The sequence below is a fragment of the Argentina silus genome (assembly GCF_951799395.1).
Source record: "Argentina silus genome assembly, chromosome: 7".
Lineage (NCBI taxonomy): Eukaryota > Metazoa > Chordata > Actinopteri > Argentiniformes > Argentinidae > Argentina > Argentina silus.
Genome location: NC_139661.1, coordinates 3,566,738 through 3,638,826, shown reverse-complemented (window position 1 = coordinate 3,638,826; position 72,089 = coordinate 3,566,738). Strand labels below are relative to the sequence as shown.

Sequence of the window (72,089 nt, the reverse complement as noted above, 5' to 3'; positions counted from 1 at the left end):
TAGACCAGACACGTTTGTGTTCCTAGGGGGGGGATGATGTTTAGTGCCGTATCAATGTCCTGACAAAGCTTTTTATTATCAAGACTTTTTCCCTCCATATATTTACACCAGTTGGCAAGACACTAACGTTTTAAGAAGACATGTAATCTATCCTGCATACATTACTTTCATACTGCTTCGCAACAGAGGGAAAAAAGGGCCAGAGGGCAGTACATTAATTCTTTGTCTGATGAGAGGCTTGGAAGGGCGCCAGCCAGGGCCTGATTTCTCACAAGATGCGTGCTGCTGCAGTGCACACCTCCAGATTGGAGCTACAGAGAGAAAAGAAGGGATGAATTACAGTCTCGCTGTCACCCTTTCTCCCAGTTTCCTTTACCGATCGAGCCCGAGCGGCAGACAAATTGGCCCGGCAATTACTGCTCTGCGATTGTCACTCAGGAAAGGAAATATCTGCTATATGATATATGAACTCCCACACATGATAACAAGTGATAAATGCATCTTTTCCCCTGAGGTAACCCAGCATGTGATATGTAAACTCACATTACCCTACTCTTGGCCTAATGGTTGACGCTTGTATCTTCCATGTGGGACCCTGTAACATACTGTTAAATGTACAGTAGAATGCATCTGAACTTGCATGTCATCATCCTGAAAGGTTTGTGCGATACACTCACATTCCCCTGAACTCTTTCAGACCTTTTTAATAGAATTATGTCTCAAAAGGGTCTCATAAGCCACAATGTCTACTACTGTACCGTATTGGACTACAGGAAGCAAACAGCTAATCTCTTCTTGTGTATGTTGAGTGCGTTCAGGTATGACACTTTTACTGGCCAAGTTCCTGCAGGATTTGAGCCCTCAGCTTCGCAGAAGCATAGTATCTTTCAGTTTACTCAGCTAATCGCCAGATTTAGAGTCATCCATCTATTTCACACATCACAAATGCTGCTGCCTATTGCATTCCACCAGCCAGCACAGTCTTTGAAAGAACATACCCCATACATTATGATTACAATGGACTCCTCTTAATACTCGGTAAACAAATGTCTCACACTCTTAATAGCTAAATACATACAATGACTAGTCAGGACCTACACGTCCTAGACCATGGATAATGCTAACAATACAGAAGATATTTAGCCGAGCCTTCACGCGACACATGAGGGATTATTTCAAGGTAAATCAGGAGGTGTGATGAATTGATATCATGACTAACCCTGTGTTGGCTCTGGTTGCTATTCAAGATGATCTCAAATGGATTATGGAGTACAGCTATGCCAGGTCCGCTGGCAACACCTGTTTCAATATTCATTACACTGTACAATTTTATATTTCATATTTCATACACCGTATCTAACTGTCTGTAAAGCTTTTGTGTGAAATACAAGGCACAGAGGAACGTAATACAAACACGTTCTTACAGTACGGGTGTGGGATTGTTACATCATGTCATTGGCTGTCGGGAGTGAGCCTCACTAGAATAACATCAGTGCAGCGCTGGGTTGTGATTGGCAGGGCCCTCTGTGGGCCTGACCGACCGACTGACTGACTGACTGACTGACTGACTGGGGGTTTTCCTGGCCCTGCCTGACTCTGCAGCTGGAACAGAGAGAGAGAGAGAGAGAGAGAGAGAGAGAGAGAGAGAGAGAGAGAGAGAGAGAGAGAGTGAGGGAGAAGGAGGAGTATGGAGCCAGGAGCCACAGACCCAAAGCCAGCGATTCGCTCTGCTGTTGCCCGGGGAGACTTAATAAACACATTTCTCTCCCCCTGCTTCAGGGGTGGGTGAGTCGAGCCCGAGGAACCTTTGGGAATGAGTGTTTCAGCTACAGTAAGAGAGACTGATGTTAGAGTACAGTCACACTGGCCTCTCTCATAACCACAGGTAGTTGAGTACTCACGTTAGGATCATCTTATGTTGAAGTCAAGCACGTGATTGGGTTTCTGTCTTGTACTGTATGAGGCTAAAACGACAGCCCAGACACTCTCCTCCTGACACAGTGTCTTGCTGTTTGTTTGAGGAAAGAAAAATGCCCGGAGACTACTGACATGAGACTAATACACCCGGTTAGCAGAGAAGGGTGACTGTGACATTGACCTCCGATCTAATCCTCCACTGATCTAAGACCTGCTGGATGTTCTAATCCCCACCAAACCCAATGTGACCCCACCCAAACCAACCCCACCCCACCCCTCCCCACCCCAACCCTCCTCACCCCAACCGAATCCCTCCCCTCCCTACCCCAAGCCAACCACACCCCATCCCATCCCAACCCCCCCCCCCCCTCCAACCCACTCCTGTTTCTCCACTGCCACCACAGCTGTCCAAGCAACCGCTGGGGTCAAAGTGGACATCCTAAGATCCCTACCTAACCCCACAGATTGACACCTGTTGACCCCCCTCTCTTCATAAAGGCAATAGAATATTCAATAAAGCAGGCCTAGTCAGGGGCACCCAGCCTGACGCTCACTGGAGGGAAGGGCCGCCCGCCTCACCTCCTCCTCCACCCCTCCTCCTCCACCCCTCCTCCTCCTCACCACCAACCGCCCTTAATCCTCTCAGGTGCTCTGTGTTTGGACAGCTTTGGAGGGCCACGGGACAAAGACAGGAGTCAGAGAGCGTGTGGGTCTGAATCATCCAGGGAGCAGCTAGGCTAGGCCACCGCAGCTACATGGAGGGTGAGGAGCATAGCACACAAGCACAAGCCCAAGGAAATCAAAAGGCACACAATGGGGGATGCCTACTTCAGCATGCATGAGGGGGGATCAGATGAACACAAACAGCAGTTCTGGCTAAGACACAATGTGGGATATCTCTGCTGGGGCTTGTTGCTAAGTGGAAAAGGGTTGTAGGGCTTTGGCAAGTGAGTTGTCAGTGTGTCTAGAACAGAGATGACGTGAAAACACTCTGGGCCAGATTTAGAGATAAGGATGAAGACAAGTGTAAAACCATAGATATGCCATGAATCAAACAAGTTGTCAGGTGTGTGTCTACCAGAAGGGTGCTGCAATAGGGCGCGTTTAGACATCTCGATACTATATATTCCCCATGTCACCTAGCTCCCACACAGGATGACAAGTGATAAATGCATCTTTACCCCTGAGGTAACCCAGCATGTGATGTGTAAACTCACCTTACCCTACTCTTGGCCTAATGGTTGTATCTTCTTGTATCTACCCTGTAACATACAGTTAAATGTACAGTAGAGTGCATCTGAACTTGCATTTCATCATCCTGAAAGGTTTGTGTGATACACTCACATTCCCCTGAACTCTTTCAGACCTTTTTAAGAGAATTATGTCTCAAAAGGGTCTCATAAGCCACGAAGTCTACTACTGTACCGTATTGGACAACAGGAAGCATAGCGGAATCCCATCCCATTGGCTCCTTTTCGTTCTAGTGTTATTTTTAGACGGATGCGCCCTCAGCTGTCCTAAAAAACATCATTTGAATACGTACGGACGCCTCGGCGACTTCACACCGCGGAGTTCGAGGAATATTGGAGTAGCTGTGACATCGTGTGAGTCAGTCCTTTGATCCCCTGTTTAATTACACCAAAGCCCCACCACAAAGGCACCACCAAGGAGAGGTTTAGTCTGGGAGGTCTCCCGAAAAAAAATAAAAAATGTTGTGTGTATATGTGGAATATGTAACCGAAGATTTGTGTTTTTCTCTTTCTCTCGCTCTCTCTGTCTCTCTCTCTCTCACACACACACACACACACACACACACACACACACACACACACTCTCACTCTCACTCTCACTCTCTTCCCCTCCTATACTTTGTAATTAAGCACAGTAGTTAATGGGCTTAAGAGGAATTTGCTTGTCATAGGATACTGCAATTAGGGATTATGGTGTTTGCATAAAATGTTGGGGGTTGACTCCCCAGGGGTTGGAGGGGGGGGGGGGGGGGGGGCGCGCCTTTGAGGGTCTGCCAGGGCTGGTCAGCCCCCCTGAGATGGAGCTCAACAACACACTGTGTGGAAACCAAAGGAGCGGAGAGTGGAGCCGTGCCCGAATCCTTCCCAACATCCACACAGGACATTGTCCCTTATGACTTGACACTGTCAGCTGGGAACTACAGTATTCCCTTACCTGGAGCTGAGACTTCACACAGAGTAGGTTAGGCTTCCAACGTCTTCCAAACGTTGCGCTATATACAAGCACAACACCAGACACGGTAGGTGGTACCGCAAGCATCGCTTGTGGGATCTCTGCAGGAAACCAGTTTTTAATTGGCTCTTCCTTTTATTGAATTCCGACGTGTTCCGACAAGCTCTGGTTTTCCTCTCTCCCGTTCACAGAAGGGGAGAAAAAAACAGGGAGGCGATTCCTGTAGACAAAAGAGAACATCGTGCTGCAAAGTTAGTTAACAAAATGATCAAGCGCTGGTGTCTTCAGGCACATGTCAACAGAGCTTAGACAGAGACTTTATTCATTGTGTCAAAAGCTTAATATCGCTGAATGAATAACATTTGCATAACAGCTTGGTATTCATCGCCGTGGGCCGACACGCAATCACAAAAATGACCTCAGTGTTTCATTTCGTTAAAACAAACTCTGCATGTCTGTAACTAGGCTGCTCACTCTATTGTTCCAAGCTTTGCTCTCTCATGACATCAGGTGAGTGAGTTATTGTTGGGTTTGAATCCTCTTCAACCTATCTAGAATCTGTCTAGAAATACCGCTAAAAGCCCCTCGTCCAACAGTTTAAGATAACCGGACGATTAGAGCCCACTGCCTGATTTACGAGCGCTCGTTTCATAGTAAAAACCTGGAGGACTTGCCGGGTATTAGCAAACTACCCTCTAAATGGTGGAGAAATTATGTGCAAGAGACCCATCGTAAATCACTCTTTCCGAATCAGGCAGACATCCCACCTCCACTACACACACCCACACACACTCTCAAACACACACACATGCGGACACGCACGCACGCACACACGCACAAACAAAACACACAGGCTCACTAACGTCACTTCAAATGATCACTAATTTATGGTGAGGCCAAGTGTGTGACAGGACAGGGCTCTGTGTTAAATAGTGCAGCCAGGGAGAGAGAGGCCTGCTCATGAATCACTGCTAGGCTGGCCCGGAGGAGCGTATTTCAAACTCTCACCACACACACTGGGAGCACAAGGACATTACAGCACCATTACTTTCACTGATCAGACGATTAACGTCCAACTCCTCAAAACTCACACACTCCCCCCTCACACCGTAAATCAATAGGACCAAACCAGACCTAAAGGGCACATTTTTGTGAACCACTTTTTATTGAGACAGTACAGCACAACACAGAAGCACTGAGAGAAGGAACTCCAAACACACAACAGAGTTAAACACACACATAATGTGCATAGACACAAGACAGATAGAAATATCAGTGTTCTTATTTCCAGTCCTAGAGTTCTGGTATCAGTTCTGGTCGCTAGCCGGATAGCACAGCATGAGCCTCACAGATGACACGCTCCAGAGTGAAAAAAGACACCACGGCTAATGCGGTGTGTTTATTTTTCTCCCCGAGACATTTTTGGGTGCACTTTAGAACATTTCTATCAGAGATAAATGAGGTTTGGGTTTTCTACCATTATGAGTTCATATCTCACAGAGACCAATGTGTTTATAGAAAGGCAAATGAAGTCCTAATGAAGTCATCACGCTGAGGGATCGTGGGATAGGCCCGAGGCCCTTCGTATGTGTGTGTGTGTGTCTGATGCCAAACTCTACGGCAGTGACAAATGAAACCCACCAGAACCTCGCTAATGATCATTTTGGGAAAGTAAATAGATGTATCCAACATCTCTGTTTCTTAATTGCAATGGTTTCCTGTGGAATTCTGCAAACAAAACTATAAAGACATCAATCAGCTTTGACCAAGCATGCGAGAGAGAGAGAGAGAGAGTTGAAAGTAGTCATGGAAACCTATGTTTGCCTGATTTCATCATCTTCAAAGGATATTTAAACTGTACGTGTGTGTGTGTGTGTGTGTGTCTTTGTCTGTGTGTGTATCTGTCTCTGTGTGTGTGTGTCTGTCTGTGTGTGTGTGTCTGTCTGTGTGTGTGTGTGTGTATCTGTCTGTGTGTGTGTGTATCTGTCTTTGTGTTTGTGTGCGAGCATGTGTGCGTGCGTGTGTGTGTGAGAGAGAGAAAGAGAGAGAGAGGGAGAGAGGGAGACTTGTCCTAATCCCCTCACTATGTGGCACCGTCTCCATGGTGGCTGTAAGGAGTGTTTATGGCCATGTCAGCTGTGCCAGGGCAGAGAGGCACACACAGAGGATCTGCCCTCATAAAGACGCTAAACCCCACCTCACAGAGGCTGCTGGGAAACCACTGCAGCTGCCCCCCGAAAAGCACAGATGAATTTGAGTTAGAGTATGTGGATGAGTATTTTTGGTGGAAGTGTGGGAGTGTGTGAGTGTGGGTGGGCGGGTGTTTTTTTTTTTTTTGGGGGGGGGGGGTGGGGGGGGGGGATGCACACCTGCAGTTTGTATGGTCCCTCATCCTTCCCTATCCTTTCCAATGAGTGTTTCAATGAGTGCTTGTTGAAAGGGCTTCTCTCCTCTCTCTCACTGTCTGTCTGTCTGTCTCTCTCCATTTTTGTGTTTCTCTCTCTCTCTCTCTCTGTTTCTCTCTCTCTTTCTCTCTCTCTCTCTCTCTCTCTCTCTCTCCAGGTGACATGCCCATACCTAGCCAAGCGGCAGGATTAACCTTGGATTTGAGGTGAGCCACTCACCCATGTACTCCTCACCAATCCCACTCTGGCGCCTCCCTCCATCCTTTATGATCTCATCCCTAATGACTGGCCCAGCCCGGTCGCAGGTGAACACACACACACACACACACACACACACAAACACACAATACACCCTACCAAGCCTGCCACACACACACACACACAAACACACACACACACTCACACACACACACACACACACACACACACACACAAACACTCACACACACACACACACACAAACACACAATACACCCTACCAAGCCTGCCACACACACAAACACACACACACACACACACACACACACACACACACACACACACACACACACACAGGGTAAGGTCAACGTCTTACCGTGGCTTTCTGCTCTCTTTTGTGTGAGCGAGTCTGCGTTTATTAGCACAGATCTGACTGGTATTGTTGGCTTGTCACGGACATGTCTGAAATAGAAGGCAGCTCACGTCAAACCGAAAGCCTGCCGCACATGAGGCAGCGAAACATGTCATAACCTCACCACGCTGGAGGAGCAGAGCCAGGCTCAATACAGCCATGCAGCACTTAGCTTCAGCCACTTCATCTAGAGGGCTTCCATTGAGAGGGGGATGCTGATCTAGGCAGAATTCTGCAGTCTAAAGGCCTCTTTGGGGGGGTTGGGATGGTGGGAAGGGGGGGGGGGAGGCTTAGCTATTGCACTCACTCACTTGGGTGCCAAAAGGGTTCTTCTTTGGCTGAGAAGAGAACCGTGTGGGGGGAGAACCCTTACGAGGTTTCCACGGAGAAGCTTTTTGGGTTCCATTGAGAACCTTCTGCGGAAAAGGGATTCGACATGGAAAGAAACCCAGAAGGGTTCTACACGGAACCCAAAAGGGTTCTTCAAAGGGTCTCTCCACGCAGGGACAGCCGAGGAACCCTTGATGGGGCTCCAGGTAGCACCGTTTTCTTTTCTTTTCCCCAAGAGCGTGGTTGGGACATGGTTGCTCAGCTCATGTTGTGATCTCCCGGAGAGATAGCTGTTTAATTAATGCTCTATAAAATCCCCCCCCCCCTCCTCACCTCTCCACCACCGGGGCCTCTTGTCATATTTCACAGCCCACAAGAGGTGCGGCAGCAGCGGGGGCGGATGTACCCAGAGGTGCCTCTCACCGCAAAATTACTACAATCAGCGCAGACACCACCTCCCAGAGAGAGAGAGAGAGAGAGAGAGAGAGAGAGAAATCTCGGAGCTCCTTCCACCACCACCACCAGCAACAGCAGCAGCAGCAGCAGCAGGCTAAACCTGTCAGTTTGAAACATGACATTTATACGACTGCATATTGGTCATAACCTTAATAACGTGGTTCGAGATACGCCGGAGCTATTTGTAACGTGAGCGTTTCGGCTTTGAGTGTGAGTGACAGGAAAGCACTACACAATGTCTGGAATAAGCCCTGTAATCGGAGGTATCAGATTCGAACATGGTTGTAAATGTCGCTGGCTGGATTCAATGGGCCTCTTTGTTGAGGCCGGTGTTTTGAAGACACTCATTTGCATGTCATGATAAACGTTGTTTACACTAGGACCTGAAGTGGCAGGTAAACGCAAGGGAGAGTGATAGATATGCACAAGCAATGCGTACGAGCCAGACGCGTAGGTACACTTACACACATCCCAAACACACACACACACACACACACGCACACACACACACGCACACACATACCCAGAACTACGCACAAGAACAAACACGTACTCCCACACAATCAATTTGTGTGTTCAGAAACCGTATCCATTTTCTCCTTCCCTCATGATAAATGTTCACTTCTTTTCGCAGTGGCCACAGTTAATATTTCCAACTTCCAGCCTTTTCATATTGTCAGGCCACTCTGCCACTCTGTCAGCGCTGCGCCCAAACAGAGTTTATTTTCTAGATGTAAATAAGATAAACACACGGATGGAACTGACAAGGCCTGTAGACTGGCTGTGGTCTGGCTGTGACCTGTTCTGTTCCAGTCTCTCAGTCCTCCTATGAGGGATCAGCGCTCTAAGCAGGCAGGGCAGGCAGGGCAGGCAGGGCAGGCAGGGCAGGCTGCAGAGAGGAGGGCCTGCCTGGGTCAGCCCCATTTCAAGAGCTCTGGGTGATTTTTCTTTCTCCTGAGGAGAAGTGGAGGGGGGGGGGAGAGAGGGTGGGCAGCGATTTAAAGCAGTAAACGGGCTTCGGGTCACTGCCATCGCACAGTGGCCCAGTCACTCAGCTCTGGGGTGGGGGGGAGGTGTGGGGGGGTGATGGGGGCAAGGTGGCCACCCCTCTCTCTCTCTCTCTCTCGCTCTCGCTCCTGTTTTCTGCCCACGACCCCCCCCCCCCTCCCCCCCGAGGTCACTCTCCCCCACCCCCCCCCCCCCCCACCCCCTCTCTCCCAAAACAAAGCCCCTCAGTTCAAAGCGTGGCCAGTGCGCGTGTGTTTGTTTTATAGTGCCAGGTAATGTCATTTCTGCACAGCGAAAAGGGCCCGCGGAGCGAGGCGTTGCAGCCTTTATAGCGCATGCCCCCCCCCCCCCATCCCCTCACCCCCCACCCCCCCACCCCAACTTCCCAGCGGGCAAACGGAGGGCCTTTTGATGTGTCCCTGTCTCTCACGAGCCATGTGTGGTGTGAATAAGACACTTCACACAATCTTGACCACCCCCCCCACCCCGACCCCCACCTCCCGCCCCACCCGGGGGCCGTCTCGTTCCATCAACCCCGCCGCAGATCCGTGTAGAGAGTTAGCTAGCCGGCGCATCTCTGTGTGGTAGGCAGGAATCATAATATTGAGCTTTCCTGCTTCCCACAGAGTCTGGTGGCCTGGGATGACGGCTGTGGTGTGTGGAGGCCCGTGGCTTTCTCATGCGCTGCCAGCCGGCTACTGACTGCGGAAGCACCGATAAATCAGGGTTAAGGGTAAACACTCCGGTAGTTCTACTTCTGGCTCCTAAAACACACACACACACACACACACAGAGACACACACACACGCAGAGACACACACACATGCAGAGACACACACACACGCAGAGACGCACACACACGTGCTCGCACACACCACACACACACTCTGTGTCAAAATCCTTTGAAGACGTGTGATGGTCTCCCTTTCACAGCTGTGTGTGTGTGCCAGGCCAAAGGTCACCGGACTGGATGCAGGTTGTGAGTGTGTGAGTCTATTCTCAACATGCTCATACTGTATATGTCAGGACCGTGAGGGAAACTGGAGACACCACAGGCCGAGGTTACAGAATGACAGCATTACATTCATGAAAACACATTCAGGATCCAGACAGAGTGTGTCGAGAGGCAGCGTCTCTCACACACAGTCGTCCTAGCTGGCGCTGATTGTCAGTCCTAGCCTCTAGCCTCTAGCCCCTAGCCCCTAGCCTCTAGTCTCTAGCCTCTAGCCCCTAGCCTCTAGCCCCTAGCCTCTAACCTCTAGTCCCTAGCCCCTAACGTCTAGTCCCTAGCCTCTAGCCCCTAGTCCCTAGCCTCTAGCCTCTAGCCCCTAGTCCCTAGCCTCTAGCCTCTAACCCCTAGCCTCTAGCCTCTACCCTGTGTCTCTGTCTGTCTCTGGGTGGGCTGAGTTAAAATGTCCCAGAGGTCCCATTCTAGGTAGGGGAGCAGACAGGGGGCCTGGAGTCTCCCACCACCACCACCACCACCGCCACCCCCACCCCCCACCCCCCTGCCGATGTGGCTCCCAGGGAGGGAGAGAGAGCTGTCCCTCCCCCCCCCACCCCCGTCCCCTCTTTAACAAGCACACAGCAGCCTGCCTTTCTCCCACCACAGCAACACAGGCCCACGCTGTCTGGGTCTGGGTCTGGGTCTGGGTCTGGATCTCCCTCCCTCCCTCCCCTCCCTCCCTCCCTGCCGAACCCACCACACATTCCTCCAGCACCCTGGCTTATTATTGGAGGAAATTTATAGGGCCATTTATTTAACTGGATTTGAATGACATCGGTTCTGGTTGAGCGGGCCTAGTGCAAACTCCCGGGCCATGTGGGCCAGGGAAAACAGAGCAAGGGATAAATCAAGACTGCTCAGAGAGTGAGAGAGAGAGAGGGAGAGAGAGAGAGGGAGCGAGGGGAGGAGAGGGAGAGAGGAGAGGGGAGAGGGGAGAGGGGAGAGGGGGGGTGGGTGGGTTCTTCTTCACCAGATTGTTTCCCTTTCTGTCAATGCAGGTCTGAGGCAGTTGTATTGCGAAACATATTTTTTTGGTGTGTGTACAAATGTCGTGGCATGTGCTGCTCCTTCTCCACCACCACCCCCCCCTCCCCCCTCCCTCCCTCCTCCTTTCTTCTCTCTCTCTCTCATTCTCTTTCGCTAGGCCCCAGACCACCCTCTACTGCCTGCCTGCCTACCTACCCACACACACATACACACCACACACACACCCACACACACACTCACTCAGAGGAATGTGTGAAGTTAAAGAAAGGAAGCCCATTACACAGCAGGGAGAGGGCCAAGCCCCGCAGGCAGGCAGGCAGGCAGGCAGGCAGGCAGGCAGGCAGGCAGGCAGGCAGGCAGGCAGGCAGGGTGGGTGGGGGGGGGGGGGGGGACGGGGGGAACGCCACAAGACACAAGTCGGAAGCCAATTTACAGGAATTACACCTCGGAGCACTGAGACAGCCAGCGAGATGAAGGGCCCCTCCACAGCTGCAGGGGCCAGGAGCGCTCCCGCTACAAACCTGTGGAATCCACCTCTCCAACTCCCTCCGGACCCCCCTCTCTCACCTCCCCGGTCCTCCCTCACCGACCCGAACCCCCCCCACCCTCCCCCCCTCCCATACAGGTGTCAGGAGCTGATAATCATAGAGCACAGAGAAGCTCCAGCTCCGGGGGGATGGAGTGTGTGTGTGCGTGTGTGTGTGTGTGTGTGCATGTGTGCGTATGTGTGTGTGTACATACGCATATGTGTGCGTGTGTGTCTACACATCTCCAATACAGTAAGTCTGTACAAGGGGGGGAGGGGTTGTGTGTGTATGTGTGTGTGTGTGTGTGCGTGTGTGTGTGTGTGCGTGTGTGTGCGTGCGTGTGTGTGTGTGTGTGCGTGTGCATTTGAGAGAGGATATGGATGGCAGGGATGAAGCCAGTGGTGTCAAGCGGGGGGGGTGGGATTGGGGGGACCACCCACTCTCTGCTGTGTCCATGCCTCTGATGACACTCCTACTGCAGGGGCTGGTGTTGAGAGGGACCCAGACCCAGACCCAGACCACCAGCAGGGGGAGCTGTGCTGTTCTCACACACACACACACACACACACACACACACACACACACACACACACACACACACACACACACACACTCTCCCTACACCCTGGGCTCTGAATGGGTCTGAATGAAGTCAGAGACACCAGCTGCAGCTAAAGCTCCAGAGCCACGGTACTGACAGATTGCCTTTGTGCTTCAGGCCAGACTGTGTCACCGCCATGCCGCAGCCAAACATGGGTGTGGCTGCAGGCTGCTGGAGATGGAGGTATTGATAGGAAGTGTCTGGTTCAGCCGCTCAGAGCTCTTTTGGCAGGCTGAGGTTGGGAGATGGATTTAGCATCATCCCGTTTAGCCCCCTGACAGAGGCTCTCCCCCATGGTGGCCTGGGGTCAGGTAGGGCTTTGGAGGGGGTGGGGGGAGGAGGGGGGGGGAGGGGGGGGGGGGTTAAGTGTAAGGGGCTGGAGAATGGAGATTGGGCTACTAAGGGCTGGTGAATCGGTATTGGTGAAGTGTTGCTGCAATGGGTTGGCCGCTCTATAGGGCTAAGGGCTAGGGGTTAGGGCTGGGGCTATAACGGAACAGAGTAGGAGGCTTCAGTGAGCTGGAATGCCGCCCCCCCACCCCTGCCCCCTGCCCCCCACCCCCTGCTCCTACCCCCGCCCCCCCCCTCCCCGGGGGTGTTTACCTGCACACCTGGGCTCTGGGGAATTGGGGGGAAACACAGGAGACACCGGGGAAACACAGGAGAGGAAGATGTACATGATACAGTCATGTACAGTACAGCATGTACAGTATTATTCAGCTTTGAAAGAAACAAAAACACTATTCATGACTCCTCCTAACCTTTTACCGAAGCCAAAGGAATCAACCCTTCCTAATTCTCTGTCCACCACACCGTACCGAAACACGCGTGGGAGATGTGGGACTCGGTCTCGACGGTTAGAACTCGCGGACAAACCAAAACAAACAGACACTCCGGCCGTCCGTGATCCATGTGAGATTCCGAAGAGTTGGATGACCTGGATGATCCAAACGTCGGGTGATGTGGAACCCGAGTCCTGTTTGCTCTACGCATCCTCTCACTGACGCTCCCTGCTGCTTTCCCCTGCGGTGCCGGCTGAGAGCCGGACCAGTCCCGGTTCCTGTCTGCTCTGCATGGGCCCCGGTGCAGCTGCAGATGTGGTCCTGTTGCCTCCTGCCTGGACCTCCACGGGCACAGTGACTGACACTGACGGCTGTCACGGGTGGAGCGGGGAGGGGGGGGGGTTGGAGGGGATTGGAGGGGGGGTTGGAAGGGGGGGTTGGAGAGGAGCGGTGGGGGTTAGTTGGGTAATCCCCATCCACAATAATGACCCTACTTCAAAGCAAACAACCCACCCAGCAAATGACCCCCCCAACCTAGCCTGTGTGTGTGTGTGTGTCTTCTCGCACAGAGCCAACTCTGTAACCATGATAAGCTATGTGCTAGACTGACACCATCTGTGTGGCTGCCTCTGTGATAATTATCAGGAGCACGATGCCCAAAACATTTCATCAGACACACTCTTTAGAGGTCTAGGGTTTGGTGTCCAAGATAAGCCCACCAAACATCTGTCTGTGTGTGTGTGTGTGTGTGTGTGTGTGTGTGTGTGTGTGTGCCTTTGTGTGTGCAAGTGCAAGTGCGTGCTAGTGTGTGTGTGTGTGTGTGTGTGTGTGTGCGTGTGTGTGTGAGTGCTTCACACACCCACAGCTAAACACTGCTTTGTCCTTGGGTCAGTAAGTGGGAAAATATGGAGTCAGCCGTTCTCACCATTGAAAGCTGAAACAACGCAACAGCAGGAATCCCACGAGGAGGATTCTTATTGACACGTTTATTCAGTCAAGGACCAAGCTCAGCATGGCTGTTGTTAGCTATCAAACTCATTTACATGGACTCTCTCTCTCTCTCTCTCTCTCTCTCTCTCTCTCTCTCTCTCTCTCTCTCTCTGGCCAGGACACACACACACACACACACACACACACACACACACACACACACACAACATCACAAGAGGGCAGGGAACACACAGCGAGCGATAGCTATCAAACTCATTTACATGGACTCTCTCTCTCTCTCTCTCTCTCTGGCCGACACACACACACACACACACACACACACACACACACACACACACACACACACACACACAACATCACAAGAGGGCAGGGAACACACAGCGAGCGATCCATCACAAACAATATACAACATGAACTGGGGTTCATACACACACACACACACACACACAACCTGATCCAAATTAAGCAGAGGCCAAACTAGGGTTGTCTCCCTCCTGACTCAGAGCACGCAGGAGACGGACTATTCAACCCTCGTTCACACAACAGAGCCGAACTGAGATCAGCCGGGCCGAGCCGTACACTGGGCTGACCCTGGCTTTCACGCCCACCCTGGCTGTTGATGAAAACAGTGCTGGAGAAGACAGCGTGAAAGGAAATATCAGAGCCAGAACCGAGTATTGGTTCAGGGTGACCCTGTTGTGTGTGAAGCCTGTTATGTTCTGCAGACAGCGTATGGTATGGTAGTGTATGGTATGGTATGGTATGGTATGGTATGGTATGGTGTGGTATGGTATGGTATGGTATGCATGCTTTCATCCCATGCCCCCAGTGCAGCTCCAACACCTCCTGAGGCTGAAGGTCCCACTCCAGCGCCCTGCCTGAGAGCGTGTCGGTGTCAGCCCCCCGTGGCCTGACCCAGAGCTGTCCGTGTCAGGTGAGCCTGGCCTGAGAGCATTCCTGCAGTGGGAGGGAGGGGGGTGTGGATGGAGGGGGGGGTTGGGGGGGTTGGGGGGGTCAGCGGAGTAGAGACCACCACCCACTGAGAATTCCACGCTCGCCTGATCCTCTGCAGGCTCGCCACTGGCTAATTTGCATCAGTAAACAGGCGGGTGGCTTCCTCAAAGGCCTGCTGGCAATGAGGCATGACACGGGAATACCTAGCGCCGTGTGTGTGTGTGTCTGTGTGTGTGTGTGTGTGTGTGTGAGTGTCTGTGAGTGTGTGTGCATGTGAGTGTGCGTGGGTGCATGCTTGCGTGCGTGTGCATGTGTGTGCGTGTGTGTGAGTGTGTGTGTGTGTGTGTGAGTGTGAGTGTGTGTGATGCGTCTGTACGCGCGTGCATGCGTGCGGGTGTGGGTGTTGTCCCACAGCCCTGCCACCCACAGACAGAGACATGTCAGGTAAATATTTGGGGGTGAGCTGAAGTGGCCTGGTCCAGAGAGGGTGCCATCTCAAGCCTGCACTCAGACCAGGGCTGATAGTGATCTGATACAGACGGAGACACCTGATACAGCATTAGTCACACAACTCCTCTCTGATGTTGAGAACATCACAGCACACTGTAAACACCAACTTGAACCAAAAGAGCCCCAAGCAAACAACAGTGTGTGTGTGTGTGTGTGTGTGCGTGCGTGCGCGTGTGCGTGTGTGTCGGTGCATGTGCGCGCATGCCTGTGTGTGTGTGTGAGAAGATATGAAAATGGTTATCTGCCCCACGCATCTTGTAACCGAAAATCAGGATAAGCTACGCTGAAACAAGAAGAAAGCGGTGTAAATTGACAACCGGGATTGTGCTAATTGTTTAAGCTCCAGCGATTCCTGCGAGAGGCAAAAACGACATGAAAGCGCATTACAACTGTCATGTTTGTCATTTGGAGAGCCAGCTGATGAAAGAGGCTTCTCAAGGTGTGCTGTGTGTCTGGGGGCGACTCCAGCAACAGAGACACAGAAGCAGCTGTGTGAGCTGTGTCAGACTCATAAGTTGTACTGGGGGTGGGGGGTGGGGAGAGGGGGAGAATCTCCCACATACTAGTTTCCCCTCTATGCTAACACACGTTAGCTTCATTCTGAGGTAACTGAGGGGACACAGGTAGCACACTTTGGACGCTAGCAGCCAAACACTTTTTGTGGACACCGCTCAGGACCAGGGAGGGTTTTCTTTCTCCTACTCTGATCCCCAAATGTCCCACCCCTCCTCTTCCTCCCCCCCCCCCCTCTCCCTCTCTCCCTCCCCCCCCCCCCCTCCCCTAGTGCCAGGTGTTTTTACACTACTGTGCCACATAGGGGAGCTACTGCTTTTTACAAAAACCTGCTCCAGGACACACTGACACTGTCTGTCCAGCACTCCCCTGCAGCCCAGCAGACCAGAGGTTTACAATGTGGAATCAGAGGCGACGAAAACAAACCTTTTTATTTTTTTTTATTGGTGCCATCAGACAGATTTAACCATGCGAGGAAGGTGAGAACACACACGCCTAGAGGAACGGGCACGTCACGCTCAGGCGGAGGAAAAGACAACATCTTATCTCAAGGAAACAATGACTTTCATATCTATCCTTGTCTCCATACAGCATGCGGTCACTGCATATTACAAGTAAAATACGTCCCGAAAGATGTACTGTACTTATTATACGTATTACTGATATCCACTTTTTTACAATAAATGCATTGATATTGATTTTAATTGAATATGCTGTAACCTTTTCTATTAGGCCTACTCATGACCAATATTAGTTATCAATCCTATCGGAGACTTCACATTCGTTCCTTGTATGTTGTTTCATACCCCCCGACCAAAAAAATAGAAAAATGTGAAAAACACAGATTTCAAAAACCCTGCCTGTTAGTCATAGATAAACACAGCTCTGTGGCGTTGAGAGTGACGTAAGAGAGAAAGACATGGTGCGTGCAAAGACATGTTCTAATAAATATCATTACATTCAAACTGAGCCAAATATGCCAACCTCCGAGACACACTTTATGAATCTAGTCATGATTAATGAGCTGAGAAATCAGACCCAACTATTGATTTTTTTCCCCCCTCCTCAATTCATGACAGTGTTTTGCCTTCCCTGCTGTATGCACATGGGAGGTTGCTACAACACACATGATTGAGAAACATTTTTGGGGGGGGGTTTGTCTGTATTGTGGTTTTATTTGTCATAGATTCCACCCGTATTTCACAGTGTGTGAGAGTACCGTGAAAGCTCCTGAAATGTCGGTGAAGGAACTGAAAAGTAGGAATAAACACGATTACAGGATTTTTTGTTTGTTTCAATGGTGACACAAACAAATGTCCAGCCATAAAGACATACAGTATCACTCTCTGAAGACCACATTGTTTTTTCATCTTATAGAGGAGATATATATATATATATATATATATATATATATATATATATATATATACTGTACATACCAAATAAATATTTGCAGGATTGCTAATTACATTGCTAATTACTGTATATATATATATATATATATATATGACAATGCTAACACACCTCAGATAGGGTGATTATAAGCTTATAAGCTCTGTGTGTATAGAGAGTGAAGGGTAGACACACCCTCATCCTCCACTGTATCTATAAAATGCCTCTCTTATGGTCTTGATGTTGACCACCTAAACCAGCTTTTCCACGCGAGCCTTTCAGGAGCTACGTTATTACATAAACAGTGAGACGTCAGAATCGATTGCATTTTGTGAATTTTTGTAATTAGGATAATGAATTAAGATTTCTATCCAAAATAGTAATACTGTACATACCAAATAAATATTTGCAGGATTGCTAATTACATTTTAATTAACAGTTTTGTATATCTAAAATTAATCAAATCTAGCTTTGGGAAATAAACAATATTTTCTATGCACAGTTGGAAACATTCATGAGAGCAATTCATGATTGCGATATTTTACATCCTGAAGACTTAACTCTTAACTGTATGAGCTCCTGTACAGTGAGAGCAAAGGTATGTCCTAAACCTGGATAAATATAATCATGCACAAGTTGCATATATCTGCAAGAACAACATTTACATTTTGTAATGATTTACATTAAAAATGAAGGTCCATGTTACTGTTAAATGAGAAATGAATGCAATAAATGAATACACATTTTGTATTCAATCATTCTTAAAAAAAATCCTATTTCATCCTGTAATTTAGTAAAACATCAAAAATAAATATTAGAAGTATATGTTGAAACCTTGCCAAAAATGTACAAATATATAGTAATTTATTCAGTGGATAATGTAATTTCTGAATAACTAACAAATGCTGTTAGGGTTAGGGTTAGGCCTAACTTTTCAGTGTTACATTTCACAATGTCAGTATTGAAAATCAGAGATATAATACATCTGTAGTTTCCATTTTGAAGGTCCTTTTGAAGTGACAACATCTGTAAAAGAAGATTAAAATATTTGAGGCCTAGTAATTGTGTATAATTGTGCATGAAGTTTAAGTTTTTCAAGTTATAAATGTGCTAAAACCACCAGTGTCTAATTACATAAATGTGGTTAAATATAATTTAATGTACTAACAATCATGAATGTGATAAGAAGAAAATAAATAGAAAACAAAACAATCAAAATCAATGAATAAAATTTTCCAAATAATGAAATATTGTTAAAACATTTTAGGATATATTGTACTCAAAGTGTAATATTTCTTTAGTCAGTGTAACAGACCCAATGACAGAAACAAATTATTTATCTTTGAAAATGAACAGAACGTCCTCAGTTTTTGTGCTTGTGTGAATACAATAGCCGAGGGAACTGTTTCATTAAAAACAGGACATGTAATCTGGATCCTTTGTTTTTCCTTGGGTCTCAAATGTTCCTCGCTGCCACAAAAATGGCTAATGGATGCAAATGGAGGAAATGTTTGACATCACGGGCACACAGTGCTGCTTGTTTTAATAGAGCCAGAGTCATGTGGTCTGCCTAACCAGGCCACATTGTCCCCCCTAATTTGGCCCAGACCGCCATAGACCCCCCAGCCAACAGGAGGGGTTTCTATAACTGTCCGGTCAGGGGTGAGAGAGTGTCAGTTTAGCCCCCCAGTGAACACAAGTCAACATGCCATAATCCTCCCATCACATAATGTTACACTTTTGGGCCTGCAATTAGCCAGCCGGCCTGAGCCACCCACACCCCTGATGTGGGCCTGGGTATGGAGCTCTGGGTATGGAGCTCTGGCTATGGAGCTCTGGGCTGGAGCTCTGGGTATGGAGCTCTGGGCTGGAGCTCTGGGCCTAGCTATGGAACTCTGAGCTGGGGCTCTGGGCTGCTGCTGCTGCTGCTGGTGGTGCAGGTTTCCGTGGCCCTGTGCCGACCGGCCCGGGCCTGGCCACATGGTCCCTCATCTTTCACTGTCACCACACTCCCAGGGAAGAGATCAAAACAAACATGTGGTGGCAGGGAGGGCCGAAGATGATGAATCGCTGTAATCAGTATCAGGCAGCTCAGGCTTCTCTCTGATTGGCCGAGGTGAGTTTTGACGGATTCCCTGAGCCACGGAGTGACAAGCTGCACACAGTGAGATCTGTGACCTGAATCACCGTCTGAAACTGGGGGGTAGCGACAGATCTGAGTAAAGAAAAGCAACAAAAAGAAAAAAATCAACTCGTGGCCGTGGAGCAGAATTAACAAGTATTCCGCGTTGAACCTCAATGAATGCAAACAATTGTGAGGTGGGGAAAAAATGTGGGACATAAGAGTGGGTGTTTTTAGAGGGCGCCGTGTCCGTTATCGGTTGGGGGGGCTTGGGGGAGGGAATTCCAAGCCTTCGGATTGGTCCCGATTCTGCACATTGTTCCCCGCCCATGTGACTTCCTGATCTTCATCGGAGGCGTTGTGGAAGAGGACAGGAAAGCACGATATTTTCCTTCAAGTCGACCTCCCAGGCTAAGCCTAAACAAAAAGCTGTATTGTAGCTAACTGTGTACAAATGCACTGCAGGCGTGGGTGTGTGGGGGGTATAAGCATTCCTGAGGCTGGATCTCTACGCCTCTGATCCCCAATTTCACTGTCTGGGGTCTGTGTGGGGAGGGGGGAGGGGGAGGGGAGTGGTCAGGCTCTCCAAATGGAGATGTTATCCATTTCCTCCTCCCGGTGTGCTGGGATCTCGTCCCACTGTCGGAGAACGAATTGGCACGTTAAAAAGCCCACTAAAAACCTTTGTTGAAACCAGTGTTTCACATTGGGGAGGATTGGGGAAGTCATCGGGTTACCTTCTCCCGGGGTCCACGTGTTCTTCTGGAGAACCTTTGGGACAGAGCAGAGAGCCCAGAGGGGAGGAGGAGGAAGACAAGGAGGAACCGGAGGGCCTTAGCTCCTGAAAGGTGCATTTAGAAACTGAGGGCGACTTTAAAGGACTCACTCAGCTGTATTACAGGGAACAGGATTTAGCAACTGCACAGACTTGGAGGTGACACCATTAAAAACAGTATTATTAATTGCCGCTGGGCTCCACCGGAGGAATGCAGGGGAGAAAAACACACTGAGACAAACACTCACACTCACACACATACACACTCATACTCTGACACACACACACACACAGGCACACCAGGCTGTGCGTAATGGCCTCCGACTGGGGTCTGCAGAAACGAGGCTCTGGTTCAAGTTCATGAAAGTAAAGGCCATGACTAGTGAGGAGTGAACAGGCCGCGGTAGCTGAGGGCTGGGGGGGGGGTGGGGGAGGTGGGGAGGGGGGGGGGGGGGGATGAGCTCCTAGTGTCTCAGCCCCCTCTGCCAGAAACAACATCAGGCCTTCTCATATTCAAATAAATACAGACCAGTGGGAGCGGGTGGGGGAGGGTGGGGGGGGGGGGGGACAGGACAGCGATGGACTGAAACGGGGGGGTCAAGAGGGGGAAGGATGACTTACTCTACATTAAAGCCTATTTAGACTCATGAGCCTAGCCCAGAAGAAGAAAGCAGGCAGTGACAGATTTATAATGAGCACAGACTTTGCCCTCGTATTTAATACTGGGCTTAAGACGTATTAGAGACACAAAGGCCACAGATCCCCGCTCAGGAGGAAGAAAAGGCCCTTAATTAATTTGGGGAGATCTCCGGGGCCCCAGGTCCATATCATCGGTTCTTTGTGGCAGGAATGCAAGCTATTTACCGGCAGTCCAATAGGGCGAGGAGGAGAGGCGAGGTGATGATGTCCCGGCCGCTTCGGCACAGATAGGAAAAGGATACTTTTCAAAAGCTAAAAGCTTCCCAGTTTTAAAACAAAGGTGGGTGGGGAGGGGGGGGGTGGGGGGGGTGGATGAGAAGAAGAAGTGATTTTTGAAAAGGGATCTGCCCATTCGCTCCTTCAGACATTCCAGGTTGTTTTGCTGTCTGCAGCTCTCTGGGAAATTTGCTTAACGAACCCCCCCCCGCCATAACATTTCTTGAAGAGGAAACTCCTATATCTATACCTGGGAACTACGCGACTTATGGCAGTTGTTTTTTTGTTTTTTTTAAGTGGTCATCGTCATTACTAGTCTGGATATAGTGAGAAGGATCCACGTTAGTCGGTTTGGGTGTTCTGTGGGATACAATAAGAAAGGAAATGCCACGTCTCCACATTAGGGCAGGAGAGTCCCAGTGTTGGAAGGGAGAGAGACTCTGGTCTAGTTCCATTGGCCCTTGAGGAGGCTGTGATTTTGGGGTTGAATCTTTAATGTGGGCTAAATGGCTGCCCCTCTCTCTCTCTCTCTCTCTCAATCTCGGGGGGGTTGGCAGGCAGGCCTGAGGTGCGGGCTGGTGAGAGGCTGGCCATGCTGCTCAGACGTGTTGAAGGGCACAGTTGGCAGTTGTCAGGCCTATATTTGTTAACTCTGTAAAGACATGTGGAGAGAAGACCCTCCTTCCCAAAATAAACAAACAGTGGTGGCACACACATCTTCCCAGGGAGCTCCAGTAAGGAGAAATGGAGAGAGTGAAATACGTATACTTTCTCTCCAGGGCCGGTTTGGCATGGTCAGGTAGAGAAAGGGATTTGGTGGAACGTGGTGTAGTTTGAATGATGCCATTAGGGTTTCCATCATCATGCAGATTGATTCAGAACGGGGTGTTAAAGTGAACGCATTAGTGGTACAAACTCAAGGTGCAGTTTAGTCATCCATTTCATTGTTTTATTCTCTCCACATGTTGATTAATGTGAATATATGGGGGTAAATCAGCATTCATGACGAATTCAAACAACCCTGAAAACCATGAATAATATTATCACATTATAAATTATTTTGGAGGATAACTTTTGCTCCTCCATCATAAAACCTTCAATAAAATTCATGGATATCATGTGGAGCAGTATTATATAAACCACCCTGTAAAAATGGCATTTAGAAAGCATCATCTTACCTGCACCATTTTGTTATACCAGAGCCTATACTGTAGGCTACTGTATGTGACTCTCTACGAATGTGAGTGGGTAGTTATAGCTCTAGCACATGTTTACCTCTAATATTCCAGATTTCACACCATCGAAAGTTATGGACAAAAGACACAATTCATTTAAACGAATATTAAACTCTTAACTCAATTTATAATAGCAAGAAAGTATATAACTCCACCAACACGGGTAACAAATCGCCCTGTGATTGACTTGCGTGAGAAAGTCGAGGTTTTGCAGTACTGGAATTTACCCTGGACACTTGGGAATATTGGTTTCATCCATTGTGTTCATGTCCATTGTGTTTTTGTGCCCGTGTCCTTACTCATAGATAACTCAAAATAAAAATGAGCTGGGTTGAACAGGAAAGCTACATTTTCAGGCCAAAAAGGAAGCGTGTTTACTGTAATGTTTCCAAAAGCTATTCCTTTTATGTGTTCAGCATTGTCACATAGTCGGTCACATGCAGATGTTTTTCGAAAACTTCTCACAAACTCCAAAAATACCACATTAAATTAGCAGCTATAAATAAGATCAAATTGAGTAGATCTATGCTATACCAAAAGATAAATAATTATACATTCACAAGCGTTTTTGGAATAGAACATATTTGAAAGCTTTAAGTTCACACATGCAGTCCGATCAGAAAAATAAGATTATCCCTAACGAGACTAGTGACATAATGCACCTGCTTGACTGGTCATCGCGGTCGTGTTGTGCTCACTGGTAAGATAATCCTCAGATATAGATTTAAAAACACCTGTTGCAGGGCGTTCTATAACGAGACTTGAAAGCTAATTGCGATTTCTTTTAGGCCTGTTTTGTCTGCCGTTTTCCAGCAGTAAAGAGAGGGGTTAGGTAGCCTTGCTTTGTCGAAGGTGTGTTCATTTATCAAACGAAATACACGTCTGATAATATGTTTTATGAAACATTCTAATATTTTCCAATCCCAGCTGCGATAAAAAAAATGTTTTAAAAAAAATGTATATGCAAGATAAATGTGCTACGTCCATCGTAATGTCGATAGCATATAGCATAGCCGTTGGGCCTACATGATTTATCATATACATGATGCGCAATAGAAACGTTTCACATCTGTGTATGATTGTGATTTCATGTATTCTCAATTTTTAAGTTGTTTATTAGTACATTATCTGGATCGAAAAACGAACTTAAATGAAAACTCAAAGAACATGCTAAACAGTCATCATTATTATTAATCGATTAAAATAACTTCAATATTATCCAATCCTTTTGATGTCGTAATTCTCTGATTGAATACTGATAAAGGTTCAACTTGGCTAAGATATCAACGTCTGTTTTATGACTGGGAATGGTGCCTTGCGTGGTGCAATTTGTCAGGCTATGAGAAAAGCAACACAAATCATTGTAAGCGTCCCCGCCTTACGAATCTCATGACTAAACAAACAATAAATCCAATCAAATTGTTAAAGTGTCAAGGGGTAAAAAATGACTCAGGATCAGTTGTATTTTATTTATGTGTGTAAAAAAGACTATCAAATCCACATGTTTACACTGTATTTCACTTTTGATTTGGGATCAGAGGCAACGCCTTAAATTAGACTGATGTGGTATCTATCAGAGACATAATTACAACCAGAAGCTGAACATAAATAACGTATCAGCGGATATAACTAAGTAAAACATAAAAATGTCACACTAGCACATGTCCCTTCTCCTAATATTAGACTTTTATGGCTACAATTATTTGAACGAGCATGTCTTTCCGTGGCTAAACTATATGCAGGCAAATACACTATGAATGCATTAAATAACCTTCTATAAGCTATTTATGCACCGTTCGCTGTGTATTACTTCCAAATGTCCACAGAGAAAAGGGACACCTCGGGCAGCAATTCAGCAACTCAACTGTCAGCGGTCAACTGCTAACTTCCTCTCTGTCATACTCAAGGATTTAGACTAATATTTAGATAGGATTGAATTTTATATGGAGCGCGCCGCCTCGGTCCCTCCAGTTTCAGTCACGCTATATGAATGTTAAAATTATTGTTTCATGATCCTTGGGTACCATTTGATTTATCATCTGATAATTGATGTAAGGTCCTAATTAACAGATCTTTTTTTGTGTCTGTATAAATTGAAAAGATAACTGTAAAGTCGACTGTATAAAGGTCCACTATTTTCATGTTAAAAGAATACGTTTCTATTAACAATTTAAAGGTGGTGTGGTGTAACCTACTAAGATATTTTCTCGTAGAAATCATTTCTAAGAGTCTCCTGAGTAACTTATAGGTGAGGGATTTAAGTCATTCCATGATGTCACTGCATGGCTGATAATCATCACACCTAGGCCTACGTTTCCTAAGACAAAAACAGCATGCCTAAGCACATATTAGATCCTAAGTTATTTAATGAGGCATGGGCGGGAGCTCTTGTTTTAGCGATTTATCATGTTACCACAACAGAAGCATCGGACCACACAGGACTTACCAAATATCAACAGAGGACTAACCTATATAGCAACCTCATACTTCATGATTCATGCGTTCCTACAACAACAACAACGAAACTATCATCAACAAACAGATAACTACACAATAGCCAATCATTACGATCTTACAGAAGCAGCCTATAGGCTATGCCTATACTCCACATACATGTTCGGCTATGCTTTAAGGTCTTATACACGTCAGATATTACCAGGCAACACATTTCTCTTTTCAGAGACCTGGCATATACATTAGCCTATCGGAAAACAAACGAACTATGGCTTGCGATATAGATGTCATTGCCCAAGCCATGCGTAACGCACACATGGGATCCAAACAGTACTGCGGCCGGCAGAAACCTACTCATCCCTAAAGAGACCTAAAAGGACACCCGTATCTTTCTTTTTTTTCTTCTTCTTTACATGTTTGGCTATAGGGAGGTATAGAGTAGGAAGGCTATGTGGTTGTGTGTCATGAGCAGTGGAAAGACATGTGAGAACGTTGAAAAGGCATTTTTCACCTGGTCACAGATTAAACCACTCCGTCACATCTGTAGAACATATCATTTTAAAAACAATTCAACCGATAGGTCTATAGGCTTACAACAAAAGTAATGTATTTTTGTAATGATATACCTATTTGAACTGATATGAAAGAGATTTTACGGATTTAAACACCTATCACTGTACAATGCTAAATCCTTAGACCTATAGTCCTGTGTCAGAAAGATATGCTCATATTCTTCAAATCCTAATAATTGGTAAACTTGAAATGTGGTTAAGTTGCTGTAGCACATTCACCATGAGCACGGATGTCCCAGTTCACAATCAATACAGATAATGCGAGTAATTTAGGACACAAATCTCTAATGTACATTATAATTCGAATTACGCGCGAATTAAGTTATCGAAATGACTGAAAAGACAACTCAGCTGTATTAAATCTCGATAACAAGAAATACAGCTAGTCCATCATAAATAAATTATGATCCAGTTTTTAATTGTTGGTCTTCAAATATGTAAATAAATCAGGGATGAATCATAATAGTCTACATTATTCAATTAAATGAATAAAATAGGCTATAAAGATGATCATCTTATCAAGAGCTTGGACCTGAAAGGCTATGTCTAATAATGGGGATTGGCCACTATGAAGGCTTGAATAGCAAGATCAGCGAACATTTGATGATAAACGTCTATAGGCCTACTGTGAGGCAGAGGCTTACATTAAAATTAAGTTGAATGATAAATATTGACTCAAAATCTTCAGTCTATCACGTCCTTGTCCCATCGTTCCTGCATGGACATGGACATGCACATTTTCAATCTAGACGAAATATCACAGTCCACTGAGTCCAGTGATGAAGATGCACCCGACTTGGAAAACATATATTCAATGCGTCAAAAATCCATTAGACAGCATGTTTTAATAATGTGTTGAAGGAATCGACATTTTCACATCACATTCACAACATTACTTGCTATGTTTCTGACTAATAATACAGTAGCCTAACTGTTTTCACGGCATAGGCCTATACGTGATTTAACTTTAGTGTTTGAGTGGACTAAGTTTGAGTGGACTACTACATACTGGATCATGAAATAAATAAATAAATCGTCTTGCTACTCCGAATGTACGCTTATTGAATCACCTAAAGCCATGAATAATATGCCTGTTATATAGGCTGAAAACAATATTGGACCCACTTTACATCTGAATGTAGTCCTTTATCTTTTATTATTTTTTCCCTATTTTGTAGGCCTAAATATGATCACAGAGACGAAGTTATCATTGTCGTGCTTATGAGACAAGATTGTCCCGAGGCTGTAGGCTATGCCTATTGATCAGTTTAAAAATATATAACATGCTGAAGTAAAAACACGATTTTTAATGGCAAATAATTGTAGACAAATCTATGAATGGACTTATTCATCATTTGTGAAATGGTCCACAAATAAACGAATAAAGTAACGAGGTATCATTTTCGATAAAGCAATAAAGAGTCTCCTACTCGTGAAAGAGCTAAAAGCGCATAGAATTAGCACATTTCATTATGATAAACTCTACACCGAACTACTAGGTTATAGGGTTGCAGTTCCTTCAGAAGATAAATAAATGATTTCAATAGGCCTAAAGAAAATAATTCAGGTGCAGTGTTCGTAATTTAGGGGGTTCAATGGCTTCCCCAATTAGACTGAGAGCGTGGTCATTTAATTTAAATGAGGCTACTGCGTATAGTACAAACACCGTAAAGACGCAATGCATGTAATTGAGGCTCAGAATGGCCTATAGCTCAAACTAGAGGTACTACGGTATGCCAGGGAGCAACCGACGCACACCTGGAGCAAAGCGAGAGGCGCCAGCGGGAGTCAAAACAGGAAATATGGTCGGTGCAGAAAGAACCGCACTTTGATCAAATGTAGCTTACATGGTCAGAAAACCGTTATAATTACGACGAAAATGTAAAAGAACTTAGAAAAGATTGGTTCTGTATAGCCAGTCGTACTGAAGTTGCTGCGCTGTGGTTGCACAAAGACCTATTCGAGAAAAGAAAAAAAAGCTCAACTGACAATTGAAAAGAGTATGCCGGTTTGCGTTCATGTGTCCACGCAATTAAACTATTGTTTGAAAAATAAACACGTTTCTCTTTTTCATTTCGAAATGTCAGGCTTATGCTACGTCAATTCAAGTTATTCATGCAAAGTCTGAATACTTCCTCTGTTTTCTGCCGCCCGTGCACTATAGGGCGAATTCCTAAACAGACTCTTCCCATTTGATCGGGTTCTGTATTTTGTCTGTTATCACCTGAGTATTTACAAAGGACGCTTCCGACTTGGCAATGATTAAGTGAGCTGGTATCACTGGCAACATCTGATAAAAAGAAGGAAATACACGGGCTTGTCTTGAGATGGACTACTTGATCTTTCACGATAATTCAACAATGGCATGACATTTCTTTCGCAAGACTTAAATGGTGAGTACGAATAAAAATAGGCCATTGAATGATGAACATATATAAATATAAACAGGCTAACATGACATATGGGCTGAATAATCAAGGCCTATAGGCTCGTAAAAATGGTCGAAAAATAGGACCTACCATGCTACTGTTTATCAACATAAAAATGTTTGGTGTCAATTCAGTCTTAATGGTTGGCTGCAAAGCGAAATAGTCATAGATTGGCAGGTGACCGAGGCCAAGAGTGTATTTTTTCCATGGTTATTTTTGTTTTATTATTCACAATTCTGTTTTTCTAGAGGATATGCAATCCAATGAATGATTCAAATAGTTCTGTAAATGTTAAACTAAAAAAAACAGATCACCACAGTAGTTTATTGATGTTTGATTGCACCAAGACAACATCCAAAACAAATAGGGATAATCCTAAAAGTCAACAGTGCTGCCGCTAACTAGGTTATCCCATTAGGACCCCGCTGCTTTGGCGCGTTATTCAATAGCTCAAGTGTAAATTAGATGCAATCCAGTTGATAACGCAGCAGCTCAACAAAACATAACTTTTGTATTCATTAATTATGAACCTTGATAAGCTGATAACCAGCTAGATACTGTTAACGCAAGATAAAGGTCAAGTGCCTTCCCAAAGCGCAGCTCTCCTTGCGTTACATTCTCTCAGGGCCAAGTTGCCCTCTGTGTGTATTCTTTAACACTTGCGCTGAACTTTGTTGACTGACTACAGCCCACCATGGCAAGATACAATCTAGCCTGTCTTGTCTATGTCTGTAGAACATTGCAAGCACAATTTGCAGGGATGAAACACAGTAACATGTTCAATTGAATAATGTCGTCCATTGTTACATTCCAAAGTATTCCATCTCAGTTAACATATTTCCACGATGCGATTTCTATATCAAGCCATTACTGTGTAATACGCAGAAGGAGGGGTCATATTTGTTTGTGACACATATGCCTACAAATGATGAAGAATGTATGAATGAATCAGTGGTTCGGTGGGTGGATAGATGAATAGATAATCAATAAGTAGCATACAAATTCCACTTCCATATGTCCATAAAAAACAAACAAATAAAATATCGGCTTGTAGTGTGCTTCATTAGACACCGGGGACAATAAGGGCGCCTTTTTCCAAACTGTTTGGAAATTACGCGCGCCGCTCTTGTACAGCCAAATAACCAAGCATATAATTTACTGTAAAATTACAGCACTTTGAAGCCGGACATCCGCAATGGCGTTGATTTTTTTCCCGAGGTGAATTCAAATTTGGCACAGTGATTGACAAGCTCTTATTCAAATAAAACATCCAGTGGAGAGCGTGCACACTTTTTTTAGAGTCGTGCATGGGAGGCGTGGAGCTCTCCCTTTGACATTCTCTGTGCAGTAGCTTCTCCTCAAGGCAGACTAGCGAACTCTTATGACATCACCCAGCCACCGAATGGGGAAAGAAGGGAAAAGCTCTCTGTGGATGAACGATGTTTTGATACAAGAGGACGTGTTGGGACAAATCAATTGAATTTGATCACAGGAGAAGTTTTAAAGCTGACCATCTTCACACAAAGAATCGGTGGGAATACTTTGGTTCGAAAACAGCGGAGGTTTATACCTACTTCGCCAAAAGTCCCTCATGTTAGTGGCGAAATGTAAAACTATTACATCGTATGTTCCTGGTCACTGTGTATAGCTTTCCCCTGCTTTCTGGAATAGAGCGAGAAGAAAGCAGAGAAGAGACGGCTTTTCTCAAATTGATTTCTCGCCTATGGACGACTGCGGTCCCCTCTCTCCAAAGGCAAATGCTTTCAGTATTGCCTCTCTGATTTCAGCTGCGGAGCAAGCAGGAAACGCAACATTTGACAAACACGGCACTGGCCTGGACAAGCAAGACCAGCAGAACTGCTACAGTTCCTTTAAAATGCACTACAGCACTGTCACCAGGGAAATGGAAGGTACGAGTGCGGTCTTGACAATAACCTTGTAAAATGTTCTACTCAGGTTTGTTTGCAATTCATCTCAGATTCTTGTTGTTGTCCTTGCATGCAGATGATCTTGTCCATTTATACTTTAAAAATTAGCAACAACATGTTTCAGTTAGTGTAAAAACTATACTGCGTATAAAAGGTGCAATAGAGGAATACACAATCCATTTAATATTAAATGACTTTGATGTGTTTGCTATAGTAGGCCGATAAAGAGATAAAAAATAGACATAGAGCACTAGTCACAATAAATCAATATCAATGAGTAAATTCATTAAAAAATTTAAAAAAAGAGTTAGTCTATTTAGAAGTAGAAGCCTTTATTGAACTGCAGGGCTAATCTCTCTACAGAGTGCACACCGTTTGCTTTGAGTTACATTTAAAATCACAACTCGTTTTTACCCTAGATGAATGCAGAGAGAGGAGCACACATTTGGATAAAAAGTTAGGGGCGGGGGCAAATGGGACACCAGTGCGTATTAATGGTAAAAAACAGTCCATAATGGGACTAGCCCTATACAACTACTGGAGATACCTCAATCTAGTAGTCTACCATTTGTCTTATTAAGATAAATTCAACATACATTAACCTCAATAGGCAACGTTACATGTTTGTTAGTTCATGCAAATAGGTGTTTGTTTACCTTGTAAAACGTTTACACTCCACTGTGCCAGCTAGCCCATCTATTGTTAGGGGAGGACGATGTGGGCGATACCCTTATCCAAAAGTAAATGGGTGCCGGAAAGCCCATTAAAAGGGACGCACTTCACTGTCAATCAGTCTCGTCCCAAGGCGAGGAAAGGCACATTACCTGCAGTTCCTTATCTAAATAGAAATAAGAACCGGTTTTATCGTGAAGGGGAGGCCCTATGTGAGAGATAAGAGAGAAGTCTGGATTGCAGAGTATCATAGAGCAGTAGCACATGCAGAGCAGAGGCCGCTTGGAATACTTTTGAACACAATCCCTCGAAAAACACTGCGTGCGCACACGATTAACTTTTATCGACAAAATATTTTGTTTGGGACTGCGAATTAAACAAATGTAAAGTTCTGAATGAAGATTTTTTTTCATTGCTGGACGTTTCGTAAGATACACAAACCTATTCCGAAACGCCAACAGATATTTTAGGATTTAGGCTGTATCTTAATACAGCAGTGGATGCAGCAGCGAGGATTAATGGACGCACCAAAGACAAATAGACGCATACGGAAACTATTCTAAACCTAAGGCTGTACTTTGTCAATTCATCTTCATTTGAAGAAAATAACTGAACCGTGCAACTGTAAAATCTACTATTGTTTCTATATCCCAAAGTGCAACGCATATAGTAAATCCAGTTTTTGGAATGATTTCAGCAATATCCAGTCCGTGGCTGACGCAGCTGTCCCATTTTTGCGATGTTGCAGCCTTCACGACCAGCAGCCTGAGCAGCCTCAACACACCGGGGAGTTACCATCTCTCCCCGTCCCCCGGGGACCCGTACAGCCAACATGAAGCCCACTTTGAACCCTGCCCGGCCGCTCAACACAGCTACAACTACTCGGGGTCGAACCCGGCCCAGACCCAGCAAAGCGACACCGGGACTTCCAACTGCTCCTCCTCGTCCTCCAGCTCCACTCCTAACAGCAAGTCTATGGTGAAAAAGAACCCTAAGGTGGCCAACATTAACGTTCAGTTGGAGATGAAAGCTTTATGGGACGAATTTAATCAACTTGGAACGGAGATGATCGTTACCAAGGCTGGGAGGTGAGTCATATATAGGTCACTATGGTGTACATGCTCCACTACGTAATAACACATTCAACATGACCACATATTTAGTTCCCTAAACAACGCCGAGAACTCACAAGCACAGCTCATTTAATTGGAGATATGTAGATCATAAAATCGCTGCGTTATAGCCAATATAGGCCCGCAATACTGAAATGACACATGGAAATTACGCATATCGGCCTTTCCATCGATTACAAACAATCTAAGGACTGTGCCACTGAATTGATACTCCAACTTCTTGACTGTTTGTGAGGTTAGAACTGATTAAAGCGAATTGTAGGCCTATAGGCTACAGGCCCACAGTGTTTACGATATTGAAAAATATGTTAGATTCTCTCATAACTAATGATGTTCAAGAAAGGACAGAGATAAATAATACAAGATTTCTCTTATATTCTCTTATCAAAATAGGCCTACAAATGTGTGGATAGAAATGGTAATTGTAGCATTATAGGTCTAGTATTTATATGATTATTGCGTTTTATGGGAGAAATGTAGGCTACCAAGAGTAACTTGAGCTGTCATTTTATATAACAATATAACTATATTGCTAACTGTCTAATGCATTATTTTTGCTTGCTAACTCTCTAAGGCATTTTCTTCAGCAATCCAAAAACCCAGATTTATGCGCCAATGTTACAGATCATTATAAGCCCATTAAGGTGGCAGTAGGCCGTGGATCTGCATGAACCAACACAGCACCGTCATTTAAACAAAAACATGACTCCGCTAACTGAGTCTCTCTTTGGTAAATTAGGAAATGGAAATGCTGAAATGCTATGTGAGCTTGTAAGATGGTTGAAACAGACAGAAAACTATGATTAACCTAGAACTCGGTTTATTTTACATTACTTTTGACCTGCGCTATAGCCTATTTCCTTTACAATAATATATGGTTATTTATTTTCTAAAAATCATTTTTTTAAAAGTTGGCGGACGTTTTGGAACAGAATCTGAAGAAAGAAAACATGAACTCATAGGGCTATAGTGTCCACATTATCTATCCCAAATAGATTTGCATAACTCCTTGCCCTACTCAAAACAGTGACCTTGATAGTGAGTTGTGCCATATCAGCAACAGATGGTAATTACACAATGAAACCATGTTTATATATTTGTCAAATTATCAATAAGAATATATTATTTGAAAACAAATAATACAATTCAGAACCATTTCGCTGTAAATTCTTTGTCTCGAAGCCTAGGGCTTCTGTGTAGGCATTTGGAGTAGAAACCAATTCTATCAACACGCTTTTTTTTTTTTTCAGTAACTGCGTTTTCCCCTCCAATACGAAATATTTACTCACGCATTTTATGATTCAAACTCCAAAAGACAACGCATTTAGCAGGTTCAGTTTACCTGCTCTTTGCTATAGGGTGACAGGAGAAGATATCTGTCATTCTAAACACACTAGGCAACACAGGATCCGAGGAAGGGCACTTTAAAGCTACTTTAGCCTCACCTATCCACAACTGCTGCCTTGAATAGACACTGACGTTAATTGAGCGGTGATTTCAGGATCACTTTCACTGGTTTGGCGGATTACTCCGCTTACAATAAAACATTTTAGACGACACCCCTTAAGCTAGAATGCGTGCGTAAAAGAGGGCATGAGACAGCGAGGGGAAAAGAGGGAGGCCATTAATGCAACGCGCGCGCGCTTGTGTGTGTGTGTGTGTGTGACTGGAATCCATCAAAAGGTTAAAGAGAAATGCAAGTGAAGCCATGTTGTTGGATAATTCGAGTTTAAAAGGATACAAAGCCGAGCGCAATGTTAATTCTCCATTTAGGTTTACCAATAATGTAACCATGCTCTAACTTCGTTTATCCAAGCATCGAATCACGTCATACACAATTGCTCATGAAGGGCCTCTTTCTTCAATTAAAAGCTCTATAGCTGCTACAGCAGGCGACAAAACATCACACACATGGCAGCAAAGCTGAACGCAAATATGTAAACCTAACAAGACAGTTGCTGCTGTTTGTTTTTTCCTTGTCACATGCAGTTGAGGTAGCTTCTGACTGGTTAAAAACGCATTAAGTTCTAGTCTTGAGCATATCAGCATATCACAACATGCGAGTTATTTCCTGATGGGTGTTTGCTAAAACCTTACAAATCACAATCTGTAATCCATAAAATCATCAATTGCAGACCAGCATCATCATACGGAAATACATTTTAACAATATCCATGTGTTTTTCTCCGTCAGGCGAATGTTTCCTACGTTTCAAGTGAAAATATTTGGAATGGATCCTATGTCAGACTACATGCTCCTAATGGATTTCCTACCAGTGGACGACAAACGATATAGGTACGTTTTAGCCTACAGCATAGATTAAGATAAAATAACAGAAATATACACTCTTGTAACTCTTTAGTTTTGTATATCCCCCCCCCCACCCTACATAGCCTACATAAGTGAATTGTTCTGTGTGACAGTGTCACTCAGTGTTGTATTACCAATAAATAAATTAAAAAGTACGCATAGGCCTACACTTTATTAGCAAAATAGTTTGATCAGTCTACAATAACTTCAGATAATTCAATGGAACATGTACATTTACGCTCTATGATTGGAATTAATTGAACAAAAAGTATTTGGTGAGACACCTCTAACCTTACATGTTCCATTTTATGTTCTCTTTCATTCGTAGGTATGCGTTCCACAGCTCCTCGTGGCTGGTCGCCGGTAAAGCTGACCCCGCCACTCCCGGGAGAGTTCACTATCACCCGGATTCCCCCGCCAAAGGCGCACAGTGGATGAAGCAAATAGTTTCATTCGATAAACTAAAACTCACCAACAATTTACTGGATGACAATGGTCATGTAAGTATTATTAATAAGAACTCAATAAAACATATGTTGCCAATCCTATAGCCTAGAGACCAACTAAACAAGTAGACAATAGGCCTGGTGTTTACTTCGCACATAGGCCTAGAGGCCATGAACATGGCTATTACACAATTAACAACACAACAACGATTTTTTCGATAGGCCTACATTTTTATTTTATTTCCTTAATGTTTGCGTCTAATATGTTATGGTATACGCTATATATATAGTGAATGACTGGCAAATACACTTATTTTTGGCCTTTAGCTAACAACGCTCGATGATTGTGTTAGTGCACTGCTATTTTTCCATATCAAAAACGTTTCTTTAGAGTTGAAGTTATTGTTAATCATCAGGTATGTATAAACGTCAATTGCACTGTTGTTAAAGGAGTAAAGAATATAAATACGAGGTTATAACGCAATTGATTTCTCTTCATCGGCGCAATCAATTTGATCGTGATCATAACCCTTATAAATCTAAATTTTAGACTTTGCACATTTTGACTACATACATTTGGATATATTTTGTTTATATTTCTTTAGGGCATCTTGGTTGAAATGAAAATGTTCCTCCCATAGGCCTAATCGTTTCCTCTCCTTTCCTCTACAGATCATTCTAAACTCGATGCACCGATACCAGCCGAGGTTCCACGTCGTCTATGTAGATCCCCGCAAAGACAGCGAGAAATATGCCGAGGAGAATTACAAGACTTTTGTCTTTGAAGAAACACGGTTCACGGCGGTCACAGCATACCAGAATCACAGGGTAAGCTGTCTCCCACTTTATGGTATAGTTAACTTGTTATAGGCCCTACAAATCCACAGTAGCATATATGCCTATTACTAGCTTATCAATGTGGCACATCGAGACATGTATAGACAATTAATCAAATGAGGTAACGGTGTAGACTATAAATTATTAATACGAAGTTAATAGTCTAAGTAGTAATAATGCATTAGCCTACTTAGGCTACTTACTAATTACTTATTAAGCCTATTTCCCAAGAACACGAACTTTGCTTTGTGCACACATCCATCGGGGGAATTTGAAAGATTATTTTTATTTAAAAAATAATAATTCTGAATCCATTAAATCCATTATGAAAACGTATGTGTATATTTCATGTGTTGTTCTTAGAACTGACAGCAAAGTAAAACAGTTAAACACAATAGTTTAATTCATTTTGCGCCTGTAAATGGCCGTGTCACTGATGCCCCTGCACAGCTGTCCAGTTTCTCCTCTCTGTCTGTCGGTCTTGCTCTGTCTTCTATCAGTTTGACCCCTCGGTCTCCAACTCGCACCGAGGGGCTTCAGTTTGTTGTTCTACTTATTCCGGAAATTCATGCACATAACTTCATTCGCGGATGTGCACATCCAATTGATTATGAAAAATGACATGTACAGCTGACGTATTAATTAATCGAGGATCGCAATACAGTTGCTGTTGAATTATTTTGTGTTGCGTAGACAAAATACGTTTGTTGCTTGCATTTATGTAGACGTAGCCATAACGTTTAACATGTAGGTTATAATAATATTTGAAAGGGGGAGAGAGGTTATTGTCGTTCTTTATATCAACGCAATGCTTTGACATGGAGGACACGTTCACCCTCGTATTCACCCCAAAACTACACTAAGCCCAACGGAGTGTATATGCCACGACATGATGATACACTGTGGTTTGCTCTCTTTGACATGGAGGTTTACTTGGTTTTGTCCCTTTGCTTGTAGATCACGCAGCTGAAGATTGCCAGTAATCCTTTTGCAAAAGGCTTCAGGGATTGTGATCCAGAGGACTGGTGAGAACCTGATTTTAATCTCCCCTACAAATACCCCATTCAAATAAAATAAATGATTATGTCTAATTTTCACATAGCCTAATTGCAATCAAGGAATTTTGGAATTAAGCAATACAATATCTTCACAATCAAAGCTAATGTTATTGACAATTATTCGTAATTTACGTCTCTATACATTTGCTAATTCTCATCACCTACATTGAACATCCCAGTCTAAAAGTAATGTATAAATATATTGTGCTTTTGAGACACATTAACAAGTGTGTAACTGAATACATTCTCTCTGCTTCAGGCCGAGAAATCACAGGCCAGGCTCTCTGCCAATAATGAGTGCCTTTGCCAGAACAAGGAACCCAATGTCGTCTCCCCCGCAGCAGAACGGCTCAGAGAAAGGTCTGTATACCCCTCTCTTTGTTTCTCATGAGACATACGAGTTCAATGTCACAGAGTGAGCCATCACCTACCAGCTAACCATTACATGTCATGAATCAATGTGGTCATCAAATAAGGGAAAACATGCCTTTTCTTTCCAAACTATATTGACATTTTCATGTGTGTGTAGAGTTATGGTACACATCTCACAGATTGCTAAATTATTCAGAGGATTATACAAAAACAGCATAGGATGTTGTGACATGCTTGGTAGAGCCTTGTTATACGTATGTGCTCCACCTGATGGTCTGAAGCACACAACCTGTCTGTCTGTCTGTCTGTCTGCCTGTCTGTCTGCCCATCTTTGACCGTCTCTTGTCGTTGCTTTCAGAAGACAGTAGACGGGACTACGACCGCGACCCCAGCGGCACGCCTATCCACGCCGACCCGGCCCACCAGCTCATGTCGCGCGTCCTCAGCCCCGCCCTGCCCGTCCCCGGAGGACTCCACGCCGTCCCGCTCACCGGCGGTCGCCCCAGTCCCCCCCACGACCTCCGCTCAGACGGACAAGCGTTACCCCCAGACACCCTGCACCACCACCCTTACAAGTACCCCACCACCTACGAACACTACCTGGGGGCTAAGACCCGACCGTCGCCCTACCAGTTACCCAGCATCAGAGGACACACGTACCATCACCACATGAACCCCGCCACGGCAAACATGTACTCCGCGACTAGCGCTCCCACTAACTATGACTACGGGCCCAGATAATGACTGGGCGGCTGCCCACCTGGGCTTACGGCTAATAGCACCGTGGAAAGGGAAACACACAGGGACAACGAACAACACAACTCTGCCTTGGCGGGCGCTTACGCAACACAGAGAGCGTTGGGAGGTTGCGTGCTGGATATCCCAGAGAGAGCAAAAACACTGCCGTATTTATTTAAGGGAAATGTATCTTCACAGGAAGTACAGACCGACCGGCCCTCCTGAGCCCCGGCGGAGGTCCGCCTTGACCTTTGAACTTTGACAGCAATAGCTCTACATTGGGGGCACCTTTCGGCCGTGCGGCGCGGACTGTGAGCCAGCTTACGGAGGAAGCAGGAGGGGACCGTCTCTTAAAACATGGATGATGACGCATTATCACGGGACTGGAATTGAATTTTTGTGTTGGATGCACTTTTTGTTTTTGCTTTAAAAAAAAAAAAGCCATATGTTATATAGTCATTCAAGCTTCTAGATAGACCAGATATTTGCATGTTGAGCTCAGCGGAGAGGGTGTTGAAACACCTCGAAATGTTTTTGTTTGAGAGAAAAAAAAAAAAGATTTGATTTTTGAACCGTTACAACATCGTGAGCAGCCCTGAGAAGCTTGTACCATGGCACTGACTTACAGCAATTCTACGTAAATAAAGAAGCAGAATGACTGTTCTGTAACTGTAAAATAAACATTAAATTCTTTACTTTTAATTCATAAGAACATTTTTTTCCCCCCCCGATCCTCCATTTAAATCCCATGTGCGCCATCACAGGTCCAGGAAAGCCTTGTTTCATTGATAGCATTGTTCACTTTTCTCACCCTGGATTTACCCTGTTGAAATGGGTTATGGTGCTCAGTGTGAGAAAGAGAACTTGGAACCTGTCTAAACAGAAGATTGTCGACTGATATACTACAGCTCAGATGTCAGGATTCACACCTGGTTCCGTAGATGTATTCAATGCTGTGTTGTGTGAAAGATGCGCACTCCCCCACAGACACACACACGCACACACACACAGACACAAATGGGGGCGAGCAAATTCATTACACGTTTTACCGTGTGTGTGTGTGTGTGTGTGTGAGTGCCTACATGCTTGTGTGTGAACTGTATTTCCCCAACAATTGCTACACAGTGAACAATTATAGGATGTGATTATCTTATGGACCAATTACAGGGCAAACATAGGCCTATAAAATAGAATAAATGCAGTCACCAATCTTTTCCAAAATGGATACATTATTTCAGTCATGAATTAGACAACATTTTTGACAGCACTATTTCCATTTAATGGAATAATTAATGAATTAATATTGATATTATTTTTCTGCACAAAGACCTCTGCATAGGCTACTTATTCATGTTCTCAGTTAAAATATTGAAATACAAAATAACAGATTTCCCGAGGTCAAATCGCTTGATCGTGACATTATCAATCATTGGAGAAAAACAACCACTTAGTCCGAATTCAAATTTGTCGTCAGCATTATACGGATAGCCTACTTTTACCTTACAAGAATCAACCACACATCAAGCTGTGACCATAACCAAGAGGTCATACACCACCGACCACCTAACTTCCCAGAAAATGACAATCCACCTATTTTACACAGATAAGAAGGGAAACGAAACATTTCCCCCCAAAGGATATCATTCCTCACATGAAATGGGACAGTTGTGTGATATTTCCAGAGGGTCAAACTATTCTATGCAACGTAATCTCCCTTTTAAGTCCTATGAGGAATGCTTTGTTGTCAACAATAATTCTTGGTTGAAATAATAGATTCCTTCGGGATCATGGTTTGACACTGTCATGATCCAATAGGAAATGTCATGATTCATTGAAATTGTGTATTTTTCCCTTCAAACGCAGCTGCGTCAGGGTCCCGAGGTAAAGGAACAGGACGCCGTGCAAAGGTTGACCTCTGACTGTTAATGGCTTGTGAAGGTATCAAAGGTTAAATAATGTTTCCACTTTAAAACGACGACTAATTGATCGTATAATTTCTGTTTAGGGTACGAAAACCAACATCAGAGCAGGGACATGAACGTGGCATTCACGAATCTATTTTTGTCTAACAGGCAGCTCTCGTTTAAGGCAAATTGTATTTTCCAATATCAAGAATTCTATTATATTTTCATGACGTTCGAATACAAATTATGAACACACTAACAATATTGATTATCTAATGATGAACATCGAATAAATACAGCCTGGACAAGAACAATTGTTTCGATTCATGTTATGAGGCTACTAGACGAACTATTTGTACATTAGGCTATTAAATAACGTAAATGATTCAATTTAGACATTTTAATAGCTTAACACTGAAATACCCATATGGAATTCAAGAACAGCCTAAAAGTTATATCAAGGAAAGTTTTTTATAAAGACGTTACGAAAAGTTTCCCAAAATGTAGCCTGCAGCCTACAGTCATGGAATTTGGTGATATGGACATTCTAATTCTATGGATATGGATACACAATACGGTAATATCTAATGCCCAAAGAAATCATGAACTAATAATAAGAGTAGGCCTCGGCCTTTTATTAGTAATAATGACAGTGACAAGTAACCTACAATTTTATCGTATAATATTATCACATTGTTAAAGAACAATAATATGAGCACATTTATGAATAGGCTACACAATTATTATATTATGAAATGACTATAATTATTACTTAATAGTATGATTATTAGGCTATCATAACAATATTGTAGATAGATCGTAGATTTTTATGTTTTATAAACACAAGCCACACATTTCGCTAAATTCCAATATTCCGGGTTCCTGTGTGACCTCGGCAGGAAGCAGCAGTCTGGAGAATTGAGGCTCCCTTTGCGTGAGCCGAACCTCCCCTGGACGTAATGAGAAGTGGCCCATCAGGAAGGCGAGGACACCGAGACCCGGGACTCTTCCGTTAGGTCGACCCAGCTGTGTTTACCCGCGCACCGCCTCGCCTTGATGTGAGGCCAGTGGTCGGCGAACCTGTGCCGCTCTCCGACTGTCAGTTGGCTGGGGGCCGGCAGGTGAGGACAGGGTCCATGGCCGTGCAACTGACGACTAATTACCTCTTTGACACATCAAAGGAATCTCACAGAAGACTATTATTTAGGCATATGCGCAATATATATCCGAAATGCTCCAAAAAAATATATGCCGGAGATGAGTTCATACTTCGAGAATCCCAAATGACCATTTAGGCTACACATGACCTATTGTTGGACGGTGCATGACTAGGCCTACTGTAGGCAATTCCAACGGGTGTATTGGCTATTTAATTCACACTTATTTAATTTATTATCTGTTTATTATCGGTTACATTATCTGTAACCTTGCCCCACAGGTCAGCCTATAAAGAAATAACGCCAGCTAGAGGAAACAAATTGGTAGTGTAATTACTTATTGGCCTTGGTCTACTAAAACAGTGTTCTTGTTCTTATGTTCTTGTTTTACAAGTAGGACTACAGTGTCATAAACAAAATAATAATTAAAAAAAAAAAACAGTACACATCGGAAACTATTTCATAGTGGTTTATCATTGTCTGTGTGACATGTTTCCAATTCCATTCCATTAAAGGCATTTTGATGTTTATTACGATATTTAATATACAAATATAATACTTATCTTTTTCTGCACATTCAGCTCATAGGTACTGACATGCATTCCAGTATTTTCCCACTGCATCTAATCTCATGTTTTAAAGTTGAGTGGGCATGTCTCAGGCTGAACCTGTAGAAGAAGCCTACTCAAGTAATTATATATATATATTTTTTTTAAAAGACTAGAGTGAAACCTTCAGTATATGCACAGATGTCTTCCGCCCAAAAGATAGGGTGCCAAATGCTTGCCATTGACGTATGAGGAGAGGAGAATGAATGATAATGCAACCGAAGGCATCATTTGACACTCAGCTGCATCTGGAACATCTGTTGTGACAGGCCTATCATGAGTTTGCTCAGTTTGTTTTACCTTTGTGTACATTTCTTCTGCCGCACCTCTGCAGCTTGGCATATCTGGGGACAGATATTAAAAACAAGCGAGGCAGACCTACTGGAGTCGTTTACCTAAAGGCAGAGCACGTGTTTCACATTTTCCCCAGCTTTTCAGCGAGCAAAGCTACTACAGTTTATGTTCCATTTGCCGTCGCTGACGGATACTTTATGCTGAATATAAAAACACATCATCACCAGAGAGAGAGAACTGTGATACATTCGTATTAATGTTTGCATATAATAAATAAAAACGAGCCGGCCTACAAAGCACAGTATTCACCTGCACTCAAGCAAAATATGATTATTTTCATAAAATCTTTTTCAAATTCATCCGTATTTCATAAACATTCGCCCTCGGTTCATCTCATCTGATAGTCACCACCCTGTAATCCATCCCACCGTTCGTACACCAAGGGCTATTAAATCCCTTTGGTATAACAACACAGAGCCATAGACGCTTGACTGAGCGAAAGAAAATACCCAAGCACCATGTCAGACTGCCTGACCCCTGCCCTACAAGGCCACCGAGCACACACGTTAGGTGAGAACAGAGGCACGGGGCCTATTGTGTCTACGGCACCGTTGTGGGGGTCCTCTCCATTTATTGACTTCCTAAATGATCTATTATGAGGTGATTTATGACAGCCCCCCCCCCCCCCCCCCCCCCCGTAGGTCGCTGCTCTGTTCAGCACACACATCTGCAGCAACGGACTGGCATTTGATTTATCAGAGAATGGACGGAAGCCGCCCCACGCCACCTTTGTTATTTGTTCAAAGTCTACAGGAGAAGTAGGAAGCTATTATAGATGCAAGATGTCACCACAGAGGTCATGGACAAAGGTAGAAGAAGCAGGAAGAAGACAAGAGTAATGCACCAGAGGGACTTGATGTAATGAACAGGGTTGTCTTTCCTCTGGCTTGGCGGGTTGCTGCCATTATGCAAGTCTGGGGCTTTTGATTTCTCTGGCCTTTCCTGTAAAGTATGATGAGCTTCTCAAGTCTGGGTCATCCCAGGAGACAGAGGCTTTATGATGCAGAACGTCTGCGAGGCGTTTGAAGTCCCGTCGGCATGGCCGTGTAACACATGAGCTCCCATGCTGCTCATTGACTCACAGAGATATTATTAGAGATAGCATTTATACTCAGTAGAAAAACAGGACTCTGCTATTTTCTCTGGGAGTTTGACAACAAGTAAGGCGCCCCAATTGACAAATGGTGATTCAAAGGGAAGATACAGCTAGAAAATACTGACTGGAAACTCGTGAATTACTGATTAATTAATAAGAAGGACTGGTAACATACTGAAAGTAAAGTAATGAAAATACCCTAAATACTGAGAGGTAAAAAAAATAATAAAAAAAACACAACACACAACTATAACAACTCCATTCAAGGAATAACTTACACATCATAATGCAGCTGAAAATTTCTTTTCATTTTCTTTTTACTAGAAAATGTTTATAAAAAGCATCATTAATTCAAATTTTGTGAATTCATGGTGTAATTCCTAAACAAAAGCAAAAGCCTTGATTTACAAAAATAAAGTTAAACATTTTACACATCAATCCTTTTCCCTGTAAACAGATGCAACATTTCACATTTAAATAGACAAGAAACAGAAACGCATTCAGTAACAAATTGAATACTGGTGTACGTGTTCTCCAACTTTGTCCATACTGAAAGTTCCTCTTGCTGAGGGACAATTGTTCACTGGATCTACTCAACAAACAGCTTTGTCTCCTCTGTCTACCTCCTGTGATTAACCTTGTTTGACAAATGCAGAGTAGGTCAGACCGGAGGGCAATGTTAAACTAAGGCCTGGTAGAAAAACAACAGTGGATTACACAGCCACTCAGGTGTGACTGATACCTCAAATTCAAGTCCACTGAAGCAAATCTCCTACCAGGTAAACAAACAGAATCAGCATTTTTGACCAAATAATATATAAAAATTCCTCCATTCGGGTGTCGGTGAATTGTTACAAATACTTTGTCAATCTTGGCTTATTTACAGCTTTTGTTCGATAGTACAAAGGCATAATCACCATGGCTTGTTCTGTCTTGGCTATGTAAAACAAATGGAAAGGGGAAATCTCTAAAAAGGAAATCAAGGGGCTTTTTCCAAGAAGGTAAGGCCATGGAATGTCTGTCTTCACAAACTGAGCCAGGAATCGGAGTCCAAGCAGTACAGTGCACTAACATTGTAAATGCATTTGATCAGGGACAGTATACACATTAACATTAAAGGGATCGGCGACATGTCACTCTTCAACGTTTGGATGAGCTACAACATGATCACTGCGAAGAGAACTCACCTCCACGGGGGTGAGAGATACGTGTAGTAACACAACCACAGTGGGAATGGGGGAAGGCGATCTCTTGCACATGCAGAGAGCTCACTGGCTCACACAGTGTCCGAGCCCTCGTTGTAAATGGACCACAGGCTGATGCGCTGGTCCTTGGACCCAGCGGCCAGGAGTCTGTGGCTGGGGTCCTGGTGGTCGGAGAAGGCCACACTGAGCACCATGTCTGTGTGGTGCTGGAGCACAGCCAGAGGCCGGAGCTTCTTCCACCCAAACACACGGACACGGTGGTCCCAGCCGGCCGATGCCAGGATCTTACGGTCCCCTCGGATACACAGCTGGGAGACCCCAGGATTGACCAGTGGCACAGGGTCTTGAATCTGAGGCCAAGAAGAGAGAGTTAGCGGAACCACGGGAGGCCTAGAAAAGAATCGATAGGCTGTTCTCAGAGAGAGAGCATTATTCATGCACACATGCAACTATGTACTACAATGTGTAAAGTACAACTATGTACAGTCTCAGTTTCTGAGTACTTCGGTGCAAGATAAAAACATCTAAAACATGAACACATTTCTGTTTCAGCCAGTGAGGAAATAATTGAGCAATTGAGGAAATAATTGAGTGCAAAAGCGGATTCATTGCGCAAGAAAGCGGGAAAAAAATGATTATCAGACACCAATTAGGTCACTGAGTTACTTAATCATTCCCATCTGGGTAAGTGTGGGTAACACAAACAGAGAGAGAGAGAGAGAGAGAGAGAGACTATCAGCTGATCTGATGATTGAGGTCCAAGTGGAGGGCCTGGATCGCTGTTGAACCTGGCCAAGAAAACTCCACCGACAACTCCAGGGACTCAATCATCGGGCATAAAACATTACAGCACGGGTGGTGCGAGCAAATCTCTCTCAGCCCCACTATTTGGTTTGGAGTTAGAGGGCGTTCTTCAAGCGCAATGGAGCCAACGAGTTACCTTTGTCACTTTACGAGAGAGAGACCATCTCGCTGAAATCCTTGTTTGCAGAACCGTGTTTTCTTTAAGCACCTCTGATGAATTACATTGGCATTGAGAGGTCCGGTCAACGGGGGGAGAAGAGACCGATAAATACACAGTTGTAACGGCTGCCTGCTTAAGATTACCCCTTGCTCCCATTCCCTGTGATCTACAGTGTCCCTGAGACTCTATTCATCTCTGTAAAAGGGGTAACATTGTGACATATGATAACGAATGGCAGATAGATGACCAGCGACTGGAACTACCGCCTCTGACATTCCAGGGGGGGGGGGGGGAAGCGTACGTGCTTTTAAAGCAGAGCTACACTGGTGCGTTGGGGTTGGGAATGGGAACATCTGGCCTGAAGCTGAAATCAAACTGGACAGCGTAAAATTGACTTCATAAGCGGTGTCCTCGGAGACGGATGGACTTGTGCGTTTGGAGAGGTTGGAGAATTTATCCGCGTGCTCCTGTTCCGGCCTGGACAATCAAGAGGCGTTCACTGCTGCACATGGAAGATAAAAGCCAGGTACTCCGAGCCCTGGTGGATAGTGGAATGCACCAGGGCCGAGAACTACAGAGCAATGTCATTGATCAAAAACCAACCAACACAAAGAAATATACTGGGATAAGGACCGCTGATAACTGTACTGTGGGATATCGGATAACTGGGTTTTTAATAGAATTCGAGTGCGAGTACATTTACGTATCGTCATGGTGCTAAATGTGTGAAACCGTGTACGACTACCCCTACACGAGACACTTACAACGGATCAAAATGGGGCTGAGGGGGTAAACGATGGATCATTTGGAACCCCAATATTACCTCAAGAAGTTGGTATGCCCAAACTCCTCTCCCATCTGGTTTGCATTACAGGTCTGATAATGATAGGTTAAAGTGTCTATTTTTGTTTGTTTTGCTTCCCATAGTTTGTGTCAGGAAAAGCCATTTATTTAATTAAGGGGTCAGTTGTAAAGCAGTAAAGGGCTGGTCATGTAGTTAGTTAGTCAGTGTCACTGTTCACAGTTTGATATACTAATTCTTTACTTTCTCCAGTCTCACTAGTGCTGAGAAAATGGCCGCAGGGCTGTCCTCTAGAAGAACCTTCTACAGAGGGTCCCATCCCTCACACCCTCCCCTCCTACAACCAGGCACTTCCTCCAGCGAGAGCAGTGATCTACTAGCAGTGTCATTAGGACCAGCTCCATCATTAATAAAGTCCATTAGGTCCGTCCTGGGATTGCAGGCCTCCATTCCTTGACGCTACCCTCCCTTCACTTCACTATCAAGTTCTCCTCATCACGAAAATCAGTCTTTGGGCCTCATCTTTCATTTTTCTGTTTGAGAATTCCTTTCCTGGCTTGTGTACACACACGCACACGCGCACACACAGAAACACACCCCCCCCCCCACACACACACACACACACACACACACACACACACCAGGCCTGCTGTCTCAGCCGTCATGATTACCTCCAGCTCTACTCTACAGCTGGGCCCAAGAGTTTCCCTATGTTACGCTGGTCGTTTCCAATAAAAACTCCCAGGTCCAGATCCTTTCTCTCGACCGATTGCGGAAAGACAGGCACGTTCAAAAGGAGCGTCCCGCTTAGTATTCTCTCGCTACGGTCTGTCTCTTGGCACAGAGCGCTGACTTCACGCTGATCTATTGAAACGTCCCATCATCGCTCACTCACTCGAGCTTGTCCGTGTCGGGAGTTTTCTTTTTTTTTTCTTTTTCAGGTATTTCTTGACACACCCCAGTCCCGAATCACACTCCGGCAGCAGGGAGATTACAGCCTTTTGTCACCTGGGCTGTCAAGAGTCCAGGCTTAACAGATGGGAGATGAATGTGTCAGACAGGTGAAAGCTATGTTGCATTTTTTCCGATTTTTTATTTAAAAAACACAGAATATTTCTAGCATGCCTCAGAGGAACTGTGAGGGGAAGCGATCCAAGTCATCCTTCACCCCTCATTCCACATTATGGTTTAGTCTGTAATGACCTGACCTCTGCTCCCCATGGGTTGACGGATGGGGAATTCTTGGTACACAGGAGACACGATGCAGGTATTGGGGACTTGGGGGGGGGGGGGGGGGGGGGGGATGCTCTGCATTCTGGGGGTAGGGGCGGTGGAGATGGCAGTGATGTGGATGTGGAGCTCCACCTGTGGGAGCTGTCATCATACAATGCTAATCTCTCTAGGTCTCTCTCTCTTTCCATTTCTCTCTCTCTCTCTCAGACTGGATAAACCCGTCTCTCTCTGTCTGTCAGTAAAGTGAGCTGCAACCTTTAGCTGGTGGGGCCTCAATCTATATCTGGGCATACTCCCCCGCTCAAAACACATACACACCCACACACCAATTCCACTGGGAAGCAGTCAGAAAACACTGACACACATGCAAAAAATGCATTCATGCAGAGAACCAAAAACAACAAAAAAGCTAAAAGATGCTTCATTCCTAAGGCAAAGATAGCAAGGGTAACAAACCACATCCCTGGAGATAAAGGCCCCTGGAAGGCATGTGTAATACATTAAAGCTCATTCCTAAGTGTATCTATCCTTATCAGCGGTTGATAAGCCCATTTCACAGCGATTCACCTCCGCCGCAGAGCAGAACGCCCATCAGGACCCCGCTGTTTTCTGTCAAATTCAGTTTCTCTCTCCACCTCCTACACGGCGGGCAGTCCCTCTCTCCCTCCCTCACCTCACCCGCCCGGCCCGGACTCTTCCACTACGCCGGGTGGTGTGTGTCTGTGTGTGTGTGTGTGGGGGGGAGGGGGGTGATTTGTGGAGTGGGTCCTATGCCACTTGCAGCTCCTCAGCCTTTATTGGGAGCCTCCCACTGTGAACCACTGTTCCCTTTATTGCAGATGTGTTTTTTGTTTGGTTAACGGCCTCTGAGGTTTTGATATTTTTATGACCTCTCGTGGGGTCGTTCATCAGGGGCCCCGAGTCCGGTCGGAGTAGCTACCCGGGCAGATACCCCTCGCTACTGCCGCACAAAAATACTTTTGTGGGAAGAACTGGGGAAGGCTGTCTGGACGTCACACTGCGCTGCACTTCGGGATAATTTAAAAGCCCCTGCTGGATCCTTTTCCCCTGCTTCGCTTCTTTTTTTTGTTGTTTTTTTCTTCTTCTCATTTTTTCATTTTTCATCTTCTCCAGAATGACATATTAAATCAAAATGTTGCGCTCGTGCAAAATAAACCGAATAACCAGGCTCCTCGTTTTTTTAGGATATTGAATCCAATCCTTTTCCCAGTTTTATTGTAGATACATTTTCGGCGGGGGGAAAAAAGAAAAGCGGAGGCTTTTTGCAAATATTTCTAATTCAAGCGTTCATTTGCAAAAATGGCTCTGGAAAGAATAATACCCCTCTGCAGTGCAGGAGTGTAGTATATCAATCCCAGCGTCCCCTACACACTGATTCATGGGAGGCTGTGTGAAATATTGGGCCCGTTTCATTTTGCTCATGAAATCAACAGGACATAGAGCATCAAATGAGGCGTCGCTATGACAGGAGAGTGATGTGATTTCTTATGTTAAAGTCACTAAGGCAGCTAGTGGAGTAGGAGGAGGATGCTCCTGACTAGCCTAGCATAGCGTTTATGGAACAGGCCCAGAGTGTGTGTGCGTGTGTGTGTGTGTGTGTGTGTTCGTGCGTGTGTGTGTGTATATGTGTGTGTATATGAGTGTGTGTGTGTGTGTGCGTGCCTGTGCGTGTATGTGTGTGTGTGTGTGTGTTCGTGCGTGTGTGTGTGTATATGTGTGTGTATATGAGTGGGTGTGTGTGTGTGTGTGTGTGTATCAGTGGGTGTGTGTGTGCGTGCCTGTGCGTGTATGTGTGTGTGTGTGTGTTTATATGAGTGAGTGTGTGTGTGTGTGTGTATATATATCAGTGGGTGTGTGTGTGTTCGTGCGTGTGTGTGTGTGTGTGTGCGTATGTGTGTGTGTGAGTGTGTGTGTATATGTGTGTGTATATGAGTGGGTGTGTGTGTGTGTATATGTGTGTGTATATGAGTGGGTGTGTGTGTGTGTGTGTGTGTGTGTGTGTGTGTGTGTGTGTGTGTGTGGGTGGCGGTCTGGAGTGACACCCCAGCCAGGCCTGGCCCCTGCCAAAGCCATGTAACCAGTGCCTGATTTATGACCCTGTCCTGCCGAGACTCTTCCCCGGGACCCGATGTTTTCCCAGAGACTGGAGAGAGTCGGAGAGAGCCTGTGGAGAGAGGGCTCCCCCTCACTGACCTGGAGGCCGCGCTGTCCGTCAAGCGTCCAGGAGGAGAGGCTCTTCTCCGAGGAGCCCGACACGCCCCTCCGCCTGCCGGGGTCAAAGTCCAGGCACATGACGGGCTCGGGGTGGGCGGCCGCGCGGCTCAGCGCGGACTTCTGGGATACGTCCCACAGGGCCAGCGAGCCGTCCTCGTAGCCGGCCAGGAGGAGAGGGCCGGAGCCAGAGTCCGGCTGGATGGAGAGAGAGAGAGAGAGAGAGAGAGAGGAAGAGACAGAGAGAGAGACAGAGAGAGAGGAAGAGAGAGAGAGGAAGAGAGGGAGAGAGAGAGAGAGAGAGAGAGAGAGAGAGAGAGGGAGAGAGAGAGAGAGAGAGAGGGAGAGAGAGAGAGAGAGAGAGGAAGAGAGAGAGAGAGAGACATAGACATAGACAGGGAGAGGGAGAGACAGAGAGACAGAGAGACAGAGAAAGAGAGAGAGGGAGAGAGGGAGAGACAGAGAGAGATGTGTTGAGAACCACAGAAGCCACAGCGTAGTGCAGGCAGAGCAGGGGTTATCTGCCTGGAAGCTCACTGACACCCCGGGACTCTGTGTGCACCATTACTCAGCCGCTCCCGCCGGCCGGCAGCCTATTACAGCCCTCGTCACTTTGCTCCTCATCTGTATCCCTGCAGGAGGGTCCCTGCACACAGCACACACAGCACACACACACAGCACACAGCACACACAGACACACACTCACATAGATGAGCATGCATGCAAGCACACACAGACACACTCACACCAAATGCACCAAAAAAACGACAAAAAAAAAAAGCACACTTGCACGCCATTGTAACACACACACACGGACAGCGTCTTAGTGTGTGTTTACTGGGCCTGTGTGAAGGTTCCCGTGTGTTATCTGCGGGAGAGGAGAGGGGTTTGTGTGGTGAGGAGGAACACGGTGGAGCTCGTAAATCAGTTTAGTGGATGAAAACATAAAGGTGAGCTGGTAAAAGCGGGGGGATGGGAGGGGGAGGGGGGGGGGGGTCCATATATCACCTCAGCGCTAGAGGGAGGAAAGGAGGGATGGGCTCAGGAGATTTACTGTACAGTGGAGGAGGAGGAGGAGGAGGAGGAGGAGGAGGGCCCTACCCTCTCCCCTCCCCCTCTCCCACCATTCATCTCCCTCTGCAAGTATAAGCACCCCCCCCCCCTCCCCCTCCTCCTCCTCCTCCCCCCCTCTCCGTCTGCAAGACCCCGCCCCCGCCCCCGCCCCTCCACATCCAACACCACCTGAGGTTTTATGCAAATCGAGGGGGGGGGGGGGGAACTTCCCCTATCATCATCGCCGCCGCCGCCGCCGCCACCACCGTCATCGTACGTCTTAAGATAGAATCGCTGGCATGCGGTGCTACCCAACCAGTTTTTTCGAGGGAACGAAAGTTACTGTTACTGTACCCTAGAAATCCCTCTGCAGAGCAAACACGCCGCCACTCAACGGTATTGTTTACACTCGTCTTTGTGCCCTGGCTGCATACTTGTCCCATCTTGGCGTACCATCTGGCCCCGAGCAAGAGCTAACGCGCGCCCTGTGTAGGCCTGAGAGCTCTGAGGGGAAGAGAGAGAGAAATTCTTTCCATATGTGTAAGGGGGCCAAAGAGCCCAAGACACTCGTTTTTTTTTTTCTTCTCTTTTCTCTTTTTCGGGTCTCTTTTTCTCTCTGTCTCTCTCGTGCACTCTCTCTCTCTCTCTCTCTCGCACACACTCTCACACACACACACACACTTACACACTCTTTCTCTCTCTCTCTCTCTCTCTCTCGCACACACTCTCTCTCTCACACACTCTCACACACACACACACACTCTCACACCCTCTCTTTCTCTCTCACACACTCTGTCTCTCACACACACTCTTTTTCTCTCCCTCTGTCTCTCTCTGTCTCTCTCCCTCTCTCTCTCTCTTTCCCTCTCTCCATCTGTCTGTCCGTCCCTCCCTCTCTCTCTGTCTCTCTCTCTCTCTGTATCTCCCCCTCTCTCTCTCTTTCTCTTTCCCTCTCTCCATCTGTCTGTCCGTCCCTCCCTCCCTCTCTTCTCACTTAACGGGTATATATTTCTCTTTTTCCGAAGCCTTTTAAACAAATTATAGACAGAGTCGTGTATCCCCTCCAAACACGTCACTAACCAGGCGATATGATGAGATTATGAAAACAAATAAAAAACAAGTGAAAATCAGTGGCCCTGGCCGGGTCCCTGGCTGGACGTTAAGCGTTCCCGTCTGCTGCCCCGTGGCCCTGGCACTTCACTTAAGTGTAGGAGCTCCTTGATTGATGATGTCACAGGTCGGGGGTCACGGAACCCTGGGCAGACACCTAATTCATTATATCCTCCATAGCGTCCTCTACCAGAGCTCTCCACCGGAGTAGGGCTCACGCTTCAGGAAAAGATTCATCATTCTTGCACAAGCCGGGCAAGATGAATGAAGTCAAGCCAACGCTGAGAACGTTTTGGGGGCGGTTGGACTGGATGACAACTGTTTGCCACCCCCCCCACCCCCCCTCCCTCGACTGTACATCAGAAGGAAGGCCGGTGGAGGTAGAAATCGGAGGACGAGAGGGGGGGGATCATTGTCACGCAAGAATTGGAATGAGGAACGGTGTGAAATTCTGTTCCATGCGTTACGTTGAGCCCCCCGGTCCTCCGATTTCTACCTCCGCCAGCCTCCCCTGCTGTACACGCCTCACTGTCCAACCACCTTCTTCTGCTCTGAACCATCAAACCCCGCCCTCTCTCAGCGCTCCCTCTCCTCTCCTCGCCGAGGTCACGCGGAAACAACGCAGCCACATGCGCCCGTTTGCGAAATTCTCCAACGCTCCCACTCTATCCGATCGTGTCCTCCACACCGCTCACGTGCGTCTGAGACGCCAGGCGCCAAGCGTCGGTAGACACGCGGACGGCCAGCGGACAAGTTTCCGTGTCGGACTGGCCGAGTACGATGGCTTCGGCTTCCACTTTCCATCGGGTTTCGCTGCTCCTTGATAATCTACGGGGGTCAGCTGCTGCTGATGATGATGATTCCACGTGTCGTATGGTAGCAGCACATGTCCGATATACTCAACGTGTTCATCATCAGATTCCTCACAGAGACCCAAGACTCCAGCAGGTCTCAAGCCCAGCAGGACCTCTCAGGGTCAGGGAGAGAGGGAGAGGGAGAGAGAGAGAGGGAGAGGGAGAGGGAGAGAAGAAGAGTTCCACATGGAACCCATGAAGGTTCGACAAAGGGTTTTTCCTCCCACAGAGACACAGTCGAAGAACCGTTTTGGAAGCCCTTTTTCGGAGCGTACGACAGAGGGTGTGTGTGGGTGTTGGTGTGTGTGTGGGGGGGGGGGGCTGGGGCACTTCAGCACATAAGGAACCGATCCGCGTCCTGCAGCCGGTGTCCGCCACCACCATGATGTCATGGCTGCGGGGCGATGAGCCGAGAGTGATGGATATCTGGATAGGAACATTTCCTCCTCGCCAGCAGCCTCTGTTCATGTTAAAAACCTCGCACGTCGTACATCACTACTACTACCCCCCCCCCCCCCCCTCCTCCTCCTCCTCCTCCCCCCCTCCTCCTTCTCCCCCCCTCCCCCCACCAGCCTACAGTACAATCCCCTCTCCGGCCAAACATATGGATGCACTTTTTCCTCCCTCCCATCCTGCTGTTTACACTCCTCGCCGGTCCCCAGCCAATCCCGATGCGCCCGTGAGCCCCTTCACCTTCCAGAACTCTTGTAGAAATGAGTTATAAAAAAAAAAAATACAAATAAATAAATACATTTGGGAAAAAAAAAAAAAACGTTGAGCGAAGACATGGGGAGGCCAGACGCCAAAAGAGAAGCGCTGTTTAATATGAGGTTTCATTCTTTCTTTCCAGCGAAGTCCAGCGGAGAGGCGCTTTAAAGGCCCACCAATAAATCTGTTTGCAGGTCTGTCTGGGTGAGCATGATGGAGGATCCCTGCTCCCCGTCTCAGGGGTGGGAGTGAGAGAGAAGGACAGAAGATGAGGAGAGAGAGCAGTGGCGGTGTCTTCTCCTATTGTGTGTGTGTGTGTGTGTGTGTATGTGTGTGTGTGTGTGGCTGAGAAAACAGTGGGCTGCACCAGCAGGGATCATGTGGATAACAAGACAGGCGTGCCGTGATTGACAGAATGTGTGGGCAATTTGGACAGGATGACTGTGTGTGAGCTGGATGGGAGTACTCCTAGAGAGATTCTTGGTTAACATATTCTCTCACACACACACACACACACACACACACACACACACACACACAGACACACACAGACACACACAGACACAGACACAGACACAGACACACACACACACACACACACACACAGACACACACAGACACACACAGACACAGACACAGACACAGACACACACAGACACACACACACACTGACACACACTGACACACACTGACACACACACACATACACACTCATACACATGTACGCATGCACACATGCTCACTCTAGCAGACTGGCTACCTCCCATGGCAGGTATGGGTGTGTGTGTCTTTGCACTTGGCATTGCTGTGAATTTCCAAGTAACTCCTTGACAAACAGATTATTCTGGCCTTCCGATGAAAGGAATCAAATTAAATCTTTTTTATGTCATCTGGGCTTTGTCTCTTTCTGACAAACGGCTGCAGAGTATCCCACTGCGCTGATACTGCATAATTGATAATTATGTTTCCTGGCAGCCGACACTGAAACCACATTTGCATCTCACCATCAGACGGAAAGACAGACATTGTGGGTGCAATTCAAAAGAAAACAAAAGACAACAAACACTATTACAGAGGGACACTTAGTACTGATACAATCCATTGATTCAGCCACCCAAACCGCCGCGGGTCCACAGACAAAGCCACAAGCCCGCTTTGATTCCTGTTGCCACTAAAACCTGGCCCGGCCCAGACCGCCCCCCGCTGTCAAAACCAGCCACGGCATTCATTCAACTCTTGCACAATCAGAAAATCATAAATACTGCAACAAAAAAAAAGATATTAATTAGGCGTGCAAATAATTACAGGTCTCTTTAATGGGGAGGGTGGGGAGGGGGGAATAAAACTTTCGACAGTATTTACAAAACAGAGGGCGAGCTCTTTAGATGCAATGTGCAGCTGGCGGTTGATATATGGCGCTGAACCCCCGGCCATTCCAAAACGATCTAATTACAGTGTTGGGACTCGCTGTGAATTGAGAAAGGCGCTGGAAAAAATGGCCCGGGACAAGTTCGGAGCGATAAATCACTGGCTGCTGCGTCTCTCTCTGTCTCTCTCTGTCTCTCTGCACATATTTGTTGACGTATCTATTATGCGTCCAATCCGTTTATGAGGGGCAAAAAATAGAACCATTTAGCAGGAAGAGAGAGAAAGAAAGAGAGAGAGAGAGAGAGAGAGAGAGAGAGAGAGAGAGAGAGAGAGGGGAAACACACACAACCGCCTCCTTTTATTGGTGGGAGAGTGAACTCAAGTCATCTTTTAGTGCAACGAGCTTGTAAGGTTAATGTGTCTGTTGTTTTAGGGTCTGTGGTTGTTGACACAGAGAGAGAGATAATGCTCTGCTCTGCTCTGCTACTGGGTAGGGTCAACGGGACGGGATATTGGGTTTTTCTCCTTACCTGCCACAGCTTCAGGCTCATGATCATCCCCAGCTTGGCCTCTGGCATCAGGGAGCAGACGAGGGTCTGGCTGTCCAGGTCGGTGACCTTCACCTAGAGAACAGAGAGGGTGAGGTTCCAGTCAGACACTCACAATAGGAAGAAGGCGAACGCTCTCTACTCTTCTATGGAGGTTGGCTTCAGCGAAAGGGTTTTTAAGTAGTTCACTGACTTGTGTATTATTTGTTTACGTGTCACAACCCTGACGAAGTCAGCTGGCTGCCGAATGTTGCTCATAAATTACAACCGGACTACAGAGAGCGCCGCTTTCGTCTTTTTCGAGAAATCACAATAAACAGCCACAACTCATCGGTTGAAACCACGTTCAGTTATTTCTGGCTTTTCGCTGGCGTTAACACATGCTTACAGTGTGGTACATCAACACATAACCCCCTCCGTAAAGCCACGATATGAAAAAGGTGACCTTGGCGTGAAAGTGTTACCGGAGTAAAACCGGAGCTCAATAAGAAATAGCTCTATCCATCACTGTCGTTGTTATCACAGAGACCTCAAACACTCAAAAACCAGAGAAGTTATCCCACCCAGAAAGAAGACAGCAAGATGAATACCCCTCCCCCTCCCCCTCCCTCCCCAGACAGCCAGTTTACACACAACACACACTCACACACAAGCTTGGCCATCCACTGGCGCACGTTTTAGGCTGGCAGCCATTCCCGTTTTTTTTTTTTCTTTCTTTGTTGTTTGTGTTTTTATATTCGCTTTATCACGTTACGACTTGTTTCGTCGAGTTCCGGGAACTCAAAACAAAAGCTAAAACAACAGTGTTAAGACTTTAACGACGGCGCGAGGACACGGCTGAGGATCCGTCGGGAGGAAAGCGTTCTCTGTCATCCATCCTCATAAACCCTGACCTTCTCGACGCGAACGCTGTTTTTCCTGCGCACGTTGGCGCTGACTCTGATCGAAGACACACCGCAGTCTAATGAAGAAAGAGAGAGAATGAGGGGAGGGGGGGGGAGGAGAGAGAGAGAGAAAGAGAGAGAGACAGAGAGAGAGAGAGACAGAGAGAGAGAGAGAGAGAGAGAGAGAGAGAGACAAAGAGAGAGAGCGAGAGAGAGAGAGAGAGAGACAGAGAGAGAGAGACAGAGAGAGAGACAGAGAGAGAGACAGAGAGACAGAGAGAGAGAGAGAGAGAGACAAAGAGAGAAAGGAGACCCAACCCCGGCTCCTAAAGCTACAGTACTCAGTCTCTCAGGCTGACTTCCGCAGCGCTGATGATCCAGATACATCCTCATTAGGGGTCAGATTAAACATCCCGTTTTAAAGGACCAATCTGTATTTTATCGGTTCGCCACATCTGTGCCCCTGTGTTTACCTCCTCTGCCTGCTTGACAAAGAGGGCTTTAAGGAGCTGACTGTGCCTCAGGTGGTAAGTGTGTTCTTGTGTGGCACCTACTGCCCATAAATAACCCTCTCTCCTAACCCTAACCCTAACCCCAACCCCCCCCCTTCCCCCCCGCACTAATAATGAATTCTTTTGCGATGCCAGCAAATCCGCTGGCTCAATCAAATTAGACTCCCAACAGCTTGGCGGGAAATTGATGGTCCTGCTCCAACTCCCGCCTCTGGCTTACAGATCTACAACCAACATGCCTGACTACTGCAACGCACTCTGACTACTGCAACGCACTTTTGGGCGGTCTCCTCGCCTCCACCATCAGGCCTCTGCAGCTCTTCCAGAACGCTGCCGCCCGTCTGGTGTTCAATCTCCCCAAATTCTCCCATGTCACTCCCCTCCTCCTCCTCCGCACCCTTCACTGGCTCCCGGTAGCAGCTCGCATCAGATTCAAGACCCTGGTGCTCGCCTACCGGGCGGCAAAGGGAACAGCCGACTTGCAAGCAATGGTCAGCCCCCAAACCCCTGCCCTATCACTCTGCTCTTCCACCATAGCTGGCCGCCTGGCACCGCCGCCTCTAGGTGGATGCAGCAGCCGCGCTACTCGGTCACGGCTTTTCACTGTCCTGGCGCCCCGCTGGTGGAACGACTTTCCCACTGCTGTCATGACTGCAGAGTCACTACCAATCTTCCGCCGTAGATTGAAGACCCATCTCTTCAGGCTACATCTTAATGGTCCCTCCTAAAGACCTCTTCACCCCCACTACCCCCCTGTAACAAGTTTCTCTCCTGTTAAAAAAAAAAAAAGAAGTAACTTTTCCTTCTTCTAGCATTGTGACTGCCTATGGCCCCTGGTCTGAGCATTGATTACTTTATCTTATGATGACTGATGGATAGATGATTCACGGCAGTCTGCTGAATGCCATAAATGTAAATGTAAAAGCATGCCGTGCTTTGTCGATGTGTGTGTGTGTGTGTGGACGCATAGGGATCTTTTTGGGATGTACGGTTGTGTTCTGAAGCTTTGCGTTGGTGTGTGTTTTGGATGTGTTTGCACGGTTTGAAGATCAGTGATAATAAGTAGTGTCGGTGTGTGTGTATGTGTGTGTCTGCGTGTATGTGTGCGTCTGTGTGTGTGTGTGCATATGTGTGTGTGTGTGTGTGAGCATAGGCATGTATGTGTGTGCGTGTGTGTGGGTGTGTGAGCATATGCATGTTTGTGTGTGTGTGTGTGTGTGTGTGTGTGTGTGTGTGTGTGTGTGTGTGAGTGAATACATGTTGTGTGGGAGAATACAATGGCATTATTGAGGTGGGCTGGGCTCACAGGCGCCCCGTTGCCTAGCCTGACGGACTGGAGTTAACAGAGACCCGTTTGGCCGGGGTCCGGGGTCCGGGGTCCGGTGACCGGCCTGGTCCCTTTCATGTGTGGCTCCTCCAGAGCAAGGTGCGTAACATGAATCTCAAAGCAATAAAGGTGGCCTAAACGCTGCCCGTCCCCTCCCTGCCCTGCTCCGCTGCACAGTGACTAGGCCTCGCTCGCCACAACTGTGTCTCTCTCACACACACACACACACACACACACACACACACACACACACACACACACACACACACACACACACACACACACAAAACAGTCACATTTAAGCCAGACAGGAGGTTAAGTGCTAGGTCAGTATGTGTATCAAAAGTTGCACACTGAAATGATAGGAGAGGATAGGATTCACTTGTATTGCCCCCCCCCCCCCCCCGGGGGGAAATGGTCTTGGACACACAGTACTGCTGTATACAAAATAAAACACTGTATAGGACACACATAGAAACAACAAATACATTGCAGGGTGCATGACCCATGTCATACACATCTTGCCCCCCCCCCCCCCCCCCCTTACCTCCTCCATGCGCTCCCCAGGGTGGGCCAGTAGCCGTCTCCCAGGCCCCGCCTCCAGCAGGGAGCAGCGACAGAAACCCACGCTGCCTGTGAACACGGAGGCTGTGATGTCACTGCGGCCCTCGCTCAGGTCCCATAAACACACGCGCCTGTCCCGGCCCTGACTGATCCATAACACATACACACACACACACACGCACACACACACACACAAACACACACAGAACCATGAGAGACAGATTATCTGATAATCACACTGGCCTGATCAGTTGTGAAATAAAAGGTGATTTGGCAAATAAAATGAAGTTGATGTGGCAGTTGATGTGTATAGAGTTGAAGTTGGAAGTTTACATCCATTTAAATTCAGTTTTTCACAATTCCTGACATGTAATCCTCGTAAACATTCCCTGTCTTAGGTCAGTTAGGATCACTACTTTATTTCATGAATGTGAAATGTCAGAATAATAGTAGAGAGAATTATTTCTTTCAGCTTTTATTTCTTTCATCACATTCCCAGTGGGTCAGAAGTTATTTATTTCTATTTTGTGAAGTGCACCAGTCCCTCCTGCAGCAAAGCACCCCCACAACTTCATGCTGCCACCCCCGTGCTTCAGGGTTGGGATGGTGTTCTTCGGCTTGCAAGCCTCCCCCTTTTTCCTCCAAACATAACAATGGTCATTATGGCCAAACAGTTCAATTTTTGTTTCATCAGACCAGAGGATATTTCTCCAAAAAGTAAGATCTTTGTCCCCATGTGCAGTAGCAAACCTCAGTCTGGCTTTTTTATGGTGGTTTCGGAGCAGTGGCTTTTTCCTTGCTGAGTGGAAACATTTTGGAAAGATTACTTGTGTCATGCACAAAGTAGAGTTCTAACTGACTTGCCAAAACTATAGTTTGTTAACATGAAATCTGTGGAGTGGTTAAAAAAATTAGTTTTAATGACTTAACCTCAACCTAAGTGTACGTAAACTTCCGACTTCAACTGTATCCATAAGTGGCAAATATATATCCATAGGTTAGGGCAGTTTAGAAGACAATTGAACCTGTTTAATACATTTGACATTTTGGCAGTGTAACAATGAGCGTGAGGTTCAGGCTGAGGCCTGGGAGTGTCAGACGGCCGGATACCTAACGAGGGAGTCTCTGGAGTGGAGGGTGTCGATCCAGATGACGGAGGCCCCGGAGTGGCCTTCTAGAACCCTCTCTGCTCTCCTGGTGTTCAGGTTCCACACATGGACAGCCCCCTTGCCTGAGCTGCACAACACACAATCACACAATCAATCAGTTCGTTCTTGCCAACATCCTTTACGGCATAGAAATGGGCCTTATTGTTATGACTTCATATCTACAGCCGCACGCTCACTGAAGCTTGTAAGCTTGTACAAGTGACTTCATCAAGAAGAAGAATACCGACCTATTTTAAAGTAAGGTCTGTTTGTGAAGGGTAAGCTACACACTGTATAGTGTGTGTGTGTGTGTGTGTGTGTGTGTGTGTGTGTGTGTGTATGTGTGTGTGTGTGTGTGTGTGTGTGTGTGTGTATGTGTGTGTGTGTGTGTGTGTGTGTATGTGTGTGTGTGTGCGCATCAGTCACTCACCCAGAGAAGAGCAGGGGAGGGGCCGCTCCACAGCAGCTGAAGTGGAGGGCATTGAGGGGTCCACCAGCCCCCCGTAGGGTGTACAGGGGGGACGGGGCAGGGCGGGACATCACTGAGTCGCTCTACAGAAGCTCTTGGAGGTCCAATACCATGGTCCTCTCACCCTCTGGAAGGCAAGAACAATACAATGGAAATGTGCTTAGAAGGTCAATCAAGCATTGGAGCGTTTGAAGCGAGTTCAGCAAAATCATGTTCTGATTATAATACAGTTGAAGGTTTGAGGAATTTCAAATAATGTGGGTTGAATTGTTGCTCTGATGCAGATCAAAATCGATTGTGAAATCGCGTTTGGCCAACTTGCTATTGGAATTTGGGCTCAAGTCAAGAGCGTTTCTGTCAAAAGGCTATTGAGGCCGAGCACGCCATCTGCAACAAAGGATTAATGGTGAGTCGATTAACTTGTAGCAGGAATTTGAGGCAAACGAGAGGGATCACAAAGTACATTTAACAAGGCCTTTTTCTATTCATCTTAATTTGTTGTTACAAAAACAATCTTTGCCGACTCGTCTTTTCTCAGAGCTGTTTGTTTTTCCCCCGCGAGATCCTTCTGCTCCCAGTGGTAATCATTTGAGAACATCGAGGGCTAAATCAAAGTCTGCTCACTGTTACTGTAAATATGAATAATCCCTGTGGGCATTGGGTGATGTAGTGTACGAGGTCTCTCCCTTCCTCCTGCGAGGCTACATGAGCTCTTACTCAATACGTCATAAATCACACCACATGACAGCGTAATTACTGTAAACAGAGAAGAGATTCAGGCTTTTCACTTTAGTTTTTGATCAACAGCCGGCCTTTTCTAAAAGGCAGAAGCACACAGGGCGGTTATGTTTGCTGTAGGCAGGGGGGGCTGCAGTGGAAATCGAGCCCCCGCCGCAAAAATGCGAGAGGAAATGATGTGTCAATGTCAAAACACACGACATGTTGACTTGACTGACTCGTCTGCGATCGCTCCGTAAAAAGAAACGGGAAAAAAAACGGCCAGACAAAAAGAACAAATGGTAAATGTGAGTCTACTTCATTCTGATCTCTAAAAGAACAGACTTCTATATTAGAACCGTTTTGAGTGGCTTATGAGCCCCAGCCCCCTCCCCCCGCCCACTCTTATTCGGAATAACCCTTGCCCTCCACATTGGCACACGCTGAAACTGGAACCTAAGGTATTTAAAGAGAAGCTCATTTCAGGAGGTTAGTGGTTAAATTGTCCATGTTAATCTGTCAAGCGGAGACAGACCTCTGGCCAGCCTTCCTAATTAAGAAGAGGGCACCGCGGTCTAACCTCTCACAAAGACCACAGTCATCCCTACGCCACTATCCCATTACCACTGCAGCCACCACCACCACCAAAGAGGCTCCGGTCAAGCAGAGAGACAGGGTCACCTGAAGCTGGGGGCTCTGCATCACGACCCACCGAATCTCACCAGAAACTACCTGGAGGCAATAGCTTTAGCAGCTAGCCTAGCAAACTTCCAAACCACTGACTGTAGCAGCCTATGTTGCTTCAGGGGTTATGAACATTTTTAAAAATAAATAAATAAATAAAATAAATAAATGTCAACAGCGGTTTTGTGAAGGTCCATTAGGTAAGCCGGGGTTCTTGTGAATGGGTGGGTTAGGTACATTCCATAGTCTGAGGCATGCTGTGTTGTGCTGTGTGTGACAGGGAGGCTCGCCCTGATAACAGGTGGATTAAGGTACCCTCATTGTACTCCCAGCACCGGGCCTGCACCTCTGAGCTGGGACGCACCGGGCTGGAACTGCCTGCTTTTTCCCTTATGCAAACACTGAGTCTCCAAACATTCCTCTACAGACGGTTGGGTGTCAATCAAGGGCAGAGGGGGAGGGGGGAGGGGGGAGGGGGGCGACCGACAGGAAAACTAGGGGCAGTCGGGGGGGGGGGACAATGTCACCGAGGAGGGCGCCCGCTCCACTCCGGTCTGCATCCGAACAACACTGTGGAAACGGCCACTTCTAACACCACTACTTCCTTAGTTCACTGTCTTCGTCCTCCGTTTTGTGGCGTCAGCCTTTCCAGCGACATGATTGCCCCCAACAATGGGACTGTTGTGGTGGTTGTTAGCAAGTCACCCAAAAAAACCAATACAAACATGGAGGAGGCTGTGTGGGAGGCAGCAACAGTAGACAAATAAACAAGACCCGTGACAGGTTGTCACTCAAACCTATTCAGGGAGGCTCTCCAATTGTTTCACGCCAACCTGGAGAAGCAACCAAGCAAACAGACTACTGCTCTAAAGCTAAGTGGGCCTTGTGTCGCGCCAGTTGGACCACGTGAAACATACATTAGTATTTAAATCCAAATGTTTTCTTTTTCTTTTCAAGTATGTCAAAATCAGACCAAACTGGACGAAAAAGGCTGAGGGAGGGAAGGAGGAATGTCACTCTATTATCGAAGGCCATCAACTGGATTAAAAGTGCTCTACTAGAACGCCACAATCCTTCAATCCCGCCATTTTTAATCAAAATAAGTAGACCTACCTTTCTTAAATTTGATTGAACAACAGATAACCATAAAAAAAAAAAAAAAAAAAAAAAAAAGAGCGGGTCAGTGAATATATCATGTAGCCTTCTGGGTCACACAATTACAGAGCTCTTATTAAAAACGTCCATAGAAAAATCTAAGAAATTACAGAACGGGCCAGGTCTAATTAAATCTACGGGACAGGGAATTCTAAATCAGACTGACTGATTAATATACCTGGGCTTCGGTGGAGCGGCCTGGGCCCGGTGGGAAGAGCGAAGGAGAAGATTGAGGCTCCTGTTGGCCCGGTAACAGATAAGACAGCTCTGGTAATCTGACTCTAAGTCTGTGGATAAAGGCAGTTTGTCTCTTCTTGGCTGGTCTGTCAACACCTCTGGGGTAATTAGGCCTAATTATGAGAGAGAGTCCGCTTCCCCTTCATGTTATTAAATAAGAGCCAGCTTTGCCAGCCAGGTATCTCTCAACGCCGGCAAGGGGCTGGCGACCTTCAGATCAAACGCAGCCACTATCTGACTGTGCCCCCTGCTTCGCTGCTTATATGAGGGGGGGGGGGGGGATTGGGAGACTGGTCGTTATGATATGGGGCTTCAAAGTTTGGGAATAGTGCTGTCCACATTCCTTCCCTGGCTCTTTGGAGTTGGTATCATGTGATAGGCAGCTACCCACCTGAGCTGCCCCCCTGTCATATTCTGCCATTCATAAAAAAGAGTGAGGGACACAGATCACAGAAAGGTTGTATGACCAGCGTCACAGAACCCATTATGCAGGCAAGGATCCCATGATCCCAAGGTCTGATATAATCATCAAATATGAGATTTGATATGCACGATGAAAACGACAAGCACCTTACGGATCACTCGAAAATAACGCACGCTGGATACTCGTACAGGACGTTTTTTTACGCGACGGAAAAGCATTTCACGACTGCAATGATTCGGATTCTCTGTAGGCCGCAAAACGTACAAAAAGAGGTTTGCAGCTGCCTGTTCCAAGGCAAGTAGGCTAATCCCTCTTTTACTGAGATCATACTCCAGCTATTAGTCATTCTGTTCTTTATCAGAACAACCTTATCTTCCGTTTCCCCCTTTTCTCCGTGGGCATTTCCACTTCACTGGGGGCCGCATTGACGCTTTAACCATTCCTCGGGCTTCTCTTCCGAGACCCTCCCCCACAAATTCAGATTCCCCCCCCCCCCCTCACCCCGAGGAGGAAGCCGACGTGCTGAATGGAGACCCCAGGTCCATTATAGAGTCCAGTTAAACAAACACAGTAGGAAGTGCCAGGGCCACACGCCCTTTATTGTGTGTTGGGGGGTATCTGGACTGGAAAAACACCCCAATGGAAGATAGAGGGTGAAGTCAGACACAAGTGCACCCACGCCCACTGTCAGTCACTGCTGCACTGGGGGGGGGGCGGGGGGTGGGGGGTGGCATTGTTCGCGTCAATGGCGTGAATGCTGCACTGGGGCCGTGGCTGATAAGGACATAATCTCACCCTCATTGAGAGGCAAGGCACTGATGGAGCACTTTGTCAATGCGTCCTTGATTTAGGAGGTCCTGACATCAGGCCAACAGGTACCTCAACCTTATCTGTTTGCATGATCGTCAATTTCCTCCGCTAGGTGATTTACCTGGACACTTTAGGATAAAGGGACACAAGAGGGGTTGGCAGCTCTCTTGTGTCAACAGCGCCGGGCTCCTCTAGCGAACCCCTCATGAGCTGTAGCCAATTAGAAGTCCTTCTTTTGGCTGTGAACTCAAACGGGCATGCTGCTCTCACAATGCAATTGCATTCTCCTCTGTGGCTCAGTTGGGTGAGCATGGCGCTAACAACGCTTAGGTTGTGGGTTTGATTCCCTCTGGGACCATATATACTGAAAAATGTATGCACTCACTGCATTGTCAGTCGCTTTGGATAAAAGCGTCAGCTAAACGGCATATACAGTATATTACTCTGGCTAATGGCTGTGTTTCGGTTGTGTTAAAAGGCAAGCTATATTGAATGAATTGCATGTAGGTTAAAGAAAAAGATCCATTTGATATTATTCTGATAGTTAGTTGGCTGCTGATGTTCACTGTGTTAGAGTATCGCCAGAGATGTCGCTGTATAGAGAGCCTTTGAAATAGGCTTTGGTCATGAAATGCCTCTTTTTAGTTTGCTAGTTTATAGCTAGATAGCCTGGCTAGCTAGCAACATCATAACCAACAATAGCCTAGCGTTCCACAGCAGAAGGCGATCGTGAAGCAATACATGTTTCAAAAATGACATAGATAATAGTTAACGACATTTCCAGAAAAACGATTGTCTATGTGTAAGCAGCTAGTAGCACAGTTTGACAGCTGTCAGGAGGCGGCGGTACCTTGGAAACGCGTGGCCAGGAAAACATGCGACGCTGTTGTTGAACTTGAAGGACCCTCGGTTTGAGGAGAGTCGTCCATACCAGTGCCTGCCTTTTTTTCAGTCGTTGGACTTCGGACAAGTGTGAGAGGATTTTTCTTTTGTTTCCTAGAGGTGTTCAGCGCAAACGTGGTGTAACTTTTTTTTTTCCGGTTTTAAAACCAAAAGATGGGAGAGATTAGATCATATAATATCATGAAATAGAATAGCTAAGAGTCATGTCAGTAGAATAAAATAATCATAGAATAGAATAATAGGCCGATATAATACAATAGAATACAATACAAATTGTATCTTTGCATGCTAACAATTCTGTATTGTATTATGAATTATTATCTAAATTGGCACAACTTAGTTAGTTGAATAAGACACACACTGCAAATGCACCACAATTAGTCACCGTATGCAGCCTCTCACTGCAATATGTTCAGGACCTGGAGCTTTTTACTTGCACCAAAAAACAGAATTATTCTACATTTAGTTTAAAACATTGAGCAAATATGCTCTCTGCAAGCATTAGTTCACATGAATTTTTCTGAATGCTGCTAAAAGATGAGGATTGAAAAGAGACGGGTAGAACCTGCAAAACCTTTGGCTAGGTATAATACTGAGCAAACAGGAGACTCTTTATTTTTTCATCCTTTTCAGTCTAATTGAGAAAGAGAAGAAAAAAAAAAAACACACAAGCCCCTAATCCACAGAACACACAGTGTCCTTTCATGAGAGGGCTGGGAGAGACCTTTATTTGTCCATTCCTATCATGGAAAAAGGGAGGTTTCAAGCTCGGCTGGGTCTGAGCGAAAAGATTAGATGAAACCAGAGTGTTTTAAACCTCTTTAGGGGGCCATGGATTAGACTGGGTGATGGTTACATTGAGCCATTCCCCTCCACTCCTAAATGAAACAATAAAGAATATAAGCTCACAGGTGTTTGGTATAACACTGAGGGACCGATGAAGAATTTGGCATGAGGAATTCCCGTGATCTATTTCAGCACAAAGCCAAATCTGTTCTCCTTATGCGGGCTTGAACATATCCCACACACCAACACATGGATTATGTCTTATGATGTATGGATGATGTGTTATTATTATTATTATTATTATTAATATTACTATTATACATAAACCACAAGTGCAATATGGAAAAAAATAACAACCACTTCATCTACCTGGTCGATGAGATGGGAGGGACTGGGTCATGTAGGGTAGGGAGGGGGGGGTGGGGGGTGTTGGAGGGTTGTTTGAAGGGGGGGGGTCAGGTGCTCTGCTTAAATCAATTACTGCAAATGGAGGTGGCAGGATCATGACCCCCTCAGTGGGGGCCACAAAGAGGTGTCTGCTGACTGGCCTGGTCAGATGCCATGCCCTACTACATCATCAATTATTGCTGGCGTCTCCATTTACCCCCTGTGTGAATGACAATGCCAGTGTGCCCGAGAGCCGGTGCACTGGTCTCCCTGGGTCCAAGGAGGAGAGGGAGGGTGGTGGGGGAGGTGGTGGGGGGGGCATTATCCATGTCTAACCAACCCGACAGAGAGAGAGAGTGGTAAGGAAATCCCTGGACTCCCACCCTCTCTGCCTCCTCATTGCAGGGGCAAGCAGGTCATTTTACAGCTCATCACCAAATTAGAAAGGGCTCTAAGTCTGGCAGCCGAGCCTGGGTCCCGTCGTTGGACCTGAGCAGGCAGACCGCAGAGATAGAAATAGATCAGTTTCCTGTGAGGCTGCAGTCTCCTGACACTCACTCAAAAGAGTCCTCTCTCTCTTTCTCACCACGGAGCGCGAGGTACACCATCAAGTGCAAAACACAGAACAATAGACTGGACACTAACCGTACACTGATGGATACGTGAAAACAATAAAGTTGTTTATTTGGCATGAATAAAAAAACTCTCGGGACGTTAAAACACAGACTTCCTTGCTTCTAGTTTTCATACTGTGAAGAAATTGGAGTCCAAAGTTGATATGTGTATAGAAAAATATGATAAAAGTCTTGATACCCCTGTATACTACCCCCCCCCCAAAAAAAAAAATGCTAAGCCTTTTAATTACCAGCAAAAAACCCTAAAACAACACGTGTCTGACTCAAGACCATATGGGGCTAGCTACCCTGAGTGGGCTAGACCAGCAGTGTTATGAGCTCTTTATATACTGTGCAGAACCAAACCATGCTGTCTTTCCTCTGGTTAAAAGCCTCTAATGATAGTCATGATCCCCTACTGACAGTAGACTAGACCCTCAATCCTGTCAGTGGCATTTCAACAACCACTTATTTGTCTACTACAGTATAAGCTAGCTATTTCAACAACATGGAATGCCTTCATTGTTCAGTTTCTCTGGTACATCCAACTAAACCTCTAGAAGTGTCCTTTTTGTCAAATGTACCATGTTGTCAGGTTGTAGGCCGATCTAGTGACGGATATTCCCCTAAAGTGACAGTTGGATTATTTCTACAATGTTAAGAGCGCAATGGTGTATTTCAAGACAAGCTCCATATGTGTGTCTACTGTCTGCAAAACTGTTTACTACAACTGCCACCGTACAAGTAGCCACATTGGATGACACTCAAGATATGCACAAAAAGAATAAATAAACCAGGGAAATTTTAAGAGGATTGTCCAGCTGTCCAGGGAATGCGGTCAAGTATAAATTCAAAACATTCCAACACTGAGGATTTTAGTTTTGACTCTGAAGTTTGGCCACTGGGCCAGAGTCTTAGAACAATTCCCATTGTGTGAGAAAACCTAGAAGCTTTCAGAAGGCACTCATGTCTCATGTCCTGATGAGTTGAATGTAAAAAATGCTTTTCAGGGATAAAAAAAAAAGTGTGCACTCACCCATGCCTGAAGGGTGCTTGGTCCTATTGCTTGGTAGCAGCACATACTGTATGTCACCATAGATCAGTGACCTCTGTGGCATGTGCTCTAGTGACAACAGGTGGCAGTGGATGAGTCACAACATGACTCAACCGGGAAGTTGAGGGGTTGATATGACAATATGACAATATGAAACGTGAAGCTATTTTATTATTCAGTTGAACTAAAAAACCACAATACATTACACAGTGCTCAGAGTGGTTTCGTAAGAGCAGAAAATCCAGTGTGAGTGTGTGGGTGTGTGTGCGTGCGTGTGAGAGTGAAAGAGAGAGAGAGTGGGCCTGTGTGTGTGTGTGTGGGAGTTTGATTTGGATGTGCAGGTATCATGGAAAATGTGAGCCACCGAGTTTCTCCGAGGTCTTGTTTTCCTTGGGCGGCTCAGCTGAGGTCGGCTCCGGGTGCGAGTGGAGAGATCTCAGGGAGGGTGAGGACTGACTGGTGTGGCAGCCGGGTGGGGGGGGGGGAGCGTGGGGGAGGGAACCTAACATGCTTTTAATGAAGGTCCAGCTCAGCCTGCACTGCACCGGCGGGGGGATTGGGGGGGCAGAGAGAAGCAGATGCACTACCCACTATCAGCTACCACCAAACCATGAAACCATCCTCCCCTGGCCGAGAGGGGGGGGGGGGCACACAGTGTCTGAAGTTAATATTCTTATCGTGGCCTTTGAGAAACTCCCCCCCCCCCGCCCCCCCCGTCCTGTTGACGCTAATGGTGCAACCCTGGCAGGTTCTCATGGTCACTTTACTGTGAGAGCAGCAGGGAGAGCATGAGTATCCTGTCCCATCACCACCTCCATATTTCAGGCAGGAGTAGGTTGGCATTCTTCCCCAAGTTCACGTCCTCCTTCCCATTTCAGTCAGTCAGTCAGTGGCCCAACAGAGAGAGAGAGAGAGAGAGGAGACACAGACAGAAGAGACAGTGAGACAGAGAGAGAGAGACAGAGAGAGAGAGAGAAGAGAGACAGACATAAGAGACAGAGAGAGAGAGAGAGACAGACATAAGAGACAGAGAGAGAGAGAGAAGAGAGACAGACAGAAGAGACAGTGAGACAGAGAGAGAGACAGACAGAAGAGACAGTGAGACAGAGAGAGCAAAAGAAAGAGAGAGGAAGAGAGACACACACACACAGACACACAACAGGATGTTGTTGCTACAGTGTACGCCTCTACATAATGGCCGCCTTCACCCTATACTCTGCCACTACCTCATTTGTCATGCTATATGACATCAAGGCCAGGGGTTAACATTTCATACACTAATGACTGCTCTTATATATACATCAGCCTATGTGAGTCCAGAGACGTTGCCGTGACACTGACATCCCTATTATAGAACTGTCAGCCCCCAAACAGTAGAACCGCGACCGGGAGTCATTTTCGGTACCGCAGAGGTATACATTTGCGTCCCTCTCTCTGCTCCCGGGTTCCACAACAGCTTTATTTAGAGGGAGTGTTTGTGTCCTCTACTTGCACACATACACACGCACGTGCACGCACACACGCACGCACGCACGCACACTGCCAGCCAAACCCAAGATATGCCATGCCACGCCAATCATCTCTCCTCAGATAATTGAGAGAAACAAACAAGACCGGCAGAGATAAAAGAGTACCTGTGAGTACCAGAAGAACAGAAACTAACCCGTTCATGCAGTGTGTGTGTGTGTGTGTGTGTGTGTGTGTGTGTGTGTGTATGTGTGTGGTTTCCATTCATATGCTGGCCAGCCGCCGCTTTACCACGGAGCATGAGCTGGCTAAACAGGAAAGAGGGAATAAATCAGACAGCCCATCGACAGCCGCCCGAGGGCTATCCCAGCATGCAATTCCGTCAGCAGGGCGGAAACAAAACCCCGTCTCTGACTGCAAACTCTCGGTCTCTTACAGTCTGCGGACAGGAGCGTCAGGGAGAGAATACAATCTGTTGGGCCTGCCAGTCACCCCCCCCCCCCCCCCCCCTCCTTCTTCCCCCCCCCCCCCCCCGCCACTCCCCTAAACCCCAAGCTAATGTTATGGCTGTAAAAGTGTGTGGGGGGGGAAGAGTGTCATGGCGGGACAAGATAAGTCTGTGATTTATGGTTATCTGTGTCAGACAGATAACACAAGGGCCGTAGGGCAGGAGAGGCTGAAGAGATCCATTTGGAGGGAAATTGTCGTCTCATCTGCGTTTTACGCTGACGCTTTTACCTTTCTCTCTCTCTGTTTATGGGAAGCTCAGAAGTCCATAAAGCCATCAATCAATATCACCTGGACAGGGAAATCATGCTTTTTTTTGGGGGGGGGGGGGGGATGTCAGTCATATACACATCCTGCAGCAGCAGTGGCAGCAGTGAATCCTTCAACGAGTAGCTTAGCATAGACGCTACACACACAAAACAATTAACGGAACCAAAGAAAAAGATCAATAAACTTCTTGACAGACATTCTTAATGAGTCTACATATGATATATACTGATATACATCTGCATGTAAAAGAAAAGCCCAACACACCGACAGGTGAAACGAGAACACATCAGATCACAACAACGCCCCTGCAAAGTGTCTCTCAAAATATTGTGTGCTAGGCTAGGCCGTTGTTTAACCTCAAACACACACCGACGCAGGTGTTTATTTGTTTGGGAAGGAAGGCCTGCCGTAGCCTGCTGATCAGAAGGGTCTGACTCAATCATGTGCGTGTTGTTTCTGTTCCTCTTGACTGTCTGACAACATCCCTTTGTCATGTGGCGCTCCGCAGACAACATTGCTCATTAACTCCAGCTCCGATACATCCAGGAGGTAATAAGGAAGCTTCCTGTGTGGCCGCAGAGTTGACTAGATGATTTAAGTGTTGAGGTGGCTGATTGTAATTGCTTTTTTTATTGACGTCTGGGAATCAAAAGCCACAAACGACCGCGTGCGGCATGCTCTTATTGCTATTGGCCACAGACGGGCGATGCATGGTCGGTGGCGGGGGGGGGGGGGGGGGGGGAGAGGCTGGTGGAGATTAAAATCGGAGGACGGGCTCATTGTAATACATGGAACGGAATCAGGAATGCTATCAAACATCATTCCATGCATTACAAGGAGCCCGTCCTCCGATTTTGACCTCCACCAGCCTCCCCTGGTAAGTAGCCTACGTTGGGGTTTTGGTCACGGGACGAACCAGTTTAGGCAGCGCAACGCCCCCCCTCCATCCTCTCCTCTCCTCTCCCACAGAACATCTCTCTCTCTCTCTCTCTCTCTCCAGCAGTCACAGACACCCGCATCCCCAGAGATAAAGGCCTCTGGAAACCATGTGTAATACATTAAAGCTCATTCCTAAGTGTATCCATCCTTATCAGCGGTTGATAAGCCAATTTCACAGTCCTTCACCTCCGCCGCAGAGCAGAAGGCCCATCAGGACCCCTGTCCCACTGTGGTCCGTCAAATACCGCTTCCCTTCCTCCACCTCCGACTCAGCGATAACCCAGCTGGAACACAGGAAAATGTCTGTGATTGGGCCTTATGGTAATTGAGAGATTTGGGGGGGGTTGAATTTTAATGTCAATTTCCACTAGGCAGCTAGAGTATCGCAGCTAAATATACTGTACCGCTCGCTCCTGACAGAGTGCGGACAGGGTTAGCTTGGATAAACGGTGGCGGGAGACGGCCTTGAGATTCCAGAAAGGGAGTGATGTGAGAAGTCTTACGTTTCAGCTGACAGAGACAACAACTTTATTAAAAACGGTCGTGTCGATAACCGTAGCCTTGGGTGACCTACGGGAGCAATGTCACCATTGGAATAGGCTCCAGAGGCATAACCCTGACCCTGTTTCTAAGTATTTTGACTGTGTACAGTTGCCCGGAAGGGAATCAACAACATTATTGAGTACAACAATGTTCAAATAGTTGTCATTGAGCTTAACTACTCTCGTTGGAGCGGGCTTGGAGCTAATTGTCCCAAACCAGACAGTGCAGACCGGTTCTGGGAGTCACACAGACTCATGAGAGCGAGGGCCCCTTCTCCTTCAAGTCTCCTGAGGACCACTCCCTGCCCCGCCCTGTGCCGGGCCCTCCAGGCATCTCAGCCTGACAGCTCAGAGGGAGACACTGGAGGCACAACAGCCACGTCCATAATTGGCCCCTATTCATTTCTGACGGATAATCCTTGTCTGGTTTAGCCTTTTCTGTTTCCAGCGCCATTTTGTTCGCAAATGTTTACACAAGTCAGATATTTGTCTCTCCCCCTCTCCTAGGGCTTTGGCCACCGTGTGTGTGTGTGTGTGTGTGTGTGTTTTCACTGCGTAGCTGCGAGGGTTCAAGAACTGAAGTCACAAAGGCCCAGTGAACGTCGACTCACAAGCAGACTGTCAACGTTCAATGGGCCAGATTAAGACTGAGAATATCCCGAAGCCCACCTTGGCATGTTGACATGTTCCTCTAAGTGCGCTCCCAGGTGGATTTAACCCGTTTGCTGCATTTTTTTTGGGAGGGGAAATAAAAACACAACCGCTTTTTTTGCGAAAAGTCTTCATTCTTGAAGAACTCACTCTTACGAACTCACTACCGCTCGCGTCAAATCGAGAGAGACTAGGAGTGACACCAACCTCAGTTCAGGCCGTGAAAGCTGTTGTTGTGGATCCTAAGGAGTTTCTGGGTTTGTGAGAGCCCTGTCCTTAACCAAACAAACAGAGAGGAATTTCGGCCATTGTTGGTGCAGAGAGTTGAGTGACAGGGCTGCGTCGCAGAGGACCCTGTCAGCAGACGACCAGAGGTCAGAGTTTGACCACCCCTGCCGTGCACCACCTCCTAGGCAGAGCTGACCTAACAAACTAGCAACCTAGACAGACTCCCTGAAAGAGAAAAACAAACCACACCACACACACACACACACACACACACACAATGGCTAGCATGAAACAGACAACATCATTATTTTAATGGAGACACATATTTTATTACTTTACACATAAATAATGTAGTACAAAGCTTCATCGCAAATTAGAGGACTCTATTTACAGTAACTAAAGTTGGGTCGCCAGGTGACATCAGACAAGCCCTCCCCAGTTTTGGGTTTTAGTGCAAGTCATCATTA

At 46.4% G+C, this 72,089-nt stretch overlaps 2 protein-coding genes across 6 annotated transcripts; one reads left to right on the top strand and one right to left on the bottom strand.

Annotated features, from left to right (window-relative positions):
- Nucleotides 1-29,011: 29,011 nt before the first annotated feature.
- On the top strand, nucleotides 29,012-37,845 carry tbx1 (T-box transcription factor 1). Of its 5 annotated transcripts, none has more exons than XM_083673063.1 (8): nucleotides 29,012-29,563; nucleotides 31,002-31,341; nucleotides 33,580-33,681; nucleotides 34,025-34,196; nucleotides 34,815-34,970; nucleotides 35,937-36,004; nucleotides 36,297-36,397; nucleotides 36,768-37,845. In XM_083673063.1, the coding sequence occupies exons 1-8, from the start codon at nucleotides 29,377-29,379 to the stop codon at nucleotides 37,148-37,150; spliced, it is 1,509 nt and encodes a 502-aa protein (XP_083529189.1). In that variant the 5' UTR covers nucleotides 29,012-29,376; the 3' UTR covers nucleotides 37,151-37,845. The 5 variants fall into 5 exon arrangements, with proteins under 5 accessions (XP_083529189.1, XP_083529188.1, XP_083529187.1 ...); XM_083673062.1 differs by having other exon boundaries at nucleotides 30,951-31,341; nucleotides 36,771-37,845; XM_083673061.1 differs by having other exon boundaries at nucleotides 30,951-31,341.
- A 4,740-nt stretch (nucleotides 37,846-42,585) lies between these two features.
- gnb1l (guanine nucleotide binding protein (G protein), beta polypeptide 1-like) lies at nucleotides 42,586-64,149 on the bottom strand. Its single transcript, XM_083673756.1, has 7 exons — nucleotides 64,125-64,149; nucleotides 59,209-59,374; nucleotides 58,741-58,866; nucleotides 57,614-57,776; nucleotides 54,326-54,418; nucleotides 48,685-48,900; nucleotides 42,586-43,821 (listed from the first exon to the last, which is right to left on the bottom strand). The coding sequence occupies exons 2-7, from the start codon at nucleotides 59,316-59,318 to the stop codon at nucleotides 43,543-43,545; spliced, it is 987 nt and encodes a 328-aa protein (XP_083529882.1). The 5' UTR covers nucleotides 59,319-59,374; nucleotides 64,125-64,149; the 3' UTR covers nucleotides 42,586-43,542.
- Nucleotides 64,150-72,089: the final 7,940 nt, after the last annotated feature.

Coding starts and splice junctions, on each gene's coding strand:
- tbx1 (XM_083673061.1), top strand. CDS start 29,377: ATGGACGACTGCGGTCCCCTCTCTCCAAAGGCAAATGCTTTCAGTATT. Junction 29,564..30,950: donor TGTCACCAGGGAAATGGAAG/GTACGAGTGCGG, acceptor GAATGATTTCAG/CAATATCCAGTCCGTGGCTG. Junction 33,682..34,024: donor GTGGACGACAAACGATATAG/GTACGTTTTAGC, acceptor TTTCATTCGTAG/GTATGCGTTCCACAGCTCCT.
- gnb1l (XM_083673756.1), bottom strand. CDS start 59,318: ATGTCCCGCCCTGCCCCGTCCCCCCTGTACACCCTACGGGGGGCTGGT. Junction 54,419..57,613: donor CTGGGGAGCGCATGGAGGAG/GTAAGGGGGGGG, acceptor TCTGTTCTCTAG/GTGAAGGTCACCGACCTGGA. Junction 48,901..54,325: donor TGAGCCTGAAGCTGTGGCAG/GTAAGGAGAAAA, acceptor CTCTCCATCCAG/CCGGACTCTGGCTCCGGCCC.